The sequence below is a fragment of the Pyxicephalus adspersus genome, chromosome 6 (genome assembly GCF_032062135.1).
Source record: "Pyxicephalus adspersus chromosome 6, UCB_Pads_2.0, whole genome shotgun sequence".
NCBI lineage: Eukaryota > Metazoa > Chordata > Amphibia > Anura > Pyxicephalidae > Pyxicephalus > Pyxicephalus adspersus.
In genome coordinates, this window is record NC_092863.1 from 43,053,978 (window position 1) to 43,126,066 (window position 72,089).

The following is a 72,089-nucleotide window of genomic DNA, read 5'->3' on the forward strand; positions in this document are numbered from 1 at the left end:
GGGAAGGAAACAAAGCACTGGTGAGCTCAGCAATGCCAAAAGAAAAGGTGAACTTACTACTTGGACAGCAAAGTGGATACACAAAGTACCCATGTTTCATCTGCTTGTGGGATAGTAGAGCAAAGCAGGATCACTGGAAAATGCCAAAAGAAAAGGTGAACTTTCTACTTGGACAGCAAAGTGGATACACAAAGTACCCATGTTTCATCTGCTTGTGGGATAGTAGAGCAAAGCAGGATCACTGGAAAAAAGTGACATGGCCTCCAAGGGAAAACATGGAAAAAGTTACAGCCAACATCACGAGCCAATGGTTGAAAAAGAAAAAATTGGTCTTAAACTTTAACAATTTTGGTGTTACTATGAGCATAAAGGTATACTATCTCCGTAGCCATTTGCAAAAATTTTTAAAAAAAACCTTGCCGATTTCAGTGAGGAACAAGGGGAGAGGTTCCATCAAGATATAAAGGTGATGGAAGAAAGGTAACAGGGCAGATGGGATAAACACATCATTGCAGACTACTGCTGGAGCCCTCAATATGATTGTCCTGATCATCAGTACTGAATATATATATAAATATACTGAATATAGAATATATTCACATGTATTATATATATATATATATATACTTATATATATATTAAGTATTTAAAAAATGTAATTTTGTATATGTAGACATATCTGGATTAATGTTGCTTAATTCGCAGCCATTCTAGCAAAACCAGTACCATATTTGGAATCTGTGCATCCAACATAACCTAAAATGACTTTATTTTGTTTGGCAAGAAAATGTTTGTTGACCAGTGTCATACATCTGTGACCCATAAGAGGTTTTCTATTATTGTCAGTAAACAAGGAGATAGGTTTACATTAGGAAGGGTTAGTATTAGGTTTGGTACCTATGTGGCAGCTGATGTTAGAGGGTTAGGATACAGGAGGGTTAATGTGAGACTATCCTGGGTGAACCTGGGTGATTTAGCAAACCTGGAATAAATCTGGTCCAGAATTGAAAACATTTGACAACTTTTAACAAATGTTTAAGAAATCCTTTCGAGTTTGGCTGAATCACCTAGGTTCTCTTGTGATAGTCTATCTTCTCTAGTCCTGGAGTGTTTTTTTTTGTAAATCAGGCCCCGTGTTACCAAAAATGAAAGTGATGGGGATTCCAGAATTTCACCCCTGAACAAGTGCAGGGGTGAAACAAGCGCAACCTCTTATGGGACCACTTGTCTAAGACGGGGATTCCCTGACTTATTGAGATTTTCTTTTGCATCTCTAGGATATGTCCCTTACCAGAGCCATTTCTACAGGTGGGGGACCACTGATCCAGCTTTGCAGAAAGTTTCCATGCAATGACATCTGCCTCCCCTGGACACTGAAAGTAAATATGCGGACACCTATGAATTCAGCTTTAGGTGGACACATGGATTTTAGATTAATTAATCTTTTTTTGTTAGAGTGGTTTGGGAAGAGTTTTGTGGTTTACCTAAAGATTAGCTTTAAGATAAATATCAAAAACAAAAAACAAAGGTTATGACAACAAGGTAACAAACTTTGTTGAGTTGATTGTGAGGACATAGAATGTCTACTATTATGTCTACTATCTACTATATACTATTATTCACATATTCTTATCTGTAACATATTTCCAATGCGGGAATATTCAGTATTTAAAATTCACAAAGCCATGAAGATAGTGGACTAGACCTTTGACAAATGAAAAATAGGCTGCCCATGAGGGTATTATATGAAGGGAGGGTGTGATGTTAGGATGTACTTCAACAAGGTGGAATTAACCAAACCGTTCTTGTAGACCTTGTGAAAAGATCATATGAGTAAGAACAGGAAAAAGAAAGAACATTGGTTACTATAATGAGGTTCATCCATTCCTGGTCAAAGGATACTATTTGGTCACATGAGTTGGAGTTCTGAGACGACGTTGGCAGGATCAATTTTATGCCCAAGTGGTGTGTAAATAAATTGTAGAAAAAAGAATAAAAATTAAAAACATAACTTTAAAGTCTGAAAGGATTTATTCCTAATAAAACTCCCCTGCTGCGAAACATATTTAATTGTTGTGTTACAATGGTTAACTATTTCCCTGTTTTCCGATCAGCCTAGACTATGTATCAAAGTTTGGGACACTTTCTTCTGTAGTTAACAGTGTTTTTAAAATAGCAAAATAATGAAATGTGTAACAGAACCTCAGCTCTAAAAAAGACAAATTACACATCACAAAGCATTTGAATAGCGATACCGGTATTCAATATTCAATATGAAATTAGAACAAAACAAAATTCCTACTGCCCCCTGTACTTGGTCCCAGTGTAAATGCAATCACTTAGTTGGGACGTGAAACAAAATCCATGATGCCTTATTCATTAGGACTAATGCAGTTGTATCCTGGACCCTGTGGCTTAGTTTGGAAATCAGAAAAGACTTAAGTGGCCCTGAACAAACTGCCTGGAAAATCTTGGTATTGTAAATACAAAACTTTTGTTGCTCAGGCCAAAGGGGTGGCCATTCGTCATTTATTAGGTATTTTTAAATATAAAAGCGAGACCCCCATCCTCTAGCTCGCAGGCAGATGCCTGGCAGCATCTGCTTCCCCTGACCTCTTGTCCCCAATGTTCACATGCCGGGTACACAGATGCCAACCGGGCATCGCCAGGTCACACAGATGCCTGGCTGGCATCACCAGGGGATGAAGATGCCAGGCATCGTGGGCACTGCTGTAGGACACCGCGGGCACATGGGGACCAGGTAAGCTTTTTAAACTCCCTGTCAATTCCACCCAGAGTGTGGCTCGGGGGTACCGCTTTTGGTACTGAAAATTAACCCCGAGACACACTTGGGATTACCAGCAGGGAGATTTAGGTAGATTTGTGTGCTTCAACATACTCAGCTCAGAATAGTAGAATGTGAAACAAAAATGTTCTGCAAAATATGGATGAAAAGACAAATGATCCATCCTTAAGATACGTATAGAAAGAACGTGGAGATAAATATTAAATCAATTGTTTAGAATAGTGGTGCCCAATCTTTTTTTTATCTGGGGCCCCTGTTGACATTGAGATACAACTCTCGGGCCACAATGCAAACAAACATTAAAGATATAGTAGAATAGTTTAGTTTTAAAATGAAATTAAATTGAAATGTTTCCAGTTACCGTAACGTACATGCACCAAATAAATAAAGACAAATCAAGAAGCTCTGCACTCACCATTTGATGCTCATTTTATTAAGATACAAAACTAAAGTTATCATACAGTTCTGGCAGGTCATGTATTGCTCCCCGATCACTAATCCTGTACCAAAGAGCAGAAACTACACCATACAATGCGTCCTCACTGCAATGGATACTTCCAGAGAAATGCAATTCATATGACAGATAGCCAAGGGGTACGTATTCTTACTACTACATCTTCAGGTCCCTACATCTCTCATAGAAGGAGCTCATAGAAGGTAAGTGGCCAGATATGTGTGACAGACTAGCATAGTTTGACAGGTATAGTTTTTTGTATAATTTGTGATGGCTCTGTAGTGATGAAATTTAGGGGGAGTTAGCAACAAGTGTCCTGCACTTGCAGTTACATTTCCCTTACAGAGAAATTGCGGTTTATAGAGAATAAGAGGATAGCTATATGTGACAGGTTAGCATGAAATGATGTGTAAAACCTTTTAATGGGGGGGGGGGGGCAAAATGGGTTACCTGCTGGCTCCCACATTTCCAGCTGCCAACATCCGTCTGTTCCAGAAAAATAGGGGTTCAGAGAAGGTAAGTGGCTAGCTATGTGTAACAAGAACCCTATCAGCAGATTTGACTCCAGGTGGCAGTAAGCACTGGGCGTCTCGCCCTAGACAGAGTTATATGGCATATAGCGCAATATAGCACAACCTCACTGCCAATCTGAAATCAGCCTTAAATTTTGTGAACAAGCAAGTATATATTTGGGGCACCAAAGCACAGAGCGAATTGGCATTACCCTAATCCTCATTGCCACGGAAGTGGTCCCAGGGGTCCCTATCATGCAAACTCAGTTTGGGTGCCCTGATTTTGATAAAGCCCCCTTTATTGTGAATTTATCCCTGATTGTTATTAGCTGATTACTGAGGTCTATAGTACAAGCCCTCTCTCAGGGAGCTAACACTGGGCATGCTCTGGAAGCTCCCTCTCCTGGTAACACAATCTCACAGAGATGTAAAGGAGATCTGTGCCCCCCATCCCCTGCACGACAACAAGCAGAGAGAGAATGAGGAGAGGGCTAGACCTGGCAGTTCTGAGGACCGGATGTGGCCATGCAGCTGTGCGGACCAGAAGTGGCCTATAGACGGTAGGTTGGGCACCCTTGGTATAAATAAATGACAGCAGTTTACACCGCATTGTGCATGACTTTTTACTTCGATGCCTTGTGGTTGCCGTGGATTACAGTGCGGTCCCTGGAAGTGACATGAAGCTTCTGGCGGCCATTGAGCAGTCATTTGCTGTGTGCTGTTGTTTTTTGTTTTTGATATTTATCTTAAAGCTAATCTTTAGGTAAACCACAAAACTCTTCCCAAACCACTCTAACAAAAAAAGATTCTTTAATCTAAAATCCATGTGTCCATGTAAATTCATAGGTGTCCGCATATTGGCTTTCAGTGTCCAGGAGAGGCAGATGTCATTGCATGGAAACTTTCTGCAAAGCTGGATCACTGGCCCCCCACCTGTAGAAATGGCTCTGGTAAGGGACATATCCTAGAGATGCAAAAGAAAATCTAAATAAGTCAGGGAACCCCCCTCTTAGACAAGTTGTCCCGAAACTAGTGTCCCCACTGGAAGAGTCATCACTTGTTCAGGGGTGAAATTCTGGAATCCCCATCACTTTCATTTTTGGTAACACGGGGCCTGATTTACAAAAAAAACACTCCAGGACTAGAGAAGATAGACTATCACAAGAGAACCTAGGCGATTCAGGCAAACTGGAAAGGATTTCCTAAACATCATTTGTTAAAAGTTGTCAAATGTTTTCAATTCTGGACCAGATTCATTCCAGGTTTGCTAAATCACTCAGGTTCACCCAGGATAGTCTCACATTAACCCTCCTGTATCCTAACCCTCTAACATCAGCTGCCACATAGGTACACAACCAAATACTAACCCTTCCTATATTCAGAATTGATGATCAGGACAATCATGTTGAAGGCTCCAGCAGTAGTCTGCCATCACGTGTCTATCCCATCTGCTCTGATACCTTTCTTCCATCACCTTTATATCTTGATGGAACCTCTCCCCTTGTTCCTCACTGAAATCGCCAAGGTTTTTTTTTAAATTTTTGCAAATTGCTACAGAGATAGTATACCTTTATGCTCATAGTAGACCAACATTTTTAAAGTTTAAGAGCAAGTTTTGAACCAGTTGTTGATAATTTTGTGCTTTATGGTTGCCCAAGAAGTTCTTGACAAGCATGACATAGCTGTGCCAGGCAGAAGCTTCAGTATCTGTCATGTAACTTTTGAAATTTGAATCATTTATCAGTTTCTGAATCTGGGGTCCATCAAAGATTCCTGCTTTTAATTTTTCAGTACTTAATCCAGGAAAGAATCTACAAATGTATTTGATGCAATCACCATCCTTGTTCAGAGCTCTAACAAATTGTTTCATTAATCCCAACTTTATGTGTAGTGGAGGGAGAATGATTTTTTCTTTGTCAACCATTGGCCATGTCACTTTTTTTCCAGTGATCCTGCTTTGCTCTACTATCCCACAAGTAGATGGAACATGGGTACTTTGTGTATCCACTTTGTTGTCCATGTAGGAAGTTCACTTTTTCTATTAGTGTTCACCAGTGCTTTTGTTCCTTCTCATGATGTACCAAACTGTAGATTTTGCCACTCCTAATATTGTAGCAATTTTTTGGATGTTTTTTTTTTTGTTTTTGTAGCTTAAGGATGGCTTGTTTCACCTGCATGGAGAGCTCCTTTGACCGCATGTTGTCTGTTCACAGGAAAGATCTTCCAAATACAAGCACCCCCCCCCCCTAAAATCAACTCCAGGCCTTTCATCTGCTTATTTGATAATGACATAACAAAGGAATTGCCAAAACTAGCCCATGAAATTGTCTTTGAGTCAATTGTCCAATTACTTTTGAGCCCCTGAAATGATGTGATTGTGATAAAAAAGGCTTTAGTTCAGGGGTGAGGTGACGTCATGATGGCAAAACCCCACCCACTCTCCCAAGGCGGATCTGATTCTGCGATGGGAGAGTGGGTAGGTTGTGTGCAGGTACACAGCCCACCCACCTCCACAAGCCGGGATACAAACCAGGAACGTGTTCCGAGGCTCTGGCCGGTGCACCCCCCCCCCCCCCAGCAGGGTCCTTCACCTGACCCTGCTCAGGGTGGCATCGACCAGAGCCGCGGACCACCCAAAGGGCCCGAGAAACAACCTTATTGGGCCGTATATGGCCCGCATGCTGTAGTTTGCCCATGCCTGCTTTAGTTCCTCATATTTTTATGCAATCTTTTTGTTCAACCCACCTAATTAAAGCTGAATGTCTGCAGTTTAACTGCATCTAAGTTGTTTCATTTAAAATGAATTGTGGTAATGTACAGAACCAAAATTAGAAAAAAGTTGTCTCTGTCCAAATATTTATGAACCTAACTGTATGACTAACTGCAATCTGGACCAAGGTATTCACAAACAGTCATTCTGTATTTTTTGGGAAACAATATCCAAACTCTGTGCTAGCCTAATCAATAAAGTGGAGCAGTACAGAAAAACAGGGTAAACTTGCAATAAATAACAGTTTAAATTGTGGCGCTAAAAAATCCAATACAATTATGGGGTTTTAGGAAATATTTGTGCTTTGTCTAAAATAAATGTCCAGTGCATAAATTATTGTGCTAAAATTATCCTCCAAGTGGTGGGAATTCAAACAATGTTTTATGCCTTTCCAAATCTACGTTTTTGTTGGTTCTGTGGCTCATTCTGGTCTCTCAAATCTGTTTTTTGCCCACACTTATGATCTGCCTATCTGAATATGGGTGTCAGCAGGCCAATATGGCATTTGGCTGGGAAACTGGTCCTTATGAAGTCCACTGCTGTCCCGTATGTGTGCTTAGACTCGACTGTAATAGGGGGAGGACAGTGTACCCCTTTTACGAAGGACAGACAGCAGAGCCTGTTTCCCTAAAGCAGAACTAAACTAAAAATAAAAAAATTGCACCTACCTTTCTTCCCGCAGATTCCATGATGGTGCTGGTCCTTCCCACAGTCCAGTCCCACGTCATACTGGAATTCTTCTGCGTCCTGGCACAGTGGAAGAGCCAGGCGCCGCCATCTTCTCTCTTCTCTTTCGTTTTCTTGCTACGTCAACGGATCTCGCATGGCGCATGCGTGAGATTGGCACCTCTTTCTCCTTGGTGGAAAAATGCCTCGGGAGATGCATGATGTAGGTATCCCAGGAGGCTCTGCACTCCCATTAACTCTTGCTCAAGACATAAAGGGGTGGTACTGCCCCCTGTTTTTAAAAAAAAATTAAAAAAAAAAAACATAATTTTTACTTTATTTGGAAGGGTTTTCTGCCCTTCTATGTAAAGTCAAAATGTTGAGTTAATGTATGCTTTAGGCATAGGATGTACGATTAGATTTGTAATGTCTTGCATGCCCAAATAACCCTCAGAGCCCGTGGGAGCCTATCCCAGCCAGACAGGAATTATGGTAATGGGGCCAGACTAAGAGCTATACTGCCGTCCTCCAGGGGAGTTTGGTTATAGCCTCCTATATCCTACAAAACTAGTGAGGAGGGAAAGTAACTGTTTCACCCTAACAAAACATAGAGGTGGATAGGGCCAGTGACTGAAATACTTTGAAGTCATAGAAAAAAGGTGAAATAAAAGTTTTATTGCATGTGCAGATATTAGCACCTTTACCTATGCAGGTCCCAAGAGCACCATAACGCCATAAGAGCTCTTAGCTACAAACTAACCTGCAGCAGCCAATCAGAATTACTGTTTCATCGATCTGTATTTTCTATCACTTTACTTCTTTTTAAAGCAGTTGATAGAAGCTTTCATTGCACACAATGACCTGCCTGTAAGGCCAGCTATTTAACCACCTAGCCGGTATGCCCGTACGAAGGTCGGGCAAAAAAAAATTGCTAGGATGGTTAACCCCGTAATTTTGTCACATCCTTACCTCCATGGTCCCGCTGTGCACATCCAGCGGGACCATGGAGGTAAGGATTCCAGCGTCGTTTTCCTATTCCAGGGTCTACAATTTAAAAAAAAAATTTCATGAAAAACAGTGGATCACTTTTGGTACAGAAATCTAGACCTCAGTGTAACGCTCAGGTGGTTAATGATAAGAGGCGAGGATGTTATTGTTTACAGTTAGGATATTGTGACAGTTAGGAATTAATACTAAAATAAACAATATAAATGTTTTTCAGGTGGGCTGACTAATAATGTTGCTGTCATGGCAACCATCACTGCTTAATGTGATCTGGTCATTAAAAGGTAATTGAAATTGATTTGACATATTGCAATATATTGAAATACCATAAACCTGTTGCTATAATGCAAATTTTCAGTCTAATTTTAGGAAAACATAGTTTCCAAAGCTTGTAGTATTGCAGTACAAAATATTGTAATAATAAAATGGCTAGAAATAGATATATAACATATCTGGATAATGGCGTCAGTTTGCTCTTGGACAGCCTATGGTGCTACCTGATGGGGTCATGCATCTCCCAGAGAACACAATGTCCCACAGGGTCCTTATTAGATTCAGGTCTGAGGAATTAATGTGATCAAGGCTGCTGCTTCCACACCTGTTAGATTGTAAGCTCTTCTGGGCAGGATCCTTTTCTCCTCCTGTGTCACTGTCTGTATCTGTCATTTGCAAACCCTATTTAATGTACAGCACTGGGTAATATGTTGGTGCTATAAAAAAACCTGTTGTCAACCAGAACGTGCCTTAACACTGAAGCTGGGCATTGCCATGCACCAGGAGGAACTTGGACTCCACTGCAGCAGCGTAAGGTCTGACAATGGGTCTGAGGATTTCTTCTTGGTCCTAACAGCAGTCAGGATGCTACTATCTAGCATGTGTATGTGGTATGTGAAGCCCTCCAGGAATAAACTCCCCAGACCCTCACTATCCCACTACCAAACCAGTAATGGTGGATGATGTTCCAAGCATTTTAATTTTCACCATGAAGTCTCCAGACTCTTTTCTGTCCATCATATGTGCTGGGCGTGTACCTACTTTTATCTGTGAAGAGAATAGCTTGCAAATTCTGGTATTGCCTGGCAAATGCCAATAGAGCCAATTTTTACTATGGGATGTTAGGCCTACATGCCTAGCTCATGAAGTCAACTTTGACAGGTTGGTCAGAAACATACACTGGAGTAGTGCACTGGAGGTCATCTTGTAGGGCTCTGGCAGCATTATTATTATTATTATTACTACACAGTATTTATATAGCGCCAACATATTACGCAGCACTGTACAAAGTCCATAGTCATGTCACAAGCTGTCCCTCAAAGGGGCTCGCAATCTAATGTCCCTACCAGAGTCATTTGTCTTTAATACAGTCTAATGACAATAATTTTGGGAGGAACCAACTAACCCAACTGTATGTTTTTGGATTGTGGGAGAAAAACGGAAAACCTGGAGGAAACCCACGCAACACAGGGAGAACGTGCAAACTCCATGCAGATAGTGTCCTGGCTGAGATTCAAACTTGGAACCCAGCACTCCAAAGGCCATAGTGCTAACCTCTGAGCCACCGTGCTGCCCAAGAAGCATTCTTCCTGTTCTACGTGGCACAAAGACAGCGGTCCTGCTACAGGGTTGTTACCTTTCTATCACTCTGTGCAACTCTCCTTAAGAAAAGATCCAGATCCTGGTATCTCCCATGCTGGGAGACTCAGCACACCTTCTTGCAATGAATGTGCCATCTTGGATCTGGACTACATGTGCAACCTGAACGACTGCAGGTACCGGCTCATGCTACTGTGCAATACCAGTAACGACAAGGGTACTAGCAATATACAAGATTGAAGAAAAATAAAAAGTCAGGGAGAATAAATAGCATCAAATTGCCGGTGTAAAAAAATATTTCCTTTTTGGGGGTCGGCTTGTTGTTGCCCCCCCTGCCCATATATGTTGGTTTCATTTGCACCAAGCAGTTGAAGTTGATTAACAATACCTTACATTTCCTAAATGAATAGATTGATATTTCAGAATTTTAACTGATGTGGTGTTGTATTGACTGATCTCTAAATATTCTGCATTCCCAGAAACTGTTTACAGAACTACCACATTTTAATGCACCTGCACATAACAGTTCCTCTGTGTTCTGCAACATGGCAATTGACTTTGATTATTAGACATAATAAAGGATGAATTTAATCTTCATTTTTAATCTACATACAGAGCACAAAAAGCAAATAAAGCTTTATTTGTAGAGCTTTCCAGGTTTTTCCTTGCAATTTTTTAATTCAGTAATTAATTTGAGTTTAAATGTAGTAAAGTACAATTTAAAAAAAAAATTGAAGGGGTATATTTTTAAATAATTCCTCTGTCTTTGTCTTAAACTCACTTATAGTTGAATCCCTTTACATTTCTCGTTTCAGTGCATAACAAGGTACTGAAACCTGGATGTGATCCCCTTGAAATGTGTTATTGTGTGCACACATATATCACTTAGCAAGTAAAGGTAAAATTTACATGGGTAAAATATAATCCCCACCATCTCAAAAATATATTACTAGCTAAAATCCACTTCAAGCTGAAACCATAAATCATCAATCAAAGTGTTAAGTGTTATTAATGTTAATTTTAAATCATTGAAAAAAGCTCTAAAACAGAGACTGGTAAATGGTTAAAATATCATAACTTTCACAATGTATTGAATATCATATAAAGTCCATTGCTGGTTGTACTTGAAAAAATGTCATTTGTTTTTTTTTTTGGGGGGGGGGGGGGGGTGGACCAGTCAAGGCAATGTATAGGTAGGCTAAACTACAGCTGTAAAGCCTATTTCATTAAATTGGGCTTTTTTTAAGAGCTGGGAATGCCACCACAGTGCTGAGCAATTGCCCAAGGCCCCATATTCTCTTGGACCCAACTGACAGATTACAGGGGTACAGGGAGCTGGAAATTTTTCTTTTGGCACCTACACTTCTTTTTGCCCAGAGCCCCATTATGCTTAAAACCATTCCTTTCTCTTAAGCCAGTTATCTCTACATAGAAATGCTTGAGAACACAATGAGCAGAAATGGGTTGGTATGATAAAAACACACACATTATTCATACTCTGCTGTATGGTTTGTTCAGGGAGTAATAATGCTTTTTTTGTATTCTGATATTGATTGCAAAATGAATCAGAGGATCAAGCTTTCACAAAAATGATTGGAGGTTTGAAGCACATTTGTCATTGTGTACACAGCACAAGTCAACGGGACATGTCATTTATGCTAAAATGTACACAATTGTGAGTGCTAAAAGCTGTATCCGGGGAAATTTGTTTACAGTGTAAATTATACAGAATAGAAATTCATGTCATAAAATAGGTACCACACCCCCAAATGATTCAATTCCACATTAATGCTTATCGGCCTAATAGTCTTTCTACATTTATTTTACATTTTCATTTAGTTGTATCCATTAACAGGTTAAATGAATTCAGCATCTGGGTTGTACACAGGTTGCTCATTGTGTTTCACAGATTGAGTATCTGCTTTGTCAGGCAGAGTAAAGAGGAATACTGGAAGGCTACATCAAAGTTTACGGTCAGTTGAACTTCATTAATGTTGTCATTGTGTTTCACTTATCATCATATCATCTTGGTAGCCTTTATGCTGAGGATTTATTCAAGTTCACATCAGTCACAATTTGTCATTTTTAACATTTCATTTTTGTATTTCAACTTTACTCAGCAGGCACCTTTAGATGCTAGGTGTTCTAGATTCTGAAATACATTTGGTATTTAGGAATTATCTGTGCCAAATGCACTATAAATTTGTCACTCATGAGTCACATGTGACACGTGTCCTTGATGAAGATTACAAGCTGTTTTGGTGGCACATAGTACATAGGCATGATCCACTATTGTGACCATCAAGAATCGGGTCCAGATTCCAGATTTCAGGTCAGTGTTGGAGTGAACACCCTTATACATGTTTCTAAATGGTTCCAATTCAATTCTATTGAGGTGACTGGGGTGACAAACTGCCCCTTGGCACTGCAAGTACCATCAGAAAAAATGCATGACAACCCTGCCACTGCCAACTACCTGCAAAAGAAAAGGAAAAAAATACAGATCTATACATTTCAAGGTTACATTTTTTAAAAGGTTTAAGGGGTAAAAACAATTAAAATTACTTGAAAAAAACTGCTAATGTCTAACTAAGCCCAATGTTTAATTTTGTTGTAAAAGATTTTGGTCTGTTTACAATTAAAATTCCTTTGGCCTTTTCCTATTTTTATTATACTGTATATATTGTATGCATAGATTTTAAATACAAACATTTTAGTTCTCAATACATCTTCTTAAAAGCTAATTTTTTTCTTTAGGATTTACATGTAAGAAGTATGTGGTCTTTTTATATCTAAAGAAAGTCTAAAAAACAATAAAAAGTCATCATCAAGAATATAGTAGTCTCCATTATTATTGCCTATTGCTGAACCTCCTGGCTTGACATCCACTGCAACTGGCTATGTATAGAGAGTAGAAAGATAGAATGCAGCTATAGTTACATTACTACTGATCACACATAAGTCTGTGTTACCTCCTAACATGTATCCATGCCAACCTCCCTCATGGAAAGATGACTCACGGAAGATCTGTTTGCGTGTGCAATTACTAGAACAGAGACATGCATTAAATCTGGTCCATTAACCTTTACTTAAAAAAAGCCAACATATTACTCAGTACAATAGCCTCAGTCAGTAGAATAAAAATGTTACTTGCTTAGTATTTTACACATAATAATAAAAATCACTTTTCTCAGTATTGAAAAGGGGGACACAATTTAGGTACAATGTAACATTGGTGTTTTCTGGGAAAAATACAAATTAGTGCATTCTAGTACCTGTATTCACCAGCACCTATAATACATAATAGTAAAGTTTTGTGCTTGAATAATGTAAATCCATTTAGCAAGCTCATACCTAGGAATCCCAGGGCCCCAGAGGAAAAAATGTAGTGGAGCCTAAACAGAAAAAACAAATCATGATGTCATGGTGATAATGAGGTAAGTATAGATCTGTTTACAGTATGGCATACAGAATGAGATAATGTAAGTGTGATCACCTGCCATGCCATCAAAGAGTTAAATTTATATATAAAATTGTATGTATGTATGTATGTATGTATGTATGTGTGTATATTCTACCATCACTCAAAAATGCATGGAGACATTTCAACCAAACTTGCCATACATATGACTGAGACATATGATGTGAGTGCACCTGTCCTCTTTGTACAGCACTGTGCTATATGTCAGAGATATATTTGGATGTATGTATATATGTGTGTATGTCATCACTAGGAAATGCATAGAAACATTTCAACCAAACTTGCTATGTTCCACCATAATTTGGAAACGTATTGAGACATTTAGACCAAGGTAGACATATGACTCATGTGAGTGCACCGCTGATCTTTGTGCAGCGCTGTGGTATATGTCAGAGGTATATTTGCATGTATGTATGTATGTGTGTATGACAGTGTGCCTTTTGCTTAAATGTTTACATACATTTTTTTGGACTCTTTTACAAACTTCTGGCCTGTAATAATGCCTTCGAGAAAACGTAAAGGCAATTTTCCTAGTGCAATCAAAGGCAAAAAAATGAAACAACACCGTAGACAAGAAAATTACTATAGCTTTTTTTGATTACTTTTACTGTATAATATAAGATTGCAATAAATAAATACCTGGGCAACGCCACATAATCAGCTAGTTTGTGATCATTTCTGCAGGATGAGCATACCAGCTTGGTGATGGATTTCTTTCCTCTGGTTGTTAGGAGGAGTTTCACCAAATAGCGAGAAAGCGAGACAACCCAAGCAAAGGGTCTGTCTCACCATATTATTGGGAGTGTGTGGGTAACAGGGTAGACCTTTGTAGTTGGATTTGTCCCAGACAGCACCCTGGGTTATGTGCCCTGGGACCACCCTAAGGTCTTCTTTGGTTTGTCGGAAACCCATCCAAATTTCTCCTCCTGAGTATGGGACCTGCCATTTCATATCGGTAAATTCTGAAGTTGGAGGATCAGGCTAACCTAATGAAAGATTAGGATACTAGACTTGAGGCGCTGGAGTTGGGCAACCCCAGGAAGCAGTCGGTATGTGCCTGTATTTTTTTGGGGCATCAGTGTCTGTCCATCCCATAAGACTAGCTGGTGTTTAAAAGGTTAAGGTGCCCAGAGGATCTCCTCACCCCTCCAGATAAGAAAACTACTATTTATTAGGCATCCTGACCCTTTCCCTCTCCCCCATACCCCAAAATTGTTAATAAAACCCCTAGACTTTAAGAAGCAACTAAGCCAGATTTGATCCTTACATCACTTATCAAGAACACAGTAGCAACTACCTAGGGGGTGTGCTACTTACATATGTGTATGCAGAGTGTGCATGTATGTATATATGTACAGATATATGTGTGTCAGAAGTATTTTACTTTTTCACTGTGCAGCTCAGACAGATGGCATTTAACAGAAAGGGCAACAGATAAAGCAAGTAGTAAAAGACTGGAAAGCAACCATTAGCAAATGATTGAATAGATTTCCAATATTTACCCAGATTCACACTAATCATTCCCACAAACATTCCCACAAAGAAGGCAAAAACACAATATGCCATTAAGATTTACCTAAGGAAGATTTGACCTACCAAGATTCACCCAGTGAGTGTCAAATAGTATACATGAGAAATCCTGCATGATAATTTTGAACAAATCCCGTCAAATTTGTCTTCTTTTCCTAATATTTCTGGAGGAGGTCAGCAGTAGCAGCCTCAATATTTTTCAATGAAAGATTACTTTCAGTTTTTGGGAAATGATAAGTAAGTAATCCTACTTCCAGGTTCCTGCAAACCCTATATTAGTAAGAAAGAGGCAAGGCCATGGTAATCCATCATGGCTCAGTTCAGATGCTTGGAAGGTACTCTACTATAAATGACTAAGCCAGCCAGTTGCATAACTGCCCCATTGCACCTGTTGCTTTCATCAACTTTGGGGTATATTTAAAGCCAGAACTATTTTGAGAAGCTATCACTTTGCCCCAAACAGAACCTGCTATGTATGATGAAACACAGTAAACAATATATTATTTACTGATTCAGAATGTAAGTTGTATTTCAGTATATGAAATTTGACATACAGAGCAGAGGCTTTCTACACTCAACAGAACATCATTTTTAAAGCAGACCTAAACTCAAAGTTTTTACTTTCTTCTATTTTTGCAACAAAGTTAAAAAAAAGGGTGAAGCAGCTCCCCTTTTGTCCCGGCAATCAAGACAGAATGGGTGTGCAAGGCTTCCTGGGATACCTACGTCACACATCCCAGGAGGCTGCTATTTCTGTACATGCCCGTAATCAGGCATGCGCAAAAAGGGGCATTTTCCTACAATGAAGGGAAAGAGATGACGATCACATGCGCAGTGAGATCAGCATTCTTTTTTACCCACTTTACAGCAGGCTACCTCACCGGATCTCACACCTGTGCAGTGCGAGTTTGGGTGATGTAGCCAGAAGAAGAAGAAGACAACTGGAGATGGTGGCACACTTCCTGCGTGCCGGGACATAGAATTCCAGGACCGCCCAGGACCCGATCAAGGAAAGGTCCAAGATTCTGTGGGACTAAAGGTAAGTGTTTTTTTTTATTTTTCAGTTTAGTTGCCCTTTAATTGTACATGCTTACAATAGGAGCCCCCCATACACAGCCCCATGCTGTGTTTTTTTTATGATCCATGCATTTCCTGTGTTGTGGCTCTCAGATGCTTTGCTATTCAGTTATTTTAGAACTGGCTGTTTAGTTATCAGAGAAGGTTTTATTTTCCTGAGATGTGGTGTTGGTGTGTCTTCCTGTGATTTCTATCACATTTGTACATGTGGTTCCCATGGTGGCCTTTATCTAGGTAATGTGAGAAGTCTCCTAGACAAAGATCCTTTTTTGTAAGATAGCTTGATATGGTTGATCACCCAAACTACACATGGAGCGTCCCTATGTGATTTCCTGTGCGAAATATTACTGACTGTTTCCTGCTGATCATTGTGCCATCATTTACAGAGTATTTTTATATTATAGATGATAAAGACATTAAAATAAGCAAACCTAAACTTAAAAGTGCACTTACCCAAGACATTTAGGCTGCCTTCAGCTAAAGGTCAGCGAACAAAATTATTATGAGAAGGTGTGATTTAAGTATTTTAAAATTCCTTATACACGTATCCATATGCATAGTATCTAAAGAGTGAATGAATTCGGAATTTTATATTGTGTGTACAACATTATGGGAGAAAATCGCCCTACTCAATTAATACTCCCACACATCTATGTCTTTCTGTATTGGGATAGAAGAGTTCGATTATAAAAATAAACATTCAGGAAATTAGTAGGCAGTCGCTGAAAATTTCAGCTTTATTGTTGCTGGAATTGATACAAAAACGCTATTTATGTCTGTGAAATTGCTGTACTTTTCTCTGCACCATAGGCAGCACAATGACTAAGTGACTGGTACTTTTGTCTTGTACCGCTAAGGCTCATTTCATACCAGGTACACTCCCTGGTACAGCAGATGTTTTATGTTCTTCTCATACACAGTAGATAGACATTTTGTTACTATTACAAACACAACACAGGATTATTGGTTTTTCGAATAAATTGAGTTAGAGATATTACATTTTAAAACTGTGTGATTTGGATCGTTTATGTGTGCTGTAATCCATAAAAAAAAATAGATGTTTTTAATCTTTTTTTGTACCATGTTTTACAAAGTGCTCAACTGATTCTGCAATTAACACGGTGATGTGTTTGAAAATGTCATACTGAGACCAGACAGGATGAAAGGGAATCATAGCTCTGACAATTGGTTGTCTCTGTCAAATTTTCAATAAAGCAGAAAGGAAAAGTATATAAAGCATAAAGTGCCACCTATAGTACATATCAAGAAAACATGTTACTAAGTATTTTTTTTATATAAATTTACATTATGCTTTCCCTAAATCCAAATTTTTACCAATCAGTCACCAGTATCCTCTAATTTATTCTCTGACATTGGGTGGCCCTCAGTGCTGCAATGAGTACCCGTGAGACTGTGAAGGGTATCTGTTAGGTTATGCAATGCAGCATTCAGCTTTGAACTAAAAATTAGACAAGTGAGATACAAATCATTGAAAAGCATTGTGCTGCAGCATCTTCTAATTATACTTATAGTGCCTATTGTTACCAGCAATCTTGTTGGCAGGGGGTGATGCCTAGCTCCACTGAAGCCACAGTAGCCACAGTACACCCCACACAGATATTATTTAGGAATTCTGCTAAACAACTTCATATGCACATACAACATTTCAATAAGTACACCATTGTTAATAAAATGCTATGTACTCTGTTTTGCATCTCTAAACATTTAATATCTATTTTTTGTAATAAATACATCACTGTACATTAAAACCAAACAGAAAAAAGTAAAATGATAGGAAATAGAGCATTAAAGATGAGCACTTTTTCAAAAGAATGTTAAATACATGGATACAAAAATACAAGCTGTCTTTCCCCCCATGTTGACCTAAGCACTGATAATACAATGAAAGAACCGCATGATTACATTATTGTGAAGTTGAAATCACATGATCCAAGCCAGTTCACAAGTTCATTGCGTAGAGTCTTTCTATGCCAGTTAGAGAAAAAGCTGCATAAAATACAGTACATTACTGGTTGTGGATTATTATATGTGCAATAAAAACAAACTGGCATACCATAAGTGAACAGGTAACAGGATATTTCTACAGTCCGATGGTAAACATACTCAGCAAGCCTAAAAATCAAAATGATTCTTTAAAAAGAAACCATTTCGCAAAGTTCTGTTATCTTACTAAAACCATATACAACAGTATACACTGTCCATGATACATAGCATATGTAGAAGCTTGTAGAAAATATGTGTTTGGTGCCGTTGGTCAGGTTGGAAATTTTTGCCAAAAGTAAAAGCATCGGATACATTTTTGAAACATATTGATCCATGAATCATTAATAAAGGATCAGCTGTGCATCAATTGTGTGGCCTGGAAGTACAATTAATTGATTTCCAATCAATAGTTGACAATCAAATTGATCAAGTCGATCAGACTAAAATAGTATTGAATTAAAGGCATGAAATATTCATGCATGGTTAGCCTCTAATTCATAGTGACTTGCATATGTACTGTGCTAGGTTACTGCCCACCTGGCAGTGATGTATACTGAAGTGACACTAGACTTATGACTTGTACAGCATTGTGAACAATGTGTGAAAACCGGCATTCAGCCATCCTGAATATAATGTAATAGACTATACTTCTGTCTTGCAGTCTATTGTGGCTTCAAACACTCTAATGAGAGTTCAGTTACCTAAACACAAGTATAACAAGTGTACTCTCCAAAGTATTTGTCACACAACACCAGAATATGGGTGAGCTGCGGCCAGTGGAGAATCAGTGATATGGGGGAAAAAAGTAAGGCAAGTTCTTTCTCTCAATTTCTTTACACACCAAGATTAATGATGGAAAATAAGGTTTACTTTGTAATGGGAAGGTTCACTTAACCTAAAATTGGGTAAAATGTCCAGTTTTGTAACTATCCCTTGCACATAACCTGGCAATTAATGTGAAGTGAACAAGCTAATCTTTTAAGTAACTTTAAGAAACTTCAATTAATTGTAGTATATGAGAACTAATATGCCTAATCCAGTTATACAACCCTAGTGTAGCCCTAAGCAGGCTTTCAGCAAACCATGGTGCTTAAATTTCCGTTAAGTACCATTGCATTATTTGAGGCATGAAAAAGACTACGTACCTGCTTGCCTTGAATAAATTGACATTTAACCTTTTTATATTTCGATGTCTATTTATATGTGAACTAATAAACATTATATTTTAACTGTATTAAATTGTGGTATAGAAAATTCTTTAAACCCCAGTTTTTGGTGCCACACTATTTACATATATGCTTCATAGGGGTTCTATATCACAATAACTAATCACAATACCTGACTTGTTCCCAGGCACCATTTATCACTACTTTATTACCTTATTTGAGGACACCAAAAGTAATGGCTTGCAATGGTAAATTACTATGGTTCCAGTAGCAGATTCTGGGGTCTTGTGTTGGGAGTCAACATTTCTAATGCAGTGCATTTAGCTAAGCTATTTTAACCAATCTAACCTGGTATTGAGACCACCCACTTCTTCTGTGAGCTTATTTCAGGGACAACTACAATGTTCTGGCCACAGAAGCTGGAGTTTGAAGAAAACACCTGTGTTACTTATGTCACCTGTAGGGCATTCTCCTCTTTTGATGCACTCATGCCTAGGCAATATGTAAAGTGGTATGGTGTCACAATGGTGTCACAATGCCTGCAGATGAAGCAAGGCTTGACCAGCACTGACTGGCACCAAGGAGGAAAGATCTCAATGTGGTCATTCTGTTGGTAGTCCTAGGTAAGATCAATATATATTTATTAGCTGTAAAAATCAGGTGATATTTCAGTTTATAATGACTATAGTTTTAATTTAAATGACTGTATCCATACAAAAATAATGAGATAAAAAATTGGTTCGGTTTCCCGGCATCCCAAAAGCGTAATGGGAAGTTGAACCTTTCACTGTAGATACCAACCAGCAGTGACATTTTAGAACCACTATTACTGGAAATATGAAACTCCTTTCCCTACTTTGGGAACAGCTTTCAGTTATTCTTTACCTCTGGGTCTAGTTTTTTGTCTCCACCCTCATACTGTAGTCTCCAATGTCAGCTTATTTTTTGTGCCCAGTGTTCACTCTCCTCAATTGCTTTCCAATTTTCACAATTGTCCTACTTCCTATGTAATTCCTCTGTAGTTTCCAATGTTATTTTCTAGCTTTGCACATATCCTCATATTCATCAACCACTCAAGAAAATGCATCACTGACAAAATGTTCTTATTAATGAAAATCTGCTAGTAATGCTTTTCTAGGTGATTTTCTGGGGAAATTAGTAAAATAAAAATTTAAGTGCTCACCCAAATTTCAATGCATTTTAGCTTTACATTTTTTTATATTGCACCTTAACCAACCAATAACATAAAGGAAAAAAATACACACACACAAATGCACACAAAAAAATCAAAGTAACTGCTATAAAATACAAATGGCTTTTGCTGTAGGACAGGTAAAACCCTAAAGCTTGCCCTGCAGTGAAACTAAAGATTACAAGGGCAAGGTACAGCCAGAGCTGGTAGAACAGGTCTAGTATGCAGGTGGAAATGCCCTGTAATACAATGCTTTTATCAGTGGTTTAGACAAAGAGAGCTATGTCTAGGGAATCTGTATTTTTCCAAAGCAAATAATGAATAAGAACTACATTAGAGCATTTGTTGTACAGTTTAACATGCTAATCCGTAGTTCAAATAGCTTTTACTGTAAATATACATCTCTTGGAGTTTATTTGTGCATTAAAAAATGCCCCTTAAGATAAATCTATGTTTGCTAATGCCAGGCTTCTAATACTACAGTGATGCCACTAGATTCCAGTGAATATATTATCCTGTCTTCTTTGTAAAAGATGTTGACTCCCAAAACAGATGCTTCCACCCCAAGGTCCTTTATTTAAAAAAAAAAAAATTCTATTTGATTTGAAACATAAGACCCATCAATTCTGCTATAAAGCAAACTGTCCATACTGTCAAAAAGAGCACAAACCTGTGGTCCTCTAAACTGGCACATTGGCCAAATCCTAGCTGCACAATAGACAGGGCTGCAATGCCCAAGTCATTGTTAAAATCTCATATGGAGACCTTTTTGCAAGTTGCAAATACTAAAAATAGACTCTGCTGCGAGCCAGCTAGTCATTAGAATTAGGAGAAAGCCACTTAAACCTATTAAAAGGGCTGGGGCACAAACACAGAAAGAATGAAAGAAGACAAATCATAAAAGTATAAAAGGCTGCTAACAATATCGAAGGAAAGGATTTCCAATAATGCTGAAACAAACCTAATGATCATCTCTATCCTGTGCTAGGTTACTATGTTGGAGCTGTGAAATAGGTGCAAGCTTTTTTTTTTTATTATTATTATTATTATTAATAATGACACAATAACAACGTATTTGGCGGCTATTTGCCATGGGTTACTGTACTTTGCACATCGCTCTTTTCTCTGTTACATAACTTGGTGTTATGTATAGATTTTAACAGTATAGAATAATATATAACATATTCCTTCAGAAAACACACATTTACACCATAAATCTTCAATACATTAATAAGTAAAATATCAAGTTTTCCAGTTCCATATGCTACACCAGTAATATATGATTTCAATAAAATGCACATTTCCTGAATTATTAAAACCAGACCTTTTAACTAGCTAACATTTCCTAATTGAGCAGGCTCAAAACAAGCGAAGGGTAACTGTGAAACCGATTGTCCTGGAATGACTGAAAACCACAATTCAAAAAACCTAACTAACATGTATACTAATTCCCCATAAGATAAGTGACATATCAAAAGTTTCTTTGTCAGGCCTTGCAAACTAGGAACTTAGAGCCTAGGACAGTTTTTCCAATATAAGGAAAGTTATGGAGCAGAGGACTGTCTTTCCAATATAAAGACAGTTGTGAAGCTAGCAGCTGTCTTTCCAATATATAAACAGCCGAAGGGCACATTAATGATGTATATTCATGATATGACCAATACATTTTTCTTGTGCACTTAGATCTAGTTTGTGAAGCTTCTTTACATAATAACGGTTACAAACTGTAGAAGAAATACATCTCTGGTTACGTTCCCTGTGCTTTCTTGTACAAGTATACCAAGATTTGTTTAATGTGATTTTCAGTGCAAATGGTAAAATCCTTCAAGAGAAGGAGATTGTACAACATAAGGGTTTTCTAGCATGTCTAAAGTATCATCTCTTTTGGATTTCTTCATCTATGATCTCTGCCCTTCCCATGGTGTCCTGAATGCTTGGCTGGACTTGCTGCACAGTTTCTTCAAGGCTGCTGTTTGGAAATACCACATAACGTGCGGTCACACCATGGTTCTTCGGTCCCCGTAAGTTCTCCTTACTGTGCCAGATGCCATAGCCAAAGTAAACAATAAGCCCTGCAATAAAAAGGATGGAAATAAGGATTTATTTTGATTCGGGCATTTATGCCAAGTGTCAGTAGCTACAAAAAGCCCATATGGTTTCCAGCCCTCTCTATCATTCTAGGCAGCAAGCAGATACTCACAATATATAAATTATAATACCGAGCAGATGTCTGTTCTTCATTAGTAATAAAGAAGTAATTTGGACAAAAAGGTCGACAAGTGGCAAAATGTTCTCCAGAAGAATGAAATATGTCCAAGTAACAAATAGAAATGTAAGCTATTATCTGACACAATTAGCATAAGCCACACACTGCTATATGATATAGGATTACTGGTCGGTCACTATAGAAATTCTGTAAAAGGGCCCACGGATTGAAATCCCTGCAAATCAATATTTTAAAGGAAAAAGTTTTAATATTGTTTTGTAGCCTTATTTAAATGTAAAAAAAAACATTAATACAAAAGAAGAGATGGATCGAGTTGGATTGTTATAAGATCATCTTTATGGAAACTTCCATTTAGAGGTAACAATTACCTCCTGAGCATGGCACAAATAGGGGCTAGTAAAATATGTTGGTTTGTTTGACATGCATGTACAATGTGATCAGCAATTTATAAAAGACAAACAAAGGATGACTTTGCAAAAACAGCAAATGTATGTACAATCTAATTATTTAATACAAGGCTACAGAAAAGGGTATTTTTGGTTTAAAATTTACCTGGAATTTCAAGCCATTTCAAAAGCCACATGATTGCTGTATGTATAGTGGGAAGCATTGTTTATTGATTCCAGGGGGTGATGGGGTATACTTTAATTCACCGGTCACCAACCGGTGGTTGGAAAATTTTGGCGGTCTGCGGCTCTGGAGTGAGCAACGGTCAGATCCGTAGACTATGTCTCCCGTATGCATTGCAGGCTCAGGGCGGTGGGCAGGTTGTGTCTCTGGTTCTGGCATCATGATGTCAGGGGAATTTTTTTCCCCTTTGAGTGACACGCAGTCCGCAGTCCATGAAATTAGTGGTCCGTAACGTCCAAACGGTTGGCGACCACTGTTTTAATTTATATGTGATCTAGTGTGCATGGGCAAAGAAGAAGTGTTGACACAGAATCATTTGAAAAAGAAAAAAAATGTCGAGAATCAAGTTGATTCTTTTAATATTTGCATTAGGTGGGCCTCTTCTTACTTGACGGGTAGTGATAGATTGCAGGTGATCACAAGAAGAGGATCTATGATCTATGCATTTTCTTTATAAAGCAGACAGGACCTAGTGCCTAATCTTTGCCAAATTAAGTGAAATCAAACTTGCAAAAACCTGAGAGTGTTTGGGACTTTAAAGAAGAGGGAACAAACTTCCTGCTATGGAGAGAATAATTTATCATACTAGAGTATTGCACAGCTTAGAATCCTAGGCTGGAGATGTTGTGACCATCTCCAGTCCTGCAGTACAGTTCTATAGAGGTCTTCAATAAATGATTGCTTTGGCACAACCATCAAACCACATTTGTCCTCAACATTCAAACTTTTAGGGTGGGGGTTGTACTTTTCTGCTCAGCAGAGAAGTCAGATACACTTAGGCTAAATAAATTGGAACTATGGAAAATGTGAAGTTGAAGGGCACCCCAGATGCTACAAAGGATTCCCGAAAAATCTGTTGGACGAACTAAAAGTTGGCTGATGTTGGAAAAAAGGCTAATGTTACCTTCTAGGAGAATCCAGAAAATAAGTACACTTAGAATAATAATAGTTCATTTCCTATTCTGGAAGAAGTAAGGTGCTAAAGCGTGCAAGTAAAGAGACCATTAACTCAGTATGAAACAAGAAAAATATGTGTCGATGTAAGTAATGTAGAGGAAAATAGCAGGTGTCATATGGTGCATGCATTAAAGTACCCTTGCATAAAAAAGTAAGTTATTGTACAAACAAAATAATCAGGAATCTATTGTGCTACTAAATGAAGTTAAATTTGAAAAGGACATAAAAAATTCAAGTCTCCTAAAAGGTAAAAAAAAAAAACAAAGCACACTAAAAAGCAGCTGTTTCCATCATTTCCCTGGGTTCCATTTCACTTTTTTATCATTACAATTGGTAAAGCTAACTATTTTTTGTATCTTCTATAGTATGTATTCTTCCACTGTGTACTATTATTATGGTGAATAAATCCATACTGAATTAGAATGTAAAGTGACTATTTGTTTACATTGTATTTATGTTGTACTAATATACACAGTTTTAGGTCCACCTTTCCTTAAATCTCTTATATAAGTTCAGCCAGGCAGCTGTGAATAAAATGCAACTCCAACCTGAAAATTGGAGCTAAACAATTTGAAAATGAAAATGCAGGCACACATTTCCAGGGTTGTTTAGGTCAGCCTTGTTTACTCTGAGACTGGTGAGGGAAAATAAGGTCACAAAGTAAATTAACGACTTATCCATGAATTGGGGAGGGTATTAATTCATAACTGAGCCACCTATTATATTGTAGAACCAAATAGGGATTAAAACAAACATGGATTAAATGAAAAACAGACTAAAAACTTACCAACAGCAAGCCATACAGAGAATCGCACCCATGTCATGTAATTCAGCTTGAGCATGAGATATACATTTAACAGGATACTCAAAGCAGGAGTCAGTGGTACAAATGGAACCTATAGGTTTAAAGGTAACAAATTGCGTATTAGAAATGTCACATGTAAATCAATGTACTAACCTATATGAAAATGTATTCAATAAAACAAAAACTAAAAAATTAAACACCAAAAATGTAAATGCCATATATGCTCAAATATAAACCTACTTTCGCTTGAAAAAACAGGAAGACTACATTGACTCAAGTAACAATCTAGGGCACAAAATGTGGTCGACACCGCTTTCAACATTCAACCCGTAATCAATAGAACTACTGATATAAAATCACATGGGCTCAGTCTATCTTCTTTCCCCTTTTGACAGGGTAAATAGTTTTGAATTGGTTATGATAAGTCACTTGCTCCGATACATCCTTTTGTGCATTAACGTTGTTCACTTGTTGATGGCCTTGTGTCGTCATGTAAAGTGTTACAAGACGACACAGCCTGACAGTCATCACCTTGTCAGAGGAAGCCAAAAATTTCACTGCTGACTACACAGTGGACTTCCGAGAGGACAGTGATCCTCTTCAGCCACTAAAGATATAACTCTGGCACATGCACAGGAATTACATTGTTTCTAATGGTTGGCTCTCTATACAGCACCGCTGCACACAGAGCCAAGCTCTACACTACACTGCGTATGCCCTGTACAGTGTACAGCTAATAGAAAAAGCTATTTAGAGTGAGGGATTAATTTCTTAACAAAAGTGACATTGTACTTTTTAGTATAGTACATAAATGATAAAATGTTTACTGAACCATAATTACCTGAAATGTATTTGTTTTCTTTTGCTGCTCATGGACCCAAATTAGAAACAGACTGATTGAAAACCCAATCAGGAAGATGACAATAAGCAGATAAAAACTCCATGTTGGAAGGTGTAACTGATTGCTTCCAAACACCAAGATACAGCTTGTGCAGAGGGCAAAAACCATCAATGTCACAACTGCAATGGTGACCACCTCTCCAGGATAAAAGTCGCTTAAGAACTTAAGGTATGGTTCAAAGGCAGCTTTCAAGTGTCCAGTTTCTCTTCGCTCTTTGGCTTTTTTCTGACTTTCAACCAGTTGGAGTTTATCAGAGAAAGACTCATATTCCTTCATCTCTTCTCCAACAATTCTCTCTGTGTTGATTCCAGGTTCTCGATGTTGTGGACTTTGATCTAGGTCACCTGCAACTGAAGTTTCACTTTTCTCTTGTTGAAACCGCAATACGATTATACTGGCAGCAACAAAGGTATATGCTAGCAATGTGCCAATGGACAAAAACTGCACTAAGGCTTCCAGGTCAAAGATGAGGGCAAGAATAGCCATCAGGATACCAAACACCACAATTCCGATGACTGGTACTTTGGTGGTTGGGTTTACTTTGGAGAAAAACTGAAAGAAAAGTCCATCTTCAGCCATGGCATACACAATTCTTGGTAAGGAGAAGAGATTACTTAGCAGAACCGTATTCATAGCTGTAAAAGGAAGACAAAAACAGACGCTTAACAGTGTTGTACTTCACAAGCTACCAATAAACTAACTAGCAATGGTATAAAGGGCTGTGGAGTTGGAGTTAGTACATCTTTGCTGACTCCAGGGACACAATAATAGCTTCCAGCTCCACAGCCCTGGTATAATATAGTAGCTAAGCAGTCATTGACAAGCTAATTTCAAAATGAATAGACTAAAGTTGAATCATGCTTTGTGGTATTAAAAGGGCTCAACTAGATGTCTATAAAATCTTGACAGCAGAGTACTTGAAATACATGTAGATCTTTGATGATCCTTTCCAACGGCAAACTACTGCACAATGCATGAACGATTGCTGTACATACAGCACTGTTCTGCTCCATGCAGAGGGAAGGGGGAGAACGAAGGAGCGGCACCCCAATGTGCTCTCTCCCCCTTTATTTCCATTAGGATCGTTCATCGTCTATTGCCTGTGGATCCGCCAGCACGGTCGTTCAGACGATGGACGACGGGCACTGTACACACACCAGATTCACGTCCGATATCGGCCGGACGATCACCATTGCAAGTGTGTACGTAGCCTAAGGCTGGGTTTTATCTGTGACATTTTTCTTAAATTGGTTTACCAAGAGATAAATCACGAGCTTGTTTACTTTGCTAGCGAATATTTACTTTGAAATGTGGGTTAAATTGATGTCAACTGAAATTTTCCTAATTTAAAAAGCCAAGTAAAAAAATCATTATGCGATATGACAAGTTACTTTGCTGAGTAAACAACTTCGACTCCTTTAGAAAAATAAACCTATTTGTCTCCTAAAAAATACCTCTGTAAAATAGCTATATTATCAAACAATCCAGGCACATATCGTCTGTGGTCAGTGATGGGTCTGTCTACTGCATTAAAATAAACCACTAAAAAAGGAAAAAAGAGACCATCATTGCAAACTTCTCTTCTGAAAATTCTAGTATCTGGATGTCATGCTGTTACTTGTTTTCTGTAATGATTAGTGCATAAAAAAAAATAAGTAGAGATTGGGACTTAATCTGACCTTACCAGATATCTCTACTTTTTCCTCCTATGTTATAGATATAAGGCAACTTGTCTCAACCTTTTCACCCTAGAGGGACCCTTAAAATATGTTTTTAGGTCCTAGAAAACTTTGTTGATAATTTAATCAGGGACAGTTATGAAAATGCTACCTCCTGATGAGCAGTGTGAAGAATGTTTGCCTTACAATGGTGGTCCAAATGCTACCCTTATAGAAAAGTAAAAATATTCTTAGTGCAATCTTGTGGCTCTGCCAAGTGACGTTAGACCAGGAACTATTCTGGAACCATCAGTTGGACACAGCTCTGGGGAAACCTTGGGGTTTCACAGAACTCTGGTCAAGAATGGCCAAAAGAGATGCTGTAGTGTTCTCTAGTCCCAACATTCTTTCTGTCCTAGGGTGGGAAATCTGGCTTCTCTAATAATATGCCAAACAGTGTGAGTAAGTGCTTTTGCCCTAAAAGTATGTTACTAGCAGAATCATCAGGTAGATATACTTTATGACTAGTAAGCTAGCATTTTCAGAAACCCATAAATGGCAGCACTCACATTAATAAATACTGAGGAAATACAGCCTGGAGTAGCAAGTATTAAATGGAGGTAAATAAGCAGCTCTAACAGGTGGGGTGCTTTCAAAGCTATTTTTCCCCCATTTAGTTTTCTCATACCTTCAATTAAATATCCTTTTTTTTCTTTCCCTAAATCACATAAAAAATGTCACATTGAAAGTGTAATTTTAAAATGTACAATGGCAAACTAAATAATGTCAGTAAGCTAACTGGTCATGCATTACTTTGTCAATACTGCATGAAAAATATTATGTATTTAAAGGGTTTGGTTATATTTATAGTACAACGATCGATTGGGCAAAAAATCGTTCGTAAAAAAGTAACCAACGACGCCGACGAACGAGGAAACTCGTTGGAAACGAACGACCGGACCGGCGGATCGGACGACGATCGTTGAACATCGTTCGTGTGTACGGTCGTTCGTTGATCGTCCATGGTCTGAGCATGCGTAATGAACGAACGTTCGTTTACTTTCCTGTCGTGCACATAGTTCCTCTATCGCTTAAACGATCGTATCTATTGTGTGTACAATATCTACGAACGATCGTGTCGTTATCTCTATGTGCGGGATATCTACGAACGATCGTTCGTATATATCGTGCAGGATCGTTCGTCGTTCGTTTTCCAACGATAATAATTGGAAGTGTGTACGTAGCTTTACACTACCTGTATAAAAGACTCCTGTCCACAAAGGCAATCAATCAATCATATTCCAAACTAGCCACCATGGCCAAGACCAAGGAGCTGTCTAAGGATGTCAGGGAAAAGATTGTAGACCTACACAAGGCTGAACTGGGCTACAAGACTATCGCCAAGCAGCTTTGCCAACAACAGTTGGCGCAATAATTTGCAAATGGAAGAAACACAAAATAACTGTCAATCTCCCTCGGTCTGGGGCTCCATGCAAGATCTACACTGGTGGAGTTGCAATGATCATGAGAACAGTGATGAAGCAGCCCAAAATTACACAGAGGGAAGTTGCCAATGATCTCAGGGCAGCTGGGACCATAGTCACCAAGTGAACAATTGGTATCACTGAACCGTTAAGGCCTAAAATCTTGCAGAGCCCTCAAGGTCCCCCTGCTCAAGACAGCACATGTACAGGCCCGTCTGCAGTTTGCCAATGAACAGCTGAATGATCCAGAGAAGAACTGGGTGAAAGTGATGTGGTCAGATGAGACCAAAATTGAGCTCTTTGGCATCAACTCAACTCCCCATGTTTGGAGGAGGAGGAGGAATGCTGCCTATGACCCCAAGAACATCATCCCCACCGTCAAACATGGAGGTAAACACATTGTGCTTTGGGGCTGCTAAGGGGACAGGACACCTTCACCGCATCGAAGGGACAATGGACGGGGTCATGTACCGTCAAATCTTGGCTGAGCACCTCCTTCGCTCAGCCGGGGCATTGAAAATAGGTCGTGGATGGGTATTCCAGCATGACAATGACCCATAACACAGAGACAAGGCAACAAAGGAGTAGCTCAAGAAGAAGCACATGAAGGTCCTGGAGTGGCCTAGCCAGTATCCAGCCTTGTTGATAGGGGATCAAATACTTATTTTACTCATTACAATGCACATCAGGCTCTGACCTTTGAGCACTGGGTTTTTGAGGGTTCATTTGTTGTTATTTTGTCTCTCACAGCTACAATAAACCTACAATTACAATTATAGACTGGTCATTTCCTTGGGCAAACGTACAAAATCAGCAGGGGATCAAATACTTCTTTCCCTCACTGTACATGTATCACACAGCCTTTCAATGGTCATCTATACTACCCAAATAAAGCTCCATGGAATACTGATGACCTGTATTGGACATGCATTAAAAAAAAAAAGCATTGGAAGACACGCCATGCCATAATCATGTCATAGTATGGCAGTTTTGACTCACAAGTGATGAAACATTGTAAATAACACATAAAAAAATAAGTAATTGAGTTAAAATAGGAAGGGCAAAAAACGAAACCGAATATATTAGCTGCCCCTAGAAGTCCCAAGGAATGACAACATGTTAAAACTGATTAGGAGTGACAAATAACATTATGATGCTGTCTTTGTCATACAGGTAGTCCCCAGAATACATATGAGATAGGGACAGTATGTTTGTTCTTTTAAAAGTTCAAATTTGTATGTAAGTCTGAACAGGTACAACATTTTAATAAATGCAATTGGGACAGATATTTGTCCCAACATATTATTAGGCACCGTGGTGTCAGTTACTGTATAAAATCCTCACTGTGAGCTAATCACAAACAAAAAAAACTTCATGGAGCCTAGACATTCATTAACTTCTGGAGCAAGCTGCGCTTTGATATGCAAAAAGAAACAACTGCAGAGTTTGTCTTGGTCATTAAAGAGTTACAAGAGGCTGCAGAAGAGCTCAATCTCTGCTGTGTTTAGCAAAAGATTTCTTCTGCAAGTCATGCAAACCACCCCTCCCCCCATCAAGCCTCCGTCCTGCACACAAGCGAGCAGGAAAGACCCTTTTGTATCTAGGAGTCGTATGTCGGATGTCCTTAACCCGGGGACTACCTGTATTTATTACAAAAACTGAAAAATGTGAATATTGTCCCTGCTCCAGATCTATGATGTTCTAGTATGAAGACTCTTTAACCATTTTTAGCTATTATATCATACTATGAGGACATAGCTTCTGAAATAGCTTCCACATCACCCAGCCCAGCTAATAAATGACATAGTTTATTCATGTTTCATGTGTCAAGTTGCTAACTCGGTTGCCCTTTGCTATCTATACATGGGGTCAATACAGTGAAAGCTGTTGCACCTTGTGTAGTTTATATATATGGCCAACAATGAGCCTGGTGTATTGTGTCTTTAATAGGATCGGTGTGTATTGTCCTGTGGCAGGCTCTACCTTTCATGCTCCAGCTGTTATTTTCCAAAGCAGGTATAAGTTTGAATAGCAGTTCTAGAGAAGTGCAGACATTTATTATAGATGAGGTTAATACACCAGCATGAGGTTCCTAATTTTCAAACATGAATGTCATTGTATTCATCTAAAAATAGTAAATACATGGCAAAAATAAAGATTTATATTCTTGTGCTAAACCATTGTAAATGTAATTTATGTTGTTTGACTTAGATCCTCTGCAGATAAAGGTGCATTTTTGTAATTGTGCATCAAAATTACTATAAAAAACACTTGATATGTGCTACTTACCACAAATAGAGCCAGCAGCTACAATAAACCCTGCCCAGGAGTAACCTCTCCTGTAAAAAGCATCAGACAGGGCAGAGTCTGGTATTAATGTATTCCAAGGCACCATAAGAGTCAGGACAGTGGACACAAGGATATAAGCCCCTGTGGCAAGGCCAAGAGACACAGCTGTTGCAATAGGAACAGCTTTCTGAGGGTTCTTTGCTTCTTCACTTGATGCTGCAATGACATCAAATCCAACAAATGCATAAAAGCATGTGGCAGTGCCAGACATAATGCCGGAAAACCCAAATGGAGCAAAACCACCATGTTCAGCTGACCAGTTCTTTGGTTGTGCAAGGATGAAACCAAATATAAGGATGAAAATTATGATTCCCATACTAATAGCAGCAAAGATATGATTGAGCCAGGATGACACCCTAACCCCAAACGATATAAATGCTGTGGCAAACAGTAAGATTCCTGCTGCAAGGAAATCAGGGTAGTGGGCCAAGAACTGCACATTCCAGGTACCAATGTGAGTTTCAGTGAAGTTTTTTATTTTGTGGTCAAATATTGAGTCCAGATAGCCGCTCCAAGCTCTTGCCACAGCTGCACCACCAATCATGTATTCTAAGATCACATTCCAACCAATCAAAAATGCCCAAAGTTCACCAACTGAAACATACGTAAACATGTACGCAGAACCAGTTTTTGGCACCCGTGCACCAAATTCAGCATAGCACAGAGCTGCAAGTAGAGAGGCTATTCCCGCAATAAGGAATGATATAACTACAGCTGGGCCTGCTATTTCCTTGGCTACAGTGCCAGTAAGTACATAAAGGCCAGAGCCCACCATTCCACCCACACCCAAAAGAGTGAGGTCAACAGTCGAAAGGCATCTTTTTAGCGATGTCTCCATCAAGTCATCTTCCAAAGTCTTCACTCTGTTCAGTTTCTGGCAGAACCGAACAATGGAGGCTGTAGAAGGCAAGCTGTTCCCCATCTTGAAATGCGTTTTCTTTTACCACGTGTTAAGAATTGTGAATTAGCCTGAAGATTCCTTCATGTCAGCTGATCTGTAATTTCTGCAAAAACAAAAGGGAATGTTATTTACTTCAATGTGCTCTATTGTGCTGTGCCCCTCTGTAAAAATACCACTGCCTTAAGTGAAAGTATCCCAAGCACAAAAACACATTTTTAGCACTGTTTTAAATGGAAAATAATAATTATTACAGTGGTTGTGTGACCAGCCACAATGATTCTGATGTCTGAGGTTGGTTCTCCATTATTGGAAATGTCACAGAGTTTGTGTTCTTCATTCACACGGGTTTTCTATGTTTAATCTGCCTCAAGAGACTATCGCTTATAACACTGCATAATATTCTAGATAACAAAGACTTGATCAAACATGCATTTCTTCACCTCATTTTTACCTCTGTACAAGTCATTTCAATGCCTGTTGTGTGTACAAATTAGACAGACAACAGCTGCTCATTATGTTATAATAGTCGGTCAGAGAACAAGGAATTACGCTTACAAATAATCTCATATTTACAAAGTGAATTTGGTGGGTGGAGGCTGCAAGTGAAAGTTTGTCATATAGGAGGTTCCCTTCACATCTCCGTACGTCTTGCCAGAACACTGGATAAGTAGTCAAAACACCTGAAAAGGCGCTGGTTTCCTCAAATAAATTGCCTGCAAAACATTCACATAGAATTTGTACCCCTTTTTTTGTCCCCACCTGCGTGACCCATTAAGGTATAAATTATAAGCTTCCTGAGGACCTTGTTGAGATACTTCAAATATTAAAAGCATTAAAATAACAAAAACCCGGGTAATGCAATAAAGAAGTTACTGACCACTAAACCATCATAAACCAAGCTTATAATGTCTAATATTAGGAAAGGGTTAAATTATCAGAAAAATCTTCTTTTCGCGTGAGAACAGTTCATTAACAATATAAGCCATGTAAATACTTAATTCTCCTGGGAGCTTCTTATAACTCTGATGCTGGTTTTCCAAGAACATGAGTACTGAACTTGGCAAAAAATTGCTTCAGGAGTTCTAATCTAATCTAAAGTAATATTCTATATTACACATTATCATTTTACATTCATTGCTAAAAAAAACTATTAAAAACTTACATTTATAGCTGGATATGGCTAAAACAGTGAATGAATATAATGGCACTGATCTTTAAAATCACCAATTATTGAGGAAACGGTTGAGAAAATTTGATTCGAGTCGATTAGGAACTATTTGCAACAACAAAATATTATAATTTAAACAGAACTCTACACAATATATTTGAATTTAGTGAAAACTTGAAGGCAATTTTAAAAAATTAATAAGGTAGGGAAGAGTTTGATGGACCTTCTGAGCTTATTTTTATTGCTGTGTCCCCAATGGGGAGATTCACTCCATTATTTGTCCTGGTGACGATTCTAGCTTCGAAGGAAAGTTAGAGGAAACCCAAAATTTTGACTTGTGTTTCAAGCAATAATGGGGGAAATCTTCCATAGAAGTAAAAAATAACCTGATAGGAGTAAAAAAAAAGGATTTGTCTACACATGGACTTTAACCTGCTTAGACCTCTAGTGCTCAACCTGTGGTACTTTGATAGTTGCTTAGCAATTAGACCCTAGCAGCTAGTACAGGGAGTAGAATCTGATACTAATGGTGATGTCAGGGGCCACAGCCAAGCCCACACTACTTTACCTTCAGAGTTTTACCAGTACTGTCCTAGATTGATTATATACCGATAGATCTGTACACAAATGAATCGTTGGCCTTTGGTCTGCACACAGTGATGGATGTGTACACACACCCCTATGGCCTGGATACACACAGGGATGCAGCCCAGCTATCCATATAATAGAATGTATATGACATACACGCCATGCCTCTCCCTCCTACCTGCTATGTGGTGTGCATTGTACTGCGCTCCTGCTCCTGCTCCCTGCACTGGCCGTCCACCTGTGTCAGCTGGCTGGGGATGGCAGCCTTTCCCGATGGAAGGAGAGCAGCTGGGGGCGGGGCCATGGTCACAGATCCTGGAACCATTAAAGTGACAGCTCCTTGTGACTCTGCTCAGACAATGACGTGCAGGGTTAACCCTTACCACAGAGGATACCTGGCTTGTATTAGGCTCAGGGTTTTATACGACTACTGTTATATTCTATATATATTATAGGTTATTATCTGCATCAGAAAACTGACACTGATTCCATAATCTGGTGATCATCCCCTTACAGCCAGACCTCATGATGGACCTTGGGTGACCCCCTCATCATCCCCACCATAATCCGCTGCTAGAAAGTGATCAGCAAAACCACCTACCATATGGTGATAAGGTTTGACTTCCATGAGTACAATTTTATTGATATGACATAAAAAGACATGATCAGTGATCAATGAACCACCACAGCACTCCAATCAATTCCCTTCACAAATATTAAACTATATCTCAAAACTTATCCAGTACCGGCCAATTTCTTATACCCCTGGTAAGCCCCTTATTACCATCCACTACCTACCTACCCTTCTTTAAAACAAGTACCTGTAACCCCAAACTCTGTGTGGAGCACTAGGTAAAATCCTTCCACCCCTGATGAGTTTACATAACTAGGACCATCTGCACCCTACCTACCCCTCTATAAAATGAGTACCTGTCACCAGAAACACTTGTGATGACCACCAACCAAACATCTTCTACCTCCCATGAGTCCACTCTAAATGTCTCTCAGGGTCGGTCTACAGTTTTATATAAATCATACTATTTTACTACAAACCCTAGTCATAATTTTATTTAAAAATATTTATAAAAGTTATACTTATTGTTTACAGAAATTGTACAACACCTTTTAGTTAATATTGTGATTAATGCATTGAATATTTACAAAACAGCAGAAACACCACTGAAATAGTAGAACAAAATAGCACATAAAGCATAGAGGTACTCTTTGTGTCTTGAACACATTTTAGGTAATCCTGGAATGCTGTCATACAGGTCTTGGACTGTATGTACTATGACAGTATACCTTTCAGGCCTTCAGCTGTTTGTGGGAGAAAGGAGGTGGAAATCTACTTTCTGTATTGCAACCTAGAATGTCCTCATAGGTTGTGTTAATATTTGGATCTGGTGGTTGATGAAACCATTTGCATTTATACTTAATTTCATTACACCAGAGTTTAATGTAGACCTATCACTAAGAGAGTATATATACTGTCAGTTATGACTTGGTTCCAGGTGTGTGACTGACACCAAGAGATCAACTTTACATCCAGGTAAATTAGCATTCTTTACAACGATTTCACCAATGGTTGCTTCCATCAGCACTCATTATTTGTTCACTTTAATATTTAGAATTGTGCATGTGAACAGCAATCAGTAGCAATGTTTCCACCAATCAATATACCTCATCCTGGAACATTAAATTCCTTAAAATCATTAAGTCATGCAAATGAATTATATGACATTTGTTTCTACAATAGTGTTGCTAATACCATTACAGATGTTCCACCATATATAAACCTGTGTGTTTTAGGACATTTTTTGGATTACTCTGAATGTAAACTGACCTAAATATAGAAATTAGGGTTGAATTAAGGTTGATTTACCACAATATATTGTTGCTTTTCAATTCATCAGGGGTGAACTTTTTGATTTATATACACCAGGCTATTTACCTTTGTTTAATAATGTAGAATATGTGGAACAGTTCAGTGTAGAGTTTAAGAAACTTTCAAATAGTCATTGTAAAGACTGGGTCGCCAGGGGCATTTATTCAGTTTCATAATAAAGTTTTACTTTTTTTGTGAGGCAGTAAAATGATGCAGCAGAATATGTCTGAATCCAAAACGCATATAACTATTTTGCATACAATTTATAAAATGCATACAACAGTGTCCACATGTATAACAATTATAAAAATGCATTGCAGTAATTGTATGTGATTTGTAAATAAAGCTAGATAAGAAACATGCTAGTGGAATAAAGTGTAAACCAGAAATACCCCTACAGAACCAGTTTATAATCTTGTCTGTCTTGTTCCCCAGCCTTTTACTCTGCATATGCTGAATGGCATAATTGCAGTAAGTGATCCTAGTTTCAGTCTTTTAATGCCTACACACAGACAGGTGTTCCGTTATAGTAAATAGAATATTCAATGATTGGTATACCAGTCTTTCTTGATGGTTTTGCATTGAGGAACCTATTAATTACTATATCTACTGCTTACAGTATATATTAGCATGGTAATCAGTGGGAAGAATCTCTCCCTTACAGATATCCACAAAGATCACAGTTGTAACTTACCTATGAAGTACATATTTCTCATTGCTCAAGGAGCCCATGGCAACCACTGGAAGAATCCTGGTTAAGAAACACTAGGTTACACTAATACATTTTTTTGAAACTTATATTTCTATTGCAAGAACTTTCTGGGACATTCAGTGTTCAGGGGCTGTGTGGTAATATTGTGGCTTATTGACCATTGCCTCATCTTTTTAATTTGTGGACACACATTAAATATGTTGCTTTCATTTGAAATCAGAGATTGTGTCTGGCCTGATGTGCTTTCTAGCCTCAATTACTTTAGAATCCTAATAGGGTGGGCAATACTGTGCAGTGCTCCATAAGCTATAATGAGTTAGCTTTTAGATTGACAGATCGAGAATCCATGTCAATATTACTAAAAAATATCATAAACATTCTCAGATCACAATACTCCTAACAGTTCTATGTACATGAAAGTTCAATTATTTCTGGCCAGGTATGCCTGGATCATACCCAGAGCTGTGAATGCTCAGAATGTACATTCAACAAAAGAAACAGGTAGGTACCGGTAAGTGTGTTTTATTGCAGAAGATACATAGCATTTCCTTTCTGCAAAAAAACACCCACCAGTTTGGATTTTATTTTCAGGTTTAATCATTCTGTAGTAAATTCAAGGCAACCTAAAGCTGTGGAGATGAAGCAAAGTAGCATATGCTGTTGCAGAATTCATTCCCCAGAGACAGCAGTTCTTTTGGAAGAACATTATATATTTTCTTCCATATTCTACATAGCAACACCATAGAGAAAAGGGTAATCTTAGTAACATTTTGTACATTTTAGGAGCTGGCGAAACATGTTAGAAGTTTAAAGTTTTAAATCTGACATAACCACACTTAGATAGATCTTGGTAAAATACAACCACCCATAACCAAAATGCAGTTTATTTAATAAATAGTGTACAAAAATGAAACAAACAAAATATTCAGAACAGAATGTGTATCATTTACAATAACAGGTTAAATTACATTGTACATATGTGTAAACATTGACTTTTAATTGTCAACCAGCTGCAGAAACTATCTGTACATCTGAAATGTAAAAAAAAAAATGCCAGATAAATCTTATGACTGTTCCTTCACAGCCAAACTATAAGGACTTGTGCTAACAGAATATACATTTATGAATATTTCTTGCTTGTTCCAGACTCCTTTTGTTGCAGCTTGAGGATTAGCTCCAATAAATTCATTTGTAAGGTTAGTTCCTAAAAAAAAAAAAAACAGAAAAATTTACATTAATATGGGAGGATGTGCAAGTTACAAAATGACAGGCAAAATAGACCTTATGGTTTGTTTAGCACACAACACCCAGTCTGGGAAATAATGCCATAGAAAGGAATGTACAGTTTAATTCTGATTTCTGTATGACCTTCCCTCAGTTATCATTGTGTGCATTTGGCATATACAAATAGAAAATATTGTTAATTATCAAGCTTACTTCTTTGACAAATCTGCACGCAGTTGGCCTCATATGAAAAATAGAGAGGTAAGGAGACTGCAAATTAATTAATGTATTTATACCAGTATTTTCATATTACGAATGGGTTAACACTCCTGCCAATTTATTTTATGTTTTGGGAACCATAATGGAAATGTTTCCTCACTTTCTGTGTCAAAGACAACAGGAAATTTAGAGAAAATCCCCCAAAGTGTGAGAAGTTCCTGTTAAGGCTTGTCATACCCAAAGGAAGACAGCGTGGAGAAATCAGGGGCTCTGCAGAAGTAAAGGTGAGTGTGACTTTTTTGTATTTGGTAAAGTTTTACTTTAAAATACTAGATGCTCATCTTTTTTTTGTTCAGGAATAACTGACCGATGATAAGCATGCGGATCAGAAAGGATCAGCATGGCAGCTAGAGAAGTAGTATTTTCAGAAGTGATCAGCAACAGACCCAAACTTCCTTAGCACAGTATTCCTTTTAGGAATCACATAAGGGAAACTTATCATGAGCGAAACAGAGGTTGCAAATACTGACCTCTTGTTGCAAATTGAAAGACTGGCATGCTGTTCTGATAGTAGTATCAAAAAGAAAACATTAAGGGTCTGACATTTAATTTAGTATGTGCACTGGCTTAAATGTACTAACTTTGTGATTTCTGTTTGGTTGTATTATCTCAATAAAATTCATTTTAAACAGTTTAACCCTATGCTCATTGTGTTCATCCAATACATGGTATGGCTACTGGAGATGGATTTATGTTACAGAGACTCAACATGCATACCAACCAAAGGTTATATGATATTTAATAACATTAAGGTACAACCAAGAGGGAGATTAAACACATTCTCTGTAAATAACACATTTATTTTGGTCACTTTCTGCCTGATTAGGTTTTTTAAATTAGAACATTTATTTTTGTTGTTCTGTGGTATTTGAGGCCAGATGTAGTGGGTATTTGGCAACATTTAGCTAAATTTTACCTGAGAAAGATTAAAGAGACAGAGGGTTTGGGTACAGACAATACTATGCTAAAACTTTTAAATGCAGAACATAATGTGCAAAATCATGCACTTGCTGTGGAACAAAACAAATGTACAAAACTGTTAAATAATACCACAAAAATCATGATGAGTTCTAAGCTCAAGAAGGAATATCATGGAACGCTGGCGACAGAAGGGCAAAATAGAATATATTTAGTGACAGTTGGACCAAGAGGAGAAAAACATTAAATAGGCTGGAGAGTGTCAAGATAAAAAGGAAGAAGGCAGAGTGTCTTATCCTGAACAGTAGTCTTTTTCAGTGACAAAAAATTAGATTATTCTCCACTATAATTAGAGAAGCCCCAAAACCCATGCGATCTTCCCCGTTTGAGAACACCTGTTCATCCATAGCCTCCACAAAAGGGTGAATTTCTATCATTTACTCAGCCCTAATATCCCCATCCAGCAAACTTAAATAAATGTTAGAATGGCAATCCAATTTGGCAGTGACATGGGAAATTAGAGGATTGGTGTGATTTTGCTTGCTCTTTATCTAAAGTCTCCTTAAACTCCGCACTTGTGGAAGCCAACTATAACGTTATGCTCAGATGGTACCTAGTACCGGATATATTGGCTAAGTTCTTCCCGTCGGTTTCCCAATTGTGTTTCTGGGGCTGTGATTCTAGAGGTTCCATGATACATATTTGGTGGTCATGCCCGATAGCTAGGGGTTTTTGGAAAGAGGTTTTTAATTTAATTTCCAGGATTTGAAGCTTGAGGTCTGTTGCACCCCAGAAGCGGCTTTATTTGGCAAACTAAATTTGATCCACCTCAAACCAGCACTAAAACTCACCAGTTTATATTATTGGCAGGTAGAATTTCTTTGGCCAAAGCTTAGAAGACACCCACAATACCGCTGGACCCTATCTTCACTAAAATGAACTGGGTTATGATAAATGACAAACTTACACACTAAAGAATTCTCTAGTTAAATTTGATGACATTTGGGAGACCTGGATCTCCTTTTAATTGTGCTTAAGATGTTATCTCTCATAAATCTATCGTCGGAGGTTCTGAAGTCTTCCCCTCCGTTCCCCTTTCCCTCATGTTTATTTTTCAAATAAGACAAAATTGCAAATTGGCTTTATTACTGTTTATTTTTTCTTTTTGTATGAACCATTTTTGATAATTGTTTAGATAAGAGTAATGTTGACATGTTTTTTTTTTTGCCATAATTGTCTCGGTTTGATTTCTTGTTTTGTTATTATATTTTATATTTTTTTTACTGTACCTGGTGAAGACTTTAAAGGGCTTGGATAAGGCTGTGAAGTTTTGTGATGCTCCATATTTGCAGCTCTTTTTTGGATAGAATGGGCGGTTAAACATTTTATCCCTTGCCCAGTCCAGGATTTAGAAATGGCTCTGCAGGACCTGCCTGGTGGTATTAAAAGGGAATTGCTTAGTTTGGTTCAGGAAGAGGTGTCTGAGTGACCTGCGTTAGGACTCTGGGACAACCGTGAAAAGCACTCTTGTAGCAAAAGCTACAAGACCAAAGGTATGACCCTGTGAGTGCCTATATTGAGTTTAAAAAAGGCAATGTTTTGGACTGGTGTCTTGTGTGATGCATCGATTCTGGTTACCCCAAATATTACTACCGTGGCAGGGCCATCAAATAAGACAGCCCCCCCTTTTTAGGAAAAAATGAAAAATAAGCCCCCCCCCGAAGTGGACATGAATGGCTGTAGTCTTCTTCATGGGTAAATAAGGCATCCCCCTGAAAATAAGCCCTAGAGCATATTTTGGCCTTCAAAAAAAAAATCAGACAGTGTCTTATCATCGGGGAAACAGGGTAATATATATATTACATACATTATACAAACATACACACACTATTTTTTTCATATATCAATTGATGCAATTTTTTTTATTTATTTGTGACATAAGAGGTTGCAGCGCGATTTATAAATTATATTTACAGACCTTTTGGCATCAATGAGTGTTAACAAACTGCAATTATGTAAACGTGCTCTAGGTGTTTTTGTCCTCACATTCAGACAAATGGCTAGTAATTGACACCTCATCCCCCAAAATACAATCCACACTCCAGTTTACTGCATTATATTGCAGGGTGAGGAAATTATTTGCAGCTTACAGCTGAAACCTGAAGAAATTATAAGGTTTTAGAAGAGATTAGTAGAGCAAAATAGAAATGATCTCAAGACTACTTTTACATAGAAAAGGGCAGCATAGCACACATATGTCAATATTTTATTTATACAATTGTATATTGTAATCCAACATGGAGGTATGCCCTACCTCCCTGTGCTGGCATGACAATTAAGCTACTAACAATATTTTAATTCTTAAAAGTTAAGTGTAAAGCAGCAGGGCCATAACTCTGCAGACAGGGGTTTGAAAGAGATCATATAACCCCTATTACTGACTTATACTTTGTTCCATAATGTGCCTCTGTGCAGAGGTAACCATCTTGGTTGAGCAGCAAGCCTTATTTCCATTATATCAGAACTGCCCCCAATGACTGCTGATCTGATAATCAGTGCTGTAATATACAGTAAGCAGTAGCAGAGGCAAAGTGGTGCAGATAATGAATAAAGCAGAAACAGATTATTGCAAAGCAAATCTTCCAGTACATCCTTCTCTCCAGCAAGCAGTGCAGCACAGCAGTGAAACCAATGGATTTTACAAGACTTGCAGTAAGAAGAAGCAGTGTCTTAGATCTTGTATTGCCAACATACAACTATTAAACTAGAACACAGACATGCCAAGGTATTCACAAATTGAGATACACAGCATTAATTTTTAGGAAAAGTAATTTTTCATATCTGAAAGTTACATACAAAAAAAGCAAAAAACCCACACCCTGTCTTACACCCATTGGCCTAGACAGAAGGACACCCCACCTACCCTACAGTCTACATCCGGTGGAAAAAACGTAACAAAACGTGATCTAAAATAAAACCGTAGTCACTTACCTGAGGATTAGTTGTGACGTAGAAACCCGAGACACCTGCTTTTTCCAATGTACTCTGTTGGTCTATGACTTTCTGGTCTAATTCCAGAACTATTTTTTCATCCATCATTTGCTGTTCATCCTTTATTCTCTGTTCCAGGGCCTAAATCACAAACATTTTTTAGATGAAGTTCATAATTGTTGGCATAAAAACTGTAATATTTGGTTCCAACCCTCCATAATTACAATTTCCCAAAACTTTGCTGAAATTGTGCAGCCTTTGTATAGCAAATTTCATTTTTTTGTAGCTAAGCTTTGTTATAGATTCTGACATATTACCAGAAATGTATTAAAGATATGGATGCTAATAAAAAGGAATACCCTACAGAGCTGAGAGGTAACACTAACACAACTCAAAAACACACTTATAGCAGAACTAAACCTGTTATAATAAACTGTACCTGTTCTGTCGCAGGGCACTGCCATCTGCTCCCTTCTAAACACAATCATTGGCTATCTTGATTGGCCAGGCTAGGATGACATAACTCATTCCCAGCATGTATAGGGGGAGATGGGTTCACCAGTTATTCTGACAACAGAAGCTGAGGTTTGCATGCATGCATTCTTTCCAAATGACAGTACAGGGGGGGGTTGATGACTTCAACAAAATGGACCTGTCACTTTCCCTTGTCTAGTAAAAGTACTACCTAAAAACTACTTAACTGCTATGTAAAATGTTGTGTTAATATCAAGTTGTTTACTGAACTAGCACAAGCACCTATACTTGCCATAACATTACCCTTCTGTAACCACCTGCCCAGCAGAATTCCAGCACAGACAAAAATGTTGGCACTCTGTGCCAGTGTACCACTGCTGCTTCACTGCTTAGCCAAAGACACTGATGGATCCTGAATAAAGCCATATTGCGTGGTTTCCTTTCTGCAATATTCACTTCTACCTGTCTGATTGCTTAGTGTTTCTGGCAAAAAATCTGAGCTGCGCATGCAGGATACCCAGCATTCCACGAATCTTCTATGTGTGATGGGAATGAACACCCGTGAAAGAGTCAAGTCCTCTCGACCCAGTCAATCAAGATGGCCAAAGACTGCAAGGAGGAAATGAAGAAAGAATAAGATGTCTGCGGGTAAAGGGGACACCTGAGTAACGCAGGGTTTAGTTCTGCTTTAAGACCTCATTTATACCAACATCCTTTACACATGCAGGTTAAAATCCTATAAACTCCTAAAATACTATGTATTAATCATATTAGAAACCATGATAAGTTGAAATTTAGGGCTGATTTGCTCTAATCACTAAGACTGAAAATGACATAATACTGCAATGTGTTCCCTATTTTTCTTTACAATCTAGTAAGTCTAGGAAGTAATAAATAAATATTTCCTGCTGCAATCCCATCATACTCCCTATGTCAAGTGACATCCACATACAGCCTCTGCAATCTGAAGTGTTAACAACTTCAGAATATAAAAATTGTTTTAGGCTGTTGAAAGCATTTGAAGCAGATTGTACAAAATCCACTTAGACTAAAGTAATACTTAATATAGAGATGGCATCTTGTCATTTACATGTGATGGCAGCTGTCTTGATAATAAGACATGGCTGACTGACGTACAGAATTTCCTTACCTCCAGCTCCCTCTGGTGCGTATTTCTGAGAATTGGTAAATTGTGTGCTTTACATGATTGTTGAGCGTCTTTATGCTTCTTAAGAAGATCCTGTTTCAAGGCTTTTAAAACAAAAACCAAAATGTAACATATAAGCTTATGACTCTGCACATTAAATGAAATTAGCCACTTCACTACGGATATACCCAATGGTTGTAAGGTTGTCTATTTTGTTGTTCTGTTTAAATGATGCTCAATTAAAAATATCTAAATGAAAAATAAAACAATTGACTGATCAGTTATTGTTACCCTTCAAAAGTAAAACTGTACTAAACAGAATATGGGCAAACATTGCAGACTTTCTAAAAATGCTAGTAGTCTGGCTGTTTATGGCTCCAAAACTTCCAGTCCCTGATCCTAAATAGGTCTACAAGAACTAAAGTCAAACCCACCCAACTACATATATGGAAGATTATGATAGTATCATATATTTGGACTCTATTATTAGCTCTAAATTTGCAAATAAATGAAAGCAGCTGCTGCTAGGCCACGCATGCAAGGAAAAAGCTGCACCAACCATATGTGAGAATGCCGTCTTATTACAAGTATACCTGCTATAATACAAATACAGGTAGTCCCCGTGTTACATACAAGATAGCGACTGCAGGTTTATTCTTAATTTGAATTTGTATGTAAGTTGGAACAGGTACATTATTTTAATAAATGCAATTAGGACAGATGTTTGTCTCAACATATTATTAGGCAGCGTGGTGTCAGATACTGTATAAAATCCTCACTGTGAGTTATTCACAAAGCAAAAAACAAAACAAAAAAACTTTATGGAGCCCAGACATTTATTAACTTCTGGAGCAAGCTATGCTTTGATATAAAAAAAGAAACAACTGCAGAGTTTGTCTTGGTCAATAAAGAGTTACAAGAGCTTGCAGAACAGCAAAAAACTTCTGCAAGTCACAGGAACCACCCCCTCCCCCCATCAAGCCTCCATTCTGCATACAAGCAAGCAGAGAAGCCCTGTTCATATCTAGAAGTTGTCTGTATGTTGGATGTCTTTAACTCGGGGACTACCTGTACATGGACAAGTCACCGCCACTTTTCACTACTAGAAATCTTCGGATATCTGACTGTTTATTATTCCCTCACTCATCTTAAAATGCTGACAGGCAAGCTTGACAATTGATATTCCACTCTACTCATTTACAGCTTTAAAGTTCCCACATTATTTATCTCAACAAAAATACTATACCCAAAGAACTGCCCAATATGACCCTTATAGTGGTTTTAAAGTAGAATATCAATTGGCAGCATGGTTGGCCCAGCAGCTAGCACTCTCGTAGGAAGAGCAACTTGCATCCTTACCCCTGTGTTCTGCATGTAGTTTTATTCGCTGGTTATAGAGATTCTTTTCTGTTAGGTGCTGAATTTCCAACAGTCCTTGGACAATTTCAAATACTGTTCCATCAATCAGTGCCAGGGCCAGATCGCTAAGAATTGTGTACGACAGGCGTTGCTGACTAGCGCTGAACAACAGAAATCATAGAAATAAATAACAAATAATGAATAATTGTCATTACATATCCAAAAAATAAAAAAGCATAAAAGTCCTAGAGATCAATAACTGGAGTGAGGATTTTATACAGTAACTGACACCACATTGCCTAATTGCATTTATTAAAATAATGTATCTGTTCAGACTTACATACAAATTCAACTTAAGAACAAACCTACAGTCCCTATTGCGTATGTAACCCAGGGACTACCTGTATATTTCAGCAATAGTCTGGACCAGTTCTGCTCATTTTGTTATGTTCAATGGCTAACAATGTCCTGGTTTTAAGACTCTCCTTACCCAAGTATACTGTTATGCCAATCAGGAAAACTCATGCCTAGGCAGGGCTTCTACAGCATGCAACTTTTTCCATGACAGTGATTGTGTCTGTACTCCCAGCCACCAGGTACGGTTTTCTTTGCACTAGCAATTTGTGGGCAAATATATAGCCAATACATGCTGTGGTCTGCCATAAACATGGTACGTACAGGCTTACAGATTCCAAGAGTACTGAAATGTATTAAAGTCACACTTAAGTCCAAATGTTTTATATGGCAGTCAGCTCTCCAATTATAATCAGAGTTCACTATTCCTGACTCCCCCAACACATTTTGTACATTTATATCAGAAACTAGAAGGCTGCCATGTCACTGCTGGTAATGAGAGAAGGAAATGATCTGGATTGGGCAACAGTATCATCAATGAGTCTTCCAGGATCACCCCTGCCAGCACCATGTGCATGCACATAGTGGTTTATTGAAGACATCAGCTTTCCCCATCATACAATGATCGGAGCACACAACACAGAAAAACACAAACAGGAAGATAACAAGTCTGCATAGTAAAATAAAAAAAACATATAGCTCCACTTAATGGCAAATTCCTCCATCAAGCTGCTGCTATGGTTTTCTTATTATGACTTGCAGAGGGACTGAGAAACATCTTGCACAGGAAGACATATTGCTGCATGATGTGAGCCTGTATACAGTCCTTTATGAGGTGCTATGGGTCACCCCCATCTGTATGGTATCATATCATATATTCCTTGCCTGGGGAGATCCTTCACCAGACTCTGCAGCTGGGACAGCAGGTAATAATGTCTCTCCTGCTGCAAAGTGATATCACTCGGTTCCCCGTACATCTCTCTATAGCCGGCCATCGCTGCAACCCAGTCACATGACCAGCACACGTCATGCGTCCCGGGCTCGGGCTTGTCACGTGACGGAATACGTAGCCGTCAGGAGGAGGAGCTAAGAGAAAACATGTTATAGAGAATGTGCTGAGAAGGCTGGTGTGTGTGTGCTAATACCATAAAGCAGGATTTCCACAGAATGCAAGGTTTTTTAATATCAATAAATAGGGGAAAACATATTTGTAAATGAGTTAAAATTATGCTTCCATACACCTCAACCCAACAGCACCTTCTACTGGCTGTCACCGTCTTACCAGCTACAGTCCTATTAAACAGAGGAGGAGAGATTTTAGAAGGCATTCTGAACAATAGTAAACAGGAGGGCAAAATTACATTGTCTAAACCAAAACTAAACCCTGCCGCACTTATCTTATCCCAGCTGTCGCTGGGCGCCGCCATCTTTCTTCTTCTGCCCAGTAACGGACTTCGGCCATTCTAATTGGCCGTATCAGGATGACGTAACTCCCGCACAGGCGGACAGGAGTTCATCTGTCCCTGGCACACATAAGGGAAGATGGGTATGCCGGGATTCCCTGGACATTAAATCTGACGCTTCACATGAGCAGCTCAGTTTTTTTTACTTATTGCTGATGCGATCAGGCAGGTAAGATTGGTTATTGCAGATGAATAACCACCTGCTTGAATTGCTAACGTTCAAAGTGAGACTTTAGTTCCACTTTAAGAAGCAGTAGGTGTTGGTAAGGCATACATTTACCCAAGTCTCCACTGAGATCGGGGCAGGGTCCTCTCCTCCTGTGTCACTGTCTGTATTCGTCTGTCATTTGCAACCCCTATTTAATGTACAGCGCTATGTAATATGTTGGTGCTATATAAATGCTGTTTAATTATAATAATTATTAGATCGGTTGTTGTATGATGCCATCACCAATCCTCTGCAACCTGTCACAAAGTGCAAGCTTTTGTTTGATCATGGAGTTCACTTATTATTGGAGGAGTGTGCCTATGGTGTTTACTTCTGGGGCCAATGCCACTTTGTAGATACAGCTGCATAATATAAGGATGTTTTTAGTTATCTTTAAATATTAAATTCTAGCCACCATAGTAGAATCACCATTAGCCAACAGCTTAAGAAGCTTTTTTCCCACTGACCCCCAATAAATTGATTTTAGCAGGCCTTTTGCGATACCTTAGAAATATATTAGGGTTTCTATGGGGGTAAAAAGGTTGAGAAAGGCTGATCTAACAGATGCACACAAAACTTAGCAGTCTTTTTTTTTTTTTTTTATACTGTTTGGCCATATGTATCTCTAACAGTACATTAAGTAGTGCCCGGGGATCGCTTACTGACAGGAGGATTCCCACGGCTGTATTTATGAATCCTCCTATAGTGATTTCCTGGATTTCCAATGGTTTCGCAAAATTTCGCCGAAAACCCTAGTACAGAAGTCCTCCTTGTCCCCCACCAATGACAGCTCTGTGTCACATACCTGGACAGCTGTGGTTACACATCAGAGCCAGTAGAGGAAGAAAATTGCCATTAATCATTAAGAAGGAGCTGTCCTGGAGCTAGCACTGTGTAACTTCTGTTAGCTAAGAGAAGGAAGGAGTAATGTGCCGCTTTGCAGTGCAGAAGATCCCTGCACTCAAAACATGCAGGATTTGTTGTACAGGTAGTCCCCAGGTTACATAGGGCATGTAGGTTTGTTCTTAAGGTAAATTTTTATGTGTGTGAACAAGTGCATTTTTTTAATAAATGCAATGCAAGGCAGCTTGATGTTAGTTACTGTAAATAATCCTCAGTGTGAGCTAATCACAAACAAAAAAAAAAAACTTTTTGGAACCTAACTTCTTGAGCAAGCTGTGCTTTGATAGGCAAAAGGAAACATCTGCACAGTTTGTCTTGGTCATTTAAGAGTTATAAGATGTTAAAGATCAGATCAGCTCTTAAGATCACCCACAACCTCAGCTGTGTTTAGCAAAAGAATTCTTCCACAAGTCATGCAAACCACCCTCTTCCCCCAATCAAGCCTCCATCCTGCACAGGATCCAGCAGGGAAGCCCCATTCGTCGGTATGTCGGATGTCCTTAACTCTGGGACTACCTGTACTGCTTTTCTGTTTCATATTAAAGAAATAAAATCATATTTTTAGAGAAACGACTTGAAGGTTTTGGTGGAGATCATCTTGCTTTGAAACTATTGTAATGGAACATAGTGGATGTAGAAAAGGTTATTAGCAATTAGCCTTTCTGAGACCAATGAGGGACCTACAGGATGGTAGTTTCTACAGTGATACTGTTGCCATGCCCCCTCTCTGATCCAACCAAACATTGGTTTGTTGGAGCTACCAAACAATCATCAAGGTGACAGGAGCCACCTGGGAACTGCAATCCAACGAAGGAAAGAAAGGGAAAGAAAGAAAAAAAAAAAGAGAAAGAAAGTAATAAGGTGAAGAAAAAGAAAGTGAATGAAAGAGATACAGAGGATAGAGAGAAGATTGAAAGCAAACATAAGTAATACATAGTAAAATTTAAAAAAAAGATGAATCTAAAAAACAAGAATTCTGAAAGGAAAAAAATAAAAGTTTAATGATATATTTACTTCTAATAATTTTGACATCATCTGTAAAGGAACATTGATTTAAACTTGTTTTGCATATTCCTTTTTTATTGCAAATCTTTTTTTTTGCCTTTTATTTTATTATTACAAATATACAAACATATTTTAATTAACTTCATGGTACAGATTCTTAAAAATTCAGTAACTCACTTTGTTGTCTAACATTATGATATACAGAGAAAAGAGAACCTTAAACCTGACTTAATGCTGTCACTGCGTGGGACCCTCTCTAATGGAAGTATCATATTAGTGTACACAGTGTTATTATTATAGCACACCCAGGGCCCCCAGACTACCATTAAGTTTTTCAGTATCATACCATGGGGTATGTTTTAAGAGAGACATCAAATCTACCAATAGAGCCCTTGTTAATTCTACCTACAGAAACCATTGCCTTTTTATTAGGTGTACATTCTTTTAACAGATTTTTACTAAATGTTGTTGGTTTCAAGGGGGCTGGCAAGCTCTCTATGTTATAGCATGTCACAATGTTGGGATATGGCAGTTCTGGATCAGTAATGGTTAGAGCGTCTGGCTGTATTGAACAGAAGCATGGTAAATAGATTTTTCCAATTGCCCTCTTGTCTTGTATTCCAAAGAACTTTGAGTGACTTAATGGACCATGGGGGCTCACATTGCCAGTCACATCTCTTCTACATTACAGTCAGGAGCCACCAGTACAGCACCTGATTGTGTATTGGGACTAACAGTGTTCTGAGCTGCCATTAATCTACTTTACTGGCTATGGAGGCAGTTATGGTGTAGAAGTTTTAGCTAATAATTTATCAATGTACCCAAGCAGAAGCAGAATATGTGGCATAAACAAAAAATGTTTAAAATCATTCTTTTTCATGTTTCTTTTTATATGCTCAGACATTATTTTACACCCTACCTTTCTGACAGTTTCATCGTGTTTTGGTTGCTTGCGGCTTTTCTCTAAAGTTCAAGAGAGCACCCTGTATTCTCACATAACGGCGTCGCTTTTTCAGTGTGTATTTCTTTAGCTTGTGGGCACTTTGAAATTAAATTGAAGATTTTTAGATTGCAAAAGACCTAAAATCCCAAACTAAACCAATTTGTTTCCACAGACTTTAGACATATTCTGGCTTTTGTTTAGTTTCTGAATTGCCTTTTGTATGTGTCTGTAATTTGATAAAGGAGGCCTCCAGAGAAGTGGATGAAATTCACAGCTTGGATATATTGTCATGATTTGTTTAACTTACCAAAATATATGCAATTACAGCAATTATGTTGAACCACTTTTGTATTATAAACCTGTATATATTGTTTAAAGGCTGACACATTATTCTGATAGCTTTACCCTGCCTTGAGTTTGACCACTGATCTATGAGTGTCATTCCTTAACGTCCTCTTCATGCTCTTTCTTTTCAGTAAGTGTAGCTAAAGTTTAGGAAATATATTAGGATGGCATCACATTTTCAATGAAATACAGACTACAGAACAGTGGTCCTAAAACTAATGGTCTTTTTATTGCCTTTTACTGGCCTTTGCAGACCTTCCAAATTGTGTGACAAGTAGCAGGTTTGGCTTAGGAGCTTAACAACTTGCAGTGGGTACTAGGAACTAAAACACCAATACTACTGAACACCAACTTTATTAAACACCAATGTTGTGGGGGGTCTACCTGATTCAATTGACACCAGTGATGGAACACTATTCCCCCCATTGGGCCTGATTTATTAAAGCTCTCCAGGGCTGGAGAGGATACACTTTCATCAGTGAAGCTGAGTGATCCAGCAAACCTGGAATGGATCTGATCCAGGAGAGAAAACATTTGCTAACAAATAGGAAATGACTTTTAAGAAATCCATTCCAGGTTTGGTGGATCACCCAATTTCACTGACCAAATTGTACCCTTTCCAGCCTTGGAGAGCTTTAATGAATCAGGCCCATTATCACTAACATTGTGGCAATATTTCTCTGACTAACACCAATGGGGCACTGTTCATTTTACTGGCACAAGGATGTGGCACTTTTATTTTCACTGGCATCAAGAATGAGGCATATTTGCTCAAATCATTGACTACTGATGCACTTTAATCAATATTTATTTTCTTCTCTTCTTATTTCTAACCTTCTGATATTTTTGCACCCTATTAGTCATTGATGATAGTGTAATTTTTTTTTTTTTTTTCCAAATGATCCTGGGGTGTATTTTACTCAACTACTATTCAAATACTAACCACCAACCTTTGGGAATTGTCTTAATGGCACAGACCAGCAATCCTGGGGTACTTTTTATTCCGACTGCTGACCAGGCTCATTTTTAATTCAACTGACAACTGGACATTTTATACTTTTACTAGTCACAAATATTTCCTGTAATATCCGGCACTAACTCACATAATAAAACTGTGTTGCCTAACAGTGGTAACACCTTACCAATCCCAATAGCAAATATGTCAGCACGTACAGTTCTTTAAAAATCCATCTTTTTTGGGGGGGAGGGGTGCAGTTGTCCCCCTTTATCAAGGCAACAATAAGGGGTTCGGTGCACCCCAAAGAACAACGTTGGTTGGTATAAAAATACAGTAAAAATGATTTTCAAAAAAACGTGCACACATCTTTTGCTGTTGGGATTTTTTAATAATCACAGTCTGGCCCACAAGGGCTTTTCAGAACAAAGTCCACCTCCTTACAGGGTACAATAAAGACAATATAATTCAGTATTCTGGCCAACAGTACCCGTGTGTCTACTCACATTTGTTTTGCTGTCTTCATGTTGCTAGTACCTCTCCTCTTCTCATATGATGAAAGCCCCTACCCTTTATTAAATAGCTGTAGGCTCTCAGCCAGGGACAAAACCTTAAGCATCTTACCTTATGAAGATCGGGAAATGTAAATTCTGAAAAGATAAAGGATATTAGTGATCTGGTTGCAAAGCAATATTTATAACATACATATAAAGGTAAATTAAAGGTACTTTTGTGACTAGCATAAAGGCAATATATTCTAGATAACATAGGAACTTTACGGACTCTGTTGAAGTTACATACTACTGCATATTACCGTGGAATTTGGCCTAGAAGACTACCCTGTCTTAGGTCTTTCTGTATTATGGTCAGGACTAAATAATAAATATTGCACATGAATAGTTTATATCCTTATAGCCAGCCAGAAGATGGAGCTTTTAGTCCATAAATCCCTGTTGTTATCCGCCTCCTATTCAAAGAACACAGTAGATCACTCTAAAAGCTTTGCTATTAAATTAATTTAAAGTTTAAGTGAGAGAGAGTTTCCAGTAAATGATTGTGCTATGCCCTATCTTAAACTAACACACAGTGCTCTGTGAATCCTTTGTTGAGTATTAACCTCCCTAGCGGTTCATTTCTTTCTGGTTTTATATGTCTAAAAGCGGTACATTGCTTTTCATGAAAATTTATTTTACAGTAAATTATAATAGTATGAGTATAATAAAGTTTGAAACACAAAATCATCTAAAAACAAGAAATTGAATAAATTAAAAAATCTATATATTTAAAAAAAAAAAAAAAAATGTGCTTTTACACATAAAAATCCAATGTATTGCATTCAATACAGTTATTTTGTATTGAATGCAATACAAATGGATTTTGAATTCCCCCCCCGCCCCGCTGGCAACGTACACACGCACCAACGTCACCAGGAACTCCCCGGTGACTCATCATGTGTAGAAGCAGGAAGAAGAAAGAAGACAGAGATCGCCAGCGGATCAGGTAAGCGGTCTATTTACTAACCTTCCTATAGGTTTACATACCCTGAGTGTGACTCGGGGTTGCCACTTTTATCAACTTTTTTCTACCCCAAGTCACACTCGAGGTTACCTCTAGGGAGGTTAAAGCAAATATTTATAGATTAGGAAATGTATTGACCTAATAATAAATAATATGGATTAAAACAGAACCAATATAGTTCACATTTAAAAATATAAGGATTACTATGGAAGGGTGCTGGGATTACATCTCAGCTACTGTTCACCCACAAGTAACTCAATTTTTCTAGTAACTATTATGTGACAAGGTTACTCCAACTCATTAGCACATGTTGTCTGGAAATCAGTATAAGTGGCTGTTCAGAAAACCAATAGGAAGACTTTATTCAGAGTCACTCACTTGTTGGCGGTCCTTAACCCCCCTAGTGGTAATCCCGAGTGTGACTGGGGGTGGAATTTACCTGCAAAAGTGGTAATCCCACACACTGTCACACTGGGGGTCGCTTAAAACTTTAAAAAAAAAAAAAAACTTGGTCCGTCGGTGTCCTCCGGCATCCTGCTGGTTCCCACAGGTCCTGGGGACACATTCTCTGATCTCCAAACTGCAGAGATGTTCTCCATGGTTTCCCGGTGTTTTTTATTATTATTATTATACAGTATTTATATAGTGCCATCATATTATGCAGCACTGTACAAAGTCCATAGTCGTGTCACTAACTGTCCCTCAAAGGAGCTCACAATCTAATTTCCTTACCATAGTCATATGTGATTAATGTAGTCTAAGTTCAATTGTTAGGAACAAGCCAAATAACCTAACTGCATGTTTTTGGGAGGAAACCGGAGTACCCGGAGGAAACCCAAGCAGACACGGGGAGAACCTGCAAACTCCATGCAGATAATGTCCTAGCTGGGAATCGAACCTGGGACCTAGTGCTGCAAAGGCCAGAGTGCTAACCCCTGAGCCACCGTGCTGCCTTCAGTGCATGTGGCAGTGCGGGCGGGAGGATCGGTTGTAAATGCAAATAATTTTGTATTGGATTCAATACAAAATAGCTGTATTGTGTCCAATACAAAGAAATCTTCATATAATATGTATATATAATTATATATATATATTACATATGCTACTGTACAGTTACATTACATTATTACATGTATCTCTATTTTTTTAACAGATTTTTGTGTTTTTTTATTTAAAGTTTATTATTAAATTTAATAAATGTATTAAATGTTGGACAAATTTCGGTGAGTTATGCCTAAGAATTATAGGCGTACAATGTAAAATAGGTTTCCATACAAAAAAAAATGTAACGCTTTTTGCATGGCAATACGGACAGAATTAGAACGCTAGGGGGGTTAATGAAGAATATATTGAAACCAGTGGTGGGTTGTGGCTGAAAGGAGACCTGTAATAGAAACCTCATGTTTTCATCGCACTTACAACACAGGAGAATATAATAACACGTTTTAGCAGACTATTTATAAAAAATTTGACAGGTAAGGACAAACCTGGCTTTGGTCATGTCCACCATAGTGGTGTTCACCCACTGCCATCATTTCTGTGTGTGTCTGGAATTCAGTAGAAGATGGGGTACTAAGTGTGGGTTTGTTTGTGTGTGTATAACCTAAAGATCCTCTGCTTATAGGGTTAAATCCTTAATGAGTCCTTGTTCTCTGTTCTCATTTCTATTTTGTTTTTGGGTAATGTGTAATAGAAAAACTCTTTTCTTGCAAACAAAAAATAATTTGCAGTCTTGCCATTTACAATTTATTTTCCGAGTATGTACGGCTACATTTGAATTTTGAAATCCACACAATGACATCCATCTTGTGCCCAAGTTGTTTAGCTTGCCTTGAGGACTGTTTGTTCTAGTTATGTGGATAAATCACCTATTTCAGATATTATTATACAGTCCATTTATTCAAGTTTTAAACATTTTCTGAATCTGTGAATCATGAGTAAATTGTTTCCAAAATCAGACTGGCATGGTGGTTCACAGTATTGCCATGCTATCTTTATTTTTATGTATCATTATGCTTATGACAGCTGGGCATAACAATCCCAAGGCACCTTCTGGATCTGTGTGTGCGCTCAGTATTGATAGATTTGTTTAGCCAGAGTGTACATTTGCAGCAGTATTTTCAGAGGTAATTTGAAGCGAGGTCTGGTTAAAAAAAAAAGAATTTTCTAATCTAAACCTTTACAGTTAATTTGCATGTCAGTTGTCTTGATAGACTTAAGTGGCTGTGTAATTTAGTGGATCTATTTGTTAAATTGCCTGAGAATAGACATGTTTCCCCATGGTATTCAAAGCCGGGAGCAGTGAGGAGGAAGTATTGACATGAATTCATGAGCGCTTGCAGAAATGTTCTAGTAAGTGGTTGCAGTTCATTTGCCCTGTGTTGTGAAGGATCATGGGTCATCTGTTGTCCTTCAGAACACTTTCAACTGCTTTGCAACTACTTGCTCATATGGTTGGAAAGCATTCCAATTTGAGCCTATGGAAATGGTTTAGCAGCAGACTGGCCTAAGACACTGTACGGGGCAACTACACCACAGTTTTCTCATTGAAGCATGTTTTTGTTTGTTTTAAATGTGTGTAATAAATTATTTATCCAAAACGTTTTTGTAGATAGAATGGGAGAACCCCTATAAGGTTTTACTGCTCAGGTTCCGCTCTTTTCATGTTTCCTGTTTTCTGGAAGAAGTGAAAGAAATTGTACAACAAAAACCACAAGGAAAAAATACCTCAATACAAATCTGACAGAGGTTCTAGTATTCTCCTAATAATCCCTAAATATTCTAGTACTCGACTAAATATTTTAGTTATTATTATAATAATACAGTATTTTTATAGCACCAACATATTACACAGTGCTGTACAAAGTCTATAGTCATGTCACTTATGTTGTGTTCTGGGCACAGGAAGTGAAGGAATCTCTGCAATGTGGAACCTGTCAGGAATGTATTCTTTACATTTTTATTATTATTATAATTTTTATATTACAGTATTTTTATAGCACCAACATATTACACAGCGTTGTACAAAGTCATTAGTCATGTGACTTATGTTGTGTTCTCGGCACAGGAAGTGAAGGAATCTCTATGTAGAACCTGTCAGGAATGTAATCTTTCCCCACTGTATCCAAAACTTAAGGAGAAAAGTTAAAGTTTTAAATATACTTTAAATAGGCCATATACTTGAATTCAGTCGCAATACCAAAAAAATTTTGTGCATTTTGATTGTCTAGCAAATAGCACCTCAACATGCTCTTCTTTACTCTCCTGGACAAAAAATGGCTGCAGTATATATGGACCACAGGCTTCATAAAGAGAAGGAGAAGAGGAGTTGGGCTTGAGAAAATTGGATGCAGTATCTTTCCAGAGAGAGCATCATTCCCTTGTTCTGCTAGTAAAATAAAAGGTTAGTTTTATCCTGTTGATTTTATTTCATCAATGACATCCCCATTCACTCAAGTGTTGTGATTTGGATATATCTCTTGTGGTCTGACATTTTTTAATCTACCAATTGCATACATAAGTTAGATTTTGTATGTGTTGTATATTCGTGTAGTATATAGTGTATGTTTCCACATATTTCAACATAACTGCCAACCTTTGAAAGTAATGATAATAATTAGGAGGGTAACCTTGAAGTGATGTGAGCTTTATGTGTGGACCAATTGTCGCCTTGTTCAATAAAATGGGTGCCAGTTCACAGAATAGCATGGCTTGTAGTGTGGTACCTTTTTTCCTTTACTTTGCTATGTATGACAAACAGGTATACAGAAAAGAAAGTGGAAGTAAAATAAGTCCTTTTGGTGTAAATGATATTTATTTTCAGCAGCTTGCCTGCCAATTAGCCCAACAATATTTGTTTTTAGGTTGCTGGGGTAGAGGACCACAGAGTCATATCAAAAAATACTCTGTGAATATGTCTCTGATCATTGTCCGCTGTCTGCTTTCCCATGAGACAGAGTATAGCATCCTCCAGCAGGAATGTCCAAAAGGGTTCTTAAACAGAAAAATGTTTTTCTGAAGTTTGGAGGACAACCTATTGTGACATTTTAAAAATTATATAAAAGAGGGATAACCCTTTTATATGTTGATAAAATATCAATAACTTCATTGTATTTAAAATGGAGGACTCCACAGAGGTAAAAACTAGATAAGAAACCTGGAGCCTCCTGAGATACATAGGTCATTTATCCCAGGAGGCTTCAGGCTGCTCCGTGGGCATGCACAAAAGAGGCTTTACGGAAATTTTTTTAAAAAATTGCACATGCTCAGTGAGATCGGCACTTCTTTTATTTAAATACATTTTTAGGTAACACCCCCCAATCTCATACCTGTGCAGTGCGAGATCAGGTGACGTAAGCAGAAGACAGAAAAGACGTTGGCACCTGCTGATTTCTCCGCACCGGAAAGAAGAAATTTGGGATGGTGCGGGACCAACTGAAAGGATTGTGGAGGGATTAAGGGCTCTTGGAAAGTAAAGGTATGCATTGGTTGTGGTAGGTAGAAGTCTGTGGTTAGTGTAGGATCCTTTTTTTTAATCCTCCTGATCCAGAATTACTTCAGCAGTTGAAAAGATTCACTCACTGGCCATTTGATTAGGTACACCTTTCCAACTGCTTTTTAATACAAATAACCAATACTAATCCCCAACCACATTGCAGCAACCCCTTGCAGACGATATTTTGCTTAGTGTCTTGAATGGAGCGAAATTAACTTTACAAAGAATACCCTATCACATGTAAAATAATCCAAAACAAAGGAATTTTGCTTATACATGGTTAGATGGTTGAAGTCAGCAGAACTTAACCTCACTCACTAAGAAAATTAAATATCCTTTGCTTGAGGCTACTATACTAATCTGACAGTCTAAATTCTTTATAAATCAACCCCAATGTTTAATACTACATAACAAAGATCTTTCAAGAGTTTGCAATATTCAGGTTACAAGTACATGGTAAAGCAGGAGCAGAAAAACAAAGTACATGCAGTATCAGTATGGCAAAGTATGTACAGAAAGTGAGACTACTCACAAGGTTTTGGGGTAATAACCCCTTCCTTGAAGAAAGCATGTCCAGTATGTGCAACTACCTCCTATTTCTATCTCTTAAGTGATGGCATGAGTTTCCTAAAGCTGACCACAATAAATGATCCAGAAATAAGACAATGCACCATTTTCAGTTTTTAACTTACACATGGGAGGTAAAAACAGGAGCATGGAGTCACTTCTTAATTTGATTGGCAAGATTCAGTGCATAATACAAATCATAAAATGAAATACATTTAAAATGAATGACCTGGGGGTCTGGAGACCAATAAAAGTCCAATGTCACAGGAAAGTAATAATAATTTTCAAGAACAAGTACATAGATCTTTATTATTTAAATATTTCCTATTTTCAAAAAGAATACAAAAATATATTGGGAATATACTAATTATTTGAACATTACAAAAATGTAACAAATTGTCAGGAAATTAATTAATTAAAATGTTGATTTTTCAAGGAAGAGCTAAATGCAAATCTTCCCTCGTTGTTTCATCTACTTATCTCCAAACAAAAGAACATTTAATCAGGTACATAGGAAAACGTGAAGAACAGTTAACTCCTGATGGAAAACTGTTTGTTGCTATAAAGATAGATAATACAGGTACCTTCTACCACAAAATGACACAAGAGAACATCCCGTAGGAGTTTGTAGCATGACGAATCAATCAGTGTTCTTCATGGGAGGTGCAGAAAAAGGTCAGCATGCAACAATCAATCCCTTAAGTTCCTTTATTGCCTTTGTGCATTCAATATGATGATTTAGCCAAACATTTATTACTGGAGAGGATAGCCCAGTGCTTACAAATAATCGATTGGTCTACCCCAGTTTGAGACGAAAGGGTAAATATTATAGGAATACATCTCAAGGTGTAAACTTTAATAAAGATGTGTGCACTTAGCCCCTGTGCCTTTAGCATTGATTTTACCAAAAAATTACTGAATTGTCTCCCATAAGAAAGGATAAAGGCTTGTATAATGTAAAAAAGGTTGAAACCTTTATTTAATAAAACTAATTTTCAGCACCAATCATCCTCAATTCTCCTACATTTCCTGGAATATAGTTAACTCCCCCCCCCCTCCCCCACAACTTGAGAGCAGTGTGGTATTCCAACTTTTCTTTTTTTTTCCTAGTTTTTACTCACCTTCTTTTTATTAGGTGTATACGTTGCTATATCTTACCGTTCCCACTAGGTGTCCCTGTGATGCAATTTCTGTTTGCGTCTCACATCAAGTGGAACTGAAGTTAAAAACTAAAAAATTGTGAGCATATAGGTTCTTTATTGCAGAAGGGATAGGCAATGTCTCTTCTACAATACAATAAACGTACCTGCCTGATTGCAATTTTTTAAAATTAAACTCAATTTTGCTTGTTCTATCACTGGCATCTTCACCAATTTATCTTGCGTGTCTGGGATCTTCAAACATCTTGATTGGCCAAGTCAGCGTGTTGTAACTCCTACACATGTGTGTGAGAGTTCATTCATTGCGGTTAGCCAGCTATGTTGGGATTAAAGCTCTCCAAGGCTGGAGAGGATACACTGTCATTAGTGAAGCTGGGTGATCCAGCAAACCTGAAATAGATCTGGTCCAAAATTCAAAACATTTGCTAGCAAATAGCAAATGACTGAAGAAATCCATTCCAGGATGCAATCACCCAGCTACACTGATGAAAGTGTATCTTCTCCAACCTTGGAGAGCTTTAATAAATCAGACCCACTGAACATGTGCTAAATGTGCAGTTTGTTTTATTGCAGAAGGGGAATCCAAAATGTTTAATTTTTTACCTTTAGTTTTGCTTTAAACGTTTGTTGGTGTGTGTCAGCTTTTGCCATCTGTGTATACTTGCTAATTAAGCCACACAGTTTTTTTTAAGCACCCTGCAGTGAGGACTTGTCTAAGAACCTGTGAGCTCTGCATCCCTTGAAGCTGCACATCACTGTCACAGTCTTCCAGGTCCATCACAGCTCTCCAGGCATTGGGTGGCCTCCAATGATGTTACTTCTGCAAGGTGGCAGAAATTACATTGTCCTCAGCATCCAGGTCTATTATTGGTGGCCATCTGCATACAGCTGCACTCTACTCTGCATGCATGAAACGTAGAAAAGAAAACAACTGGGCAAAAAGACTTTGCATGTCTTCTGATGACATTCATTTTTTCATTTTATCTTCTGCTTTTCCCTTTTCCAACACTATGGCATACCCTACAAATACCACTAGATGTCACTAATGTATATTTCAAAAATAATGCCCTACATATATTAGCATTTGATATAAACATGCATAACCTTCATTTGTTTCATTATTATTTATCTTCACTAACCCACTAACATTTCAAGATTGCCCCAAAGGAATATGACAATTGCTTTGGGGTTCCAGAAATAGGAACCAAGAATTAAACTTGTCTTTGTAGGAAGCATCTTTAATCCATTACTGATGATGAATCCCACAAGAAGCAAGTTAGCAGTGTGGTCTGCCTATTATTGTGTAAATTGTAGTATGCCCAGGGAGTATTAAGTGGCATTTTTCTCTGCTGCAAGAAGTGGCACAATTAAAGCATGGCGTAAACAGGAACATTGGAAAGTCTGCTTACTTATTCTATTCATGTAGGCATTCAAAGGTGCCTTGTAAAATTCTTGTTCTGAATACTATTATAGGGATGACAAATGCAAATGCTATGGTAACATTGCATAAAGAATCTATTTACTGTTTGTAGTGATCTCTAATTAGGAACATTCTCTTTCATGAGTCTGACCAAGAATGATAAATCAAGTCATTATAGATAAAATAATCAAATTATCCCCTGTAGTATGTGCAGTGTCCACTGGGTGGCGCTCGTGTACTTTGTTCTGCAGGTTCCAATAAAAACACATTTATATGCATTCATGGTGCAAGCTCTGGTTTTTGGCCTCACCCTCTAAAACATGCATCTCTTTCTTTGTTATGTTACCCAGGTTTATATTAATTTGGCAAATAGTGAGGGTATTTTCACATTCCAATAACAAAACTGATTTAGGAGGAAATGGTATTCATTGCAGTTTGTGGAAATATGGTGCATACAGAATATTTCTGAAAATCTTCTTTATGTTTCTGCAGCACAACTGACAGATGGTCTGGAGGGAAAGGTTTGCATTTTTGTGGATGACACAGAAATCTACAGCAGATTACGCATTTAGGAGGTGTAGATAAATGATTAGGAATTAAACTAAATGGACACATATTTCAAGGCTGCAGGAAGAAGCAATCAGAAAATGAAATTTTAAACAAAATAAATAATGCTGATATAATGCATATGGTTTGTACTTTACACAATTTAGCATTTTGATACATGATAGATTTTTACAGAAGTTGCTGCATCATTTTTTTCTGAAGCTAAATATTGCTTCTAGAGTTGCACACATAAAAGGGTATGAAATAAAATATTGGGAATTGTCCACTTTACAATTACCAGTCCAGCCTTACTTCTAGGACAACGTTTTTTTACATGGGGGAACCCTTCAAAAATTTTCAGGTCTTAAAAAACCCTGCTATAAATATATCTACAGATCACAGTATATTAGCATCGTGGTCAGTAGGAAGAATGCCTCCTACATTGATGACCAGTGTTGGAGAATATCAACCCTACAGCCGAAAGGATTAATGGTGTCACCTAAACTGACCTAAGAGGTGCAAACTGCTCATTGCTCAGGAAACCTCAGCTGCCTCTGGAGGAATCCTAAAGTTCCATGCAACCCCGTTCGAGAATGCTGATCTAAGGACTTAGTTGACTACTGTTTACTTGGATGGCTGAAGTCAGCAGAGCATCACCCCATTCACTAAGTTTAGTGAATAATATCTTACAATTGATAATTCACTTTGCAAAGTGAAAACTCCTTTAGTCTCACTGTATTGTAGTTGTTCTTTCTATAAATGTTTGTTAGGATTCAAACCAGGGCTTATAGAAGATTCTGAGTAGTTGAATATTTTGTTTTTAACCATTCTTGGGTACTGGTAGTGAAGTGTTTTAGGTCATTATCCTGTTGGACAATCTATGACCTGTAACTAAGACAGAGCTTTTTGACACTGGACAAAATGTCGTACTGTCTCTAATATTCATTAGATTGTGGGCCTCTTTGGAGGACAAGAAAGTGACAAGACTATGAACTTTGTCAAGTTCTGCATATTATGTTGTACATAAGTACAAGTTAATAATAATAATTTTGAAATTTTATTGTTGAACAGATTTATGGCACCCACTTCCACACAAAACCAAGCAGTCCTAAAACATAACCAAACCTTCTCCATTTTTGACAGTAGGTATGGTGCTTCATCTTTTGGTCTGAGGATGAGCTGATGTGATTTGCTCTAAAAAGCTCCAGTGTGTCCGATCTGTCCAAAGGTCATATTGCCAGAAGCATTGTAATTTGTCATTATGCATTTCAGAAAATTTCAAGCTGGCCTTTTTATGTTTTTGTTAAATAATGGAGTCCTCCTGGGTCTTCTGTTTGGCACACTGTCACTCAAAGATGTACAAATGGTGTGATCAGACACTCATGGACCTTAGCCTTCAATTTGTAATTCCTTGTCAGCTGTCCTTGGACTTTTTTCTATCATTCTATCCTTCTGACCTTTTTAGGCTTGATTTTCTTTTTGTGCTTTTGTCCAGGGAAGTTGGCTAATAAGCTTTGTTTTACTCAGTGACATTTGAAAAATATGAAACAACCATTTTTCATTTAATTACATTTCAAGGGGCATAAAGCACTTATTCCTTAAGCTGAATGGGTACCAACAAATTTGTCCATAACCATAAGTAACTGAATTTGACCTGACATCAGCCCTTTGCAAATGTGAAAGAAGAGAAAAGAAGCAGCACATGGAGCCAATCTGTTCATGTATTAGAAAAACTATGCTGATTAGAGAAAATAGTAAGAATAACTCATCATTATGTTGCTTCTCTTTTCACTAGTCACAGGCTGGTGTGGGTCTGGAACAACTTCTCCAGAGGGTATGTTTCCAGTCTTTCATTGTTGAATGGTGCCTGTTTCAGACTTATGACATCATAGGGCAAAGAAAAAATGTCATATTGGTATAATCTGTAGATAAAACATAAATGCTGCTTTAGTCAGGGACCCAAAAGGGTATTATAGTAAATCAATTTCTGTACCTTGAACAAAGAGCACATAAAAAAGGACATATATTTCTCTTTTTTTTTTAAAACCACCACCTCGATTAATGAAATAGTCTAGGTTTTTTCCACTGTCATTGTTAGCGTGACTGCAGCTAACTTGTCACTTGTACTAAATTTAGAATTCTCACAGTATGTGCACTGTGTAGTATTTATATACTGCTGGAACGCAGCTTCATGTACTGAAGTGCCTAAAATAGGAACTATACAGAATAGCAAAGTACCCTTTTGCCATGCTTTGACTGGTTTCATTGAAGTTTTCTCCAATTTACACAAGTTGGAAATCAAGAAAAATTACAACTGGACCTCAGTAGGGAAGAAGATATCACTATTGGTTTAGGAAGGAGTTATTTTCAGTAGGAACAGTTATATATCAATTCCAGCTCGGGCAAAAAAGACAAAATTCTTTCCCCAGTGGCTTTTAACCACTTTATGTTTCTGCTACACTATATACACATTGGGCCCGATTTATTAAAGCTCTCTAAGACTGGAGAAGATAGACTTTCATGGGTGAACCTGGGTCATCCAGCCAACCGGAAATGGATTTCTTATCATTTTATTTTCAACAAAGGTTATTTTCACCTTTGTCAAAATACTGAAATGTAAGGGGATAAATTTTCTATACATCTGAACAAAAAACAGCAGAATCTGTCGAATTGACAGGCAAAGAAATCAATAATAGGCCCCCTTGTGTTCTTTCTGTATCTTTTTTCCCCTTTTCTTTATCATCCCATTTCTATAATATTTTTCCTTTAAAGAAGAAACATGATGCTATCCTGGAGCAAGAATCATAACTATTATGAAATGATATGATGTAAGCTTGACATAGGAATAAAGTTAATTCTCAATCTGCTCATATTGTATATTACTTGCACCTGATGCAAGCAGTGGGAATGTTTTTTGGAAGAGTTACACAAATATCCAATTTTTTTGGTAGATGGATGTTGGTCCTGAGGACTGTTGCATGTGTACCTCATTAAATAGTGTCTAAATGTGATACTGAGCCACCATAATTCAGGGAACTGAAGTCCACTGAACAAATGGAACTTGACTGAGGCAGTCAGGCTTCAGAAGCTCAGTGTTAAGTTCTAAACAAAATTGAACTTGTGTGAAAATTCAGGCTAATTTTGTGATCATTGCAAATCTGAACAGCAATCCTAGTAGTATGTAATATAGTTTGTCATGGTCGGAAGTAATGCAGGATGCAGGCTCAGTAATGTATGTAGAATTACACAAAGAGTTTCGGGATCTGTCACTGCTGCAGCACCCAGGAAGGCGTATTTGATTTTGTGTCTGTTCATGTGTGCAGCGTATGTATTAACCTCTAAATCCGGGTTACGTTGCACACTCTTAGCAATGCCCCTAACAGAAGGGGAGGCATTCAAATTTTTGCTTTGGGAGGGCTTACTGATATCTAGTTAGGATTCTCCTTAAATTACTGATCTATCATGCGTTCACATCATCTTCACAAAAAAATGATGTAAAAAAGAGCAATAGATTATTTATCCTACCAAACAAGTACAGTAAGAACAATCAAAAAAATGATGAAAATTTTAAACTCCATAAAAACATTATATGAAAAACCTTAAAAAGATATAAAAGATATCGACAACTCTACCGTTGAACCCCATTCTATTTGACATAGCCAGAGTTCCATGGGCCATGTTGTCTGTTTTACCTAAGATTGTTTCTAAAGAAATTGTTGTAGAATATGGTCATCAATCAAATAGTCTGTACACGTCTCAGGAACAAACCATCTCCACCACCTGGAGGGTCACAAAAATGGTGTTATAATAATAAATCTTGGATTGATAAATTTCACCTTTTAATATAAAAGTTGAACAACAGAGAAGGTTTAGTGGAGAGCAATGTCAGGCAGCAAAGAGGATCCAATATTAATTTTAGTTGCATTCCTTGCTCCAGGGAGTGACACCATATATGAAGATGAAACTTGTATATCTGAGTCACCAACTCCCAGAGATGGACAGGAAGATAGATGCTGCTCTGAACATGTTAGCGTGACAAAGTGCCTAAATTCATACTATTATTAGCACAACTCTTACCAGTGCAGCCAGCTATGCAATTTAACAGATTTTGCATGTCATCTACTGGTGCAATCCTTATGTACCAGCATATTTGATAAATATCATCAAAGTTCCCTTAATCCAATTGGACTGATCTGCCAATGACACTTTTGCCATGGTCTTAGGTGTCTTGTGATTTTTTAGCTATTGCTTAACAATGTCAACTGTGCAAAAAACAACTCAACTAACAACTTCCTGTGAAATCCTGTGCTTTAACTCCAAGAACTACCTAAAAGATGTGGTCTTCTATAGAGACACCTGGATGACAGTGGCGATGTCACCAATGCCTGGGGAAATCTAGAAAAGGCATTTATGTAAGCTTTGTTAATATAAAAAACATTTAAATTGGAAAATGTTAAAAGTTTGTTAATTCGTACAAACATGTAGATTCAAATTTGTGTGAAATAGAGGAAAGTTCTCCTTTAAACTACAACTGTTAAAGCATACCTCAACGTTTTAAAAGAGTAGACAACCCTTCTAAATAAAGTAGAAATGTTGTTGTTTTTTTTTTTTTTTTTAAGTGCAACACTTTTTTAAAGGGTGCAACACCGCCCCTTTAGTGTGAGCGGGATACCTACAACATGAATCCCAGGAGGCTCCGGCTGCTCCTTCTGCATGCGCAGTGAGATTGGCTATCTTTATTTTTCCCCTTCACAGCGGCTACGTGAATCGATCTTGAACCTCGGGTGAGTGCATATCAGGATGAAGAAGAATTCCAGGACAATGCGGGACCAGATGGTGGGAAGGACTAGCACCCTTGAGGGATCTGCAAGATTAAGATTGAGGTAAGTGTAATTTTTGAATTTTTAGTTCCGCTTTAGGTTTAAATTTCAAAGCTACATTGCCACACCTGACCATATATACTCACTAGACACACACACACACTATGTTCCTGCAAAGGATTCCAATCCAAAATATAAAAAATATACTATATAGAGCAATTTAGATATAACAGAATGTGGTCCCATTTGTTACTTTGGTATGCACAGTCCTACGTACTGAGTTGCTTACCTGGTTGCATATACAGGTTATATATTACATTTTTTAAATGATTACATTTTTTGGATACACGCCCCTAAGTTGCTCTGGAGTTTTATCTGCAGTGGCCCAGTCAATAATCTTTATACACTACAGCAGGTTAAATTCTTTCTCAACCTTTTCACCTCCGATGAATCCTTAAAAAAAAATTTTTGGAGTCAAAAGAAATAAAGCCTGTTACACTGGTGGTCAATGGAAATAACACAGCTAGCTCTGCAAAGTGGTGTGTTCCCAAGAACTTTGCAGACACCATAAAATGGGAGGTTAATCAGCCACAGTTTAAAGAAAACTTGCAACCTCTAGATGAACCCAGTGGTTCAACAGAATTCTACTGAATTGCTGCTCTAAAATAGGATGCAAAAATATGTACCACTCTATACCACAAAATACTACAGCCACAGTGCTGCATAATTTTAGAGGGATACTAATGAGCAGGCCATTCTAGAACAAACGGTATGGCAACTCAGAATTGTACAGCCATTTTTGGATGCATTGCAAACATTGTTTTATACCCTGTGCATATGAAGGCCTGTGGTTCATAAAGCTTTCTCTTCCAGGTCAGGATAGCTGGACCACCCTCTATTCATAGTTTGCCTCTGTGAGCTTATTACTCTTTAAAGGGTCTCTAAATGATGCATAAGTTTCTCAGGATACTTGATTACTAGTGCATGAACAAAAAGCATAATGGAAAAGTGGCTTTTAAAGCTGACAGCAAAGGAAAAAAGAAAGATCACTGTCATAATTGCATGTACATACAGCATGTACAGAGCCTCAGAGTGTCAGGGAGTTTTTTCAAGAACTTAAGCTACGTACACACTTCCAATTATTATCGTTGGAAAACGAACGACGAACGTTCCTGCACGATATACACGAACGATCGTATAGCACCGATCCTGCACATAGAGGTAACGACACGATCGTTCGTAGATATTGTACACACAATAGATACGATCGTTTGAGCGATAGAGGAACTATGTGCACGACAGGAAAGTGAACGGACGTTCGTTCATCACGCATGCTCTGAACATGGACGATCAACGAACGACCGTACACACGAACGATGTTCAACGATCGTCGTCCAATCCGATCCGTCGGTCCGGTCGTTCGTTTCCAGCGACTTTCCTCGTTCGTCGGCGTCGTTGGTTACTTTTTTACGAACGTTTTTTTGCCCAATCGATCGTTCGTCGTTCGATTGGAACGATAAAAATTGGAAGTGTGTACGCACCTTAAGACAGTGACAATGTTGATGCCTCAGTTCATGAAGTCTAAGGTGAGCACAGATTTTAGGGTTAGACAAGTATAACTGGCAGACTTTGGTCTGCTTTTTAAATATCACTTTAATTTTCAGGTGTCTGATGATAATACATTGCATATTAAAGCTTAATTTATTGCAAAATATCTGTGCTTGAAACCCGGGAATCCTATAAAGAAACTCAATCCCATTCTTTAAAAGCACAAAATATGAAAACTTTTGAACATACTTTATGGTATACCTTAAGAATGTTAGACAATGATCGCCCAATATATATAGATGTTGATTGATTCTCCTAATTATTGTAAACGCTGGATTGTTTAACCCAACTGTTTATTTGGACTGTTTGAACAGACTGATGAAACTTTTCCTTTTATAATGTTGGTAACCTTGTTTTTTCCCTGTTGTTAATTGTGTTTTTCTTCTGTACCGTTATATATTAATACATCCATCAATAAAAATTATTTTTAAAAAAGTCTGTGTTGTGTTATTGATAATCTGTGGCAATAAAATCAGTTTGTCTGCAGAACTATATCCGATAAGTATATGTAAACTGCTCAGCATAACGTCAGAACAGTTTGAAAAATGGGAAACTGAACAGAAATGTATGCTGGTAAAACTAATATAAAACAGAAATGATTGTAGAGTAAATCATAATAATATGTACATAATCAAAAGTTATTTCAATATTACACTCAGGGTTTAGAAAATAATGGTTGTGATCATCATATTCTATGGATTGTGATTTCTTTGTTTTTCAATAATTTCCACTGACCAAAACCCATTTGAAATGCAGTAAAAGGAAAAATGTTGTATAAAAGCATGGCCATCTTTCATTCCTGAGGGTGACAAAGGTGACTTTCAACATAAAATATCAAGTCTTAGCAACCTATTTATGAAAGGTTGAAATCAATAATTTTCTGGGTTTTTTAATCAAAAATATTGATTACAGCATGGTTTGCTTATTTGTAAAGAATTTGAAATAATATTCCCTTCTAATACTCACCATATTATGACAACAAATACTTCAAATATAAGGAAGGGACAGTGTACATTGTAGTGATGTATGGCCATGAAATGTGACCCATGATTGGGTGATACCATTTAGCAAAAGTACTGCACTATATTAGGCTAATTCCGGGCTTATACCAATTTAAGTTTGAGGTCTTTCTACTTTTAAAATGTTTGACATGACAGTAGTTTAATCACCCTATCACATATTTGGACTGATTTCCTAAATGAGTTGTGTGATTATGTACTTCAATTATCCAATCATGGAAAAAACTAATACAGTGTCTTTATATCTATAGTGTGTGGGTTTTTGCGTGTGCTGAATTGTATGGATCTATGAACTAGATCTATTCTTTAGGAATCATATGTTCCTAGGCAGCTGATTTTTAAGTGTTTTGTTGTGTTCTCTGTTTATTAACATTTATTTTTTTGTTATTTTTTGTGGTGGTGAAGACCTGTATAAAAGAAAAAGGGAGTAGTGAGTGAGGTATTTTGTGACAATGTTCAGTCCTAGGACTCTATTTATAAAACAGGAAATCTTCTAGGTTCATGTGTTTCAATGACAATAATATATTCCCACCAGGGAATGTCTGAAGGAATGTCAGATTCCCTGTTTTATAAATAGAGCCCATACAATTTTCTTTTGCCTCTCTTGAACAGACCCTAACAGACTTGAATATATTCTGTATTTGTGATTTACTTAATTATGTTTTCACTTTTGGCACCATTTATCTATCCTATTTACGCTTGGAGCCATTTATATGTCACAGTAACACTCTGTGGTAAGACACTTACCAACATAGAATGTTCTTTGTTATTTAGAAACAAATTGGCAGACCAAAATACAGACAGTATTGTATGGTAATGTTATACAGAGTTGGCCCTTATTCAGCGTGCATGAAGATGATTTACAAAAGTAACTCGATTTACATACACAGCACCTAAACGTTTGGTGGAAAATACACAGCTTACAACTGTATTTGAAAGAAATGGATAATCCTAGAGGCCTTTGAGTTTAAGGCTAGGTCAGGGGTCTGCAACCTGCGGCTCCGGAGGCGCATGCGGCTCTTCAGCCTCCTTCTTGTGGCTCCCTTCGGCTGCCGCGGGGAGATCTCTGATGGGGGATCCCCTTCCTCCCAAGACACTGCGGAGGAGGGGGATTCCCTGTAAAATTAAAAAAATATTAAAACTTTTAAAAGTTTATAAACTGTGTTATGTTTTGCGGCTCCAGAATATTTTTCTTTAGTGGAAGAGGAGGCAAAATGGCTCTTTTGATAGTAAAGGTTGCTGACCCCTGGGCTAGGTAAACACGTGCAGTAACTATCCTTTGAAAATGAATGATCAACGATTATTCCCGATTATTCTGAACAATCGTATTATGCACAACTCTGTACATGCTGTAACAATACGTTCTTTCAAATATAATCCACCAATAATGTACACACTAGATACGATTGTTTGAACGTTCGTTCAAACGATGCAGGAAGTGTCCTGTACAGGAAAAAGTGTATCACAGAACAGTCCACGATCACTGAAGGACCGTACACACAATGGATTACGAACAATCCTCACCCAATCAGATCCGACTGGACGGTCGTTCGTTTCAGGTGAGAATTCTCGTTCGTTGGCATCTTTGACCAGTCGTTGTGCACTTTTTTTGTTAACAATTATCGAACGATCTGTTGGGGATTGTTCATTTACAACAACAATTATTGCACGTGTGTACACAGGCTAAGTCTTTCCTGCCTGGGAGGTGTCAGCTGAATTTAAACAAAAGATAAAATTGTGACTGGGCAAATGCTGGATTCTAATTAACTCATGACTTGCACATAAAAAAGGACTTATTACTATTTATCAAACAAGCAAACAGAGAACAACACAGGTATCACATATTCTTCCAAAGTTAAATGAAAGTAGTAATGGATAAGGTAGAAAAGGAAATTGTTATGGGCAAAAAAAAAAAGAAACTGGAAAGAGAAAAGATATGCATACCATGCATACAAATATAAGTATAGGGGCCACACATTGAAGGGTAGTGTGTCCGATGATAAATCTGTAGTAGAAAAGCTGACGAAAGCAACAGACATCAAAAGGGATTTTTTTAATCCGAAAACAATGTAGGCATAGATAAAATTAGAAAGGGAAGCTCAAAAGCATGTGTACAAAAGGCAAACAGAACAAGCAACAATAAAGGATGGAAAACAGTGCAGAAGGACACCTGTGGAATTGACCAAAAGGATATTTAGGAAAAACTTTATGAAAATACTATCTTAAACAGATACTCTGTTTTCATTTTTTTGATTCTTCAGTTCTCAGATATAGTCCATATGTTATGTAGTGGGAAAAAATAACTTAAATGTTTTTTCATCTACCAAACCTCTCCTACAGGTTTAGGGTTTTTAGATCTTTAAATTATGCATGGGTAGATATGGTTGGATTTAAAGCTGAAGTCGAACCTTACCTTTCTTCTTCACACTTGTAGATTGTGGTCCTTGCTTTAGTTAAAGTTGATTGTCTCATTCCTGCAATCTGAGCCCACCTTATGCACCTATTCTGTCCATGGCTCTCCCCCTTCAGATATTTGTGTTTCTGTCTTTCAGTCTAGCATTACGAAGTCACTTGTTTGATCACAAGTAGAGCTTACACTTTATTGGGCACGGATTTCTATATTCACTTATAGTTGAGCGCTCCAGTAAAGATGAGAATTATGTATAGCTTTCTTCTTGTTCCCACTAGGCTTTCAGTGTACATTTTCTACATCATCCTCTCTTTCTTTTCTTATATCGAGGAATTGTTGAATTTCCCAATGTTTGATTCTACCTGATTCTGTCAAAAACATTTTGATTTTCTTTTTATCTGGGTGCCTTCAGTTTTCCACTCTCTTACCTTGGGTAATGAGTACAGGGAGACATAGTAAACTGTAATAATGACACCCATGCCATGGAAGTGTATTTTATTTAAATAAAAGTGAAACACAAATAAATGATTTAAAAAAAATGTAATTCCCAAGAGGTAAATCTAGCAAAAACCATGTTGTCCAGAAATGTAAATCCACATCAGTCTATGAGTGCAGATTGCCAAAATTAATTGGCTGACTCCCATTACTCCAACAACAGATTTCCTGTCCATTCTGTAAATACAATGCTTGCCGATTGGTTTACATTTGTAGTATGCACTGCAATATCTGTCAATGACAATTTTTTTTTTATATTTCTTTTCAGATTGAATGAGTTTTTTCACAACACTGCACATTTAGCACTTTTAAACATGTTAACATATTTTTGGTTTCTCACTGTATAGTCAGCTTGTTTAAGTTTTCTTCCTTTAGAGTTAACCATTAAAATCTGTTTTTTTTTACCATTGGTATATTGTGAACCCAGTCTTATTCTTCTGGTTTATATATTTTGTGTGGGCAGTTTTCCTGCTTTTCAATTGTCTTTATTTCATGAGTTGCATCTATTCATCTGGGATGAATTGTTCTTGAGGAATTTGTTTTGTTGAATACATACTCTAGCGGCATTTTATTTTTTTATCATAAAACTTTTTATTTATTAAAAAAAAAATGTTTCAAGCTGCATACTTGAAATATATTTTCTTTGTGTGGTGCAGATCTATATAAAGGGAGTTTTCTCCTACAGATACTTTTAACATGAATTTAACATGAATTTTCACATGTGCAAAATGCTGCTATGATAAATGTAATTGAAACTGAAAAATATTGTTCAAAATGGTAAAAAGATTGATTAAATGATTATTGTATTTTTAACCAGTGAAAAGACAATTATCTGAATTTACTTACATTATAATTTTATAATTTCTAGTTTTGTCATCCATTTAAATTGACTATTTGGGATGCACAGGGCTCTCTAAAGGGTATAGAAGTGAAATGGAAGGA

At 37.8% G+C, this 72,089-nt stretch overlaps 2 protein-coding genes across 2 annotated transcripts; both read right to left on the minus strand.

Moving 5' to 3' along the window:
• Positions 1-20,016: 20,016 nt before the first annotated feature.
• On the minus strand, positions 20,017-34,235 carry SLC7A4 (solute carrier family 7 member 4). Its single transcript, XM_072415468.1, has 5 exons — positions 34,103-34,235; positions 31,208-32,271; positions 25,717-26,411; positions 24,858-24,966; positions 20,017-22,328 (listed from the first exon to the last, which is right to left on the minus strand). Exons 2-5 carry the CDS (start codon positions 32,187-32,189, stop codon positions 22,132-22,134), a joined length of 1,983 nt encoding a protein of 660 aa, XP_072271569.1. The 5' UTR covers positions 32,190-32,271; positions 34,103-34,235; the 3' UTR covers positions 20,017-22,131.
• A 3,154-nt stretch (positions 34,236-37,389) lies between these two features.
• On the minus strand, positions 37,390-46,363 carry DGCR6 (DiGeorge syndrome critical region gene 6). The gene is made up of 5 exons (XM_072415469.1): positions 46,153-46,363; positions 44,914-45,074; positions 43,558-43,658; positions 41,934-42,074; positions 37,390-37,725 (listed from the first exon to the last, which is right to left on the minus strand). The coding sequence occupies exons 1-5, from the start codon at positions 46,260-46,262 to the stop codon at positions 37,642-37,644; spliced, it is 597 nt and encodes a 198-aa protein (XP_072271570.1). The 5' UTR covers positions 46,263-46,363; the 3' UTR covers positions 37,390-37,641.
• Positions 46,364-72,089: the final 25,726 nt, after the last annotated feature.

Excerpts from the sequence above, each read along its gene's own strand:
- SLC7A4 (XM_072415468.1), bottom strand. The coding sequence starts at position 32,189 with ATGGGGAACAGCTTGCCTTCTACAGCCTCCATTGTTCGGTTCTGCCAG. Across the intron at positions 24,967-25,716 it reads AGAAAACAAATACATTTCAG|GTTCCATTTGTACCACTGAC; the intron begins GTAATTATGGTT and ends TTAAACCTATAG. Across the intron at positions 22,329-24,857 it reads CTCTGTATGGCTTGCTGTTG|GGCTTATTGTTTACTTTGGC; the intron begins GTAAGTTTTTAG and ends TTTTTATTGCAG.
- DGCR6 (XM_072415469.1), bottom strand. The coding sequence starts at position 46,262 with ATGGCCGGCTATAGAGAGATGTACGGGGAACCGAGTGATATCACTTTG. Across the intron at positions 43,659-44,913 it reads ACTACATGCAGAACACAGGG|CCTTGAAACAGGATCTTCTT; the intron begins GTAAGGATGCAA and ends TTGTTTTAAAAG. Across the intron at positions 37,726-41,933 it reads ACGTCACAACTAATCCTCAG|GAACTAACCTTACAAATGAA; the intron begins GTAAGTGACTAC and ends TTTTTTTTTTAG.